At 27.2% G+C, this 72,089-nt stretch overlaps 2 protein-coding genes and 1 long non-coding RNA gene across 4 annotated transcripts; 1 reads left to right on the top strand and 2 right to left on the bottom strand.

The window, feature by feature from the left end:
- Positions 1-11,634: 11,634 nt before the first annotated feature.
- LOC136074017 (protein GVQW3-like) lies at positions 11,635-12,114 on the bottom strand. The gene has a single exon (XM_065786313.1). The coding sequence runs from the start codon at positions 12,112-12,114 to the stop codon at positions 11,635-11,637; it is 480 nt and encodes a 159-aa protein (XP_065642385.1).
- A 4,072-nt stretch (positions 12,115-16,186) lies between these two features.
- On the bottom strand, positions 16,187-22,693 carry LOC136075066 (uncharacterized). 2 transcript variants are annotated; one of them, XR_010635660.1, is made up of 4 exons: positions 22,425-22,693; positions 19,960-20,180; positions 16,574-16,759; positions 16,187-16,473 (listed from the first exon to the last, which is right to left on the bottom strand). It is a non-coding gene; the product is annotated as an uncharacterized LOC136075066 (long non-coding RNA). The 2 variants fall into 2 exon arrangements; XR_010635659.1 differs by having other exon boundaries at positions 16,187-16,759.
- Positions 22,694-50,663: 27,970 nt separating this feature from the next.
- Positions 50,664-51,203, top strand: LOC136074016 (proto-oncogene serine/threonine-protein kinase mos-like). The gene has a single exon (XM_065786312.1). It carries the CDS (start codon positions 50,664-50,666, stop codon positions 51,201-51,203), a length of 540 nt encoding a protein of 179 aa, XP_065642384.1.
- The last annotated feature ends 20,886 nt before the right edge of the window (positions 51,204-72,089 follow it).

Here is a 72,089-nt window from a genome sequence, read left to right as displayed (position 1 = left end):
AAATTTATTACGTTTCAATAACTCAGATTGAATTTTACTGAATTATTGTAAGCTTTGTAAGAATTTGTTGTATATCAAATGGTGTTGTAAATAAAGTAAAAATTGGGGAGGGAATGTTGAGACCAAAATAATGTAAATTAAAAAATTGAATTAAAAAAAAAAGTAAATCATTTTATTTCAAAAAAAGTAAAACAATTTATGCTAGCTATGAGCAGGTTTTAGAGGTATTTACACCAACAATGTGGTCTAAAAAATTCTTGCTTTTGTTGCTTAAAACTGTAGAGGATCATAGGAAAAACAATTTAAATTCAGAAATTTGCTTGCTTATCTGAAAGAACAATTTTTTTTTTTTTTTTACTTTTAGTAGTTTTAAGAATAAATGTATAATTGAAACAGAAAAAAATTGATGGTATATAAAATTTTTATATTATATTAACAATTCAAATATACCATCATAATATGATAACAAAAACTGACATCATTTTCAATGGGAGATGGCAAAAAATTGACTGAGTTTGATAAAGGGTGAAGGTGTTCAATAAACCGGGTCATCATCTGACATCATTTTGCATAGATGATCCTATGATTTAGGCAAAATAAGTAATCAATTTGCCATATTTCTCTTTAGAAAGTGTAAGAAAAAAGCATTGTTATGCTGAGAACCTACCTATTGAGCAAGCTTTGACCACCTATTTTATAAATTTGAGAGACAGAAGATGAAGTGCGAATCGCAAAAGAACTAATAACAATGCTCTAAATTGATTTTAACTTTGTAGACTAACATTAATATAGTATTTAGAAATAATAAATAAAGTTTAGATGATTTTTATAATTTGTATTTATTTCCATTAATTATCAGTTGTCAGTCTCTATTTTATAAAATGAATTAAAAAACTATTTATTTATAGTATAATATTATTACATAAATACTAGTTTCTTAATGCTATTATCATCACAATGTTAATGGTATTTGTTTTAAAGTGAAATTTTGTATCAATTTTGTTGTTTTAATGTTGTATATATATATGTATATATATATATATATATATATATATATATATATATATATATATATATATATATATATATATATATATATATATATATATATATATATATATATGTATATATATATATATATATATATATATATATATATATATATATTATTTTTACTTTATTTAAAACACTATTTGATATACAACAAACCTCTACAAAGGTTACAATAATTCAGTTACAATCTGATACAATCTGAGTTATTGAAACGTAATAAATTTAACCTCAATAGAAAAGTAAAACTGTCATCATTTAAAAGGTAAAGGGTGTTGTCAAAATATGTTGAAAATAAAATTAAAATATAAAATCACGTTCAACAATGATAAACATTCTTACTGTAGTAAGAAATAGTACTAATTAACACATTTGAACAAATAACTATAAAATTAACAAAAACAATGAATAAATAAGAACTTTAACTTGATTTTTAACTAAGTCTTAAGTTTGAATTAATTGGTACTAATTTGTTCAAGCATAACCTTAAAAAATAAGTTTCTATAACAATCTATATGTATAACTAGTTATACATATAGTTAACTATCAGGAGTTATATGTATAACTATATCAGGAATTATATGTATAACTATATCAGGAGTTATATGTATAACTATATCAGGAATTATATGTATAACTATATCAGGAGTTATATGTATAACTATATCAGGAGTTAAATGTATAACTATATGCATTTTAAAGTATACTATTTTATTTAAACCTTACTTTATATTATATTACTTTGAAAACTGGACCCAGAGGCTTTATTCCCAATAACACTGTGGTACTGCAGATTAAAAATTGAAAAGTTTCTGTTAATATCCTGTTTTTGTTCCTCAATGTAGTTTGTAAGTCCCTTAAGTCATAAGGACCTTATTATATCTAAAGTTAAAAGTTTAGAGCATAAAAAAAGTTACAGAAACTTATCTCCCCCACCACCACCCCCCTATTTTTTTCTTTTTTAACAAGGAAAATTGGGAACTCTTTGACTTTCAAAACTGCATTTCTTTGTGGGACACTGTAGAGTCCCATGCATGCATGGTTTTTGAGAACATTTGAACTTTCATCAGTTAATTGTTTGCAGATATAATACTCAAGATCTATATTCAAATAACTATTATATTATCCTAATAATACGTCTATTTGCACAAATCTTATTTCTATAAAGAAAGATAAACATTATTCGTGGTACTTACATACTTGCTTGCCATTCTCTATATTAATATAAAATATTTTTACACAATATAAACGTAACGCAATGCAATGTCGATTTAAAAAATTATATTTAGTTTTTTTTAAAATTTTTTTTTTTATTTTCCAGCTTTCAAATTAATTCCCATGCAAATCCCACATGAAACCCACGTGCGATTTTCCATGTGTGTAAATACCATATGGTTCCCACATGTAACCCATGTCGGATTACCCACATGGGTTTAAGGTGACAAACTTCCATACGGATACCACATGGGAAAATCCGTCCCACGTAAATACCATCAATCCCTCACGGAACCCACGCGGAACCCATGTGAGACGCGGTTTTGTTTTTTACTGGGTTGAAACGCTTCTAACAACTGGTACTTAAAAAAAAAATATTTTCATTGGCTGACGTAACAAACCCATGGAGTTCATATAAGAAACTATGTATTGCGGTTTCTATGTATTTTAACAAAAGTGCATGACGACGTTACATGCGATGATACACAAAGTATAAAAAAAAATAAAAATAATTACAACTTTTTGCAAAGTTTATGTTAGTATTTAAAACCAACGATAAGTGTCGACTCACGGTAGGTGTGGAAACGACCCTATACAGTATGCTACAAAGGTGTTTACATGTTTTTTAAAAATATTCTTTTTTAAAATAAATGACTGAAATACATGTTTATATATCTCTATATGTACATACCAAAATAAAGGTAATTCATTGTAGTTTCATGTTTTGAGCCTGAATTTAAATGAATGAGAAGTGTTTATAGCAAATTATTCATTGAAACAAAATGTCAGATGTAAACAGTTTTGTCGCGACTTATGCTATTATTAATTTTAATGCGAAATTAATACTTTGTGTAGCCTCCACGACTTCTAAGGACTGCTGCAATTCTCGCAGGCATGCTACCAATCAACTTCTTGCATTCTTCAACAGTTATCGAACTCCAAACATACTCAACTCGTTCCCATAATTCTTGTCGACTGGCTGCTCTTGTTTCATATTTATAAACTCAATTCTTCACAATAGACCAAAGTTTCTCGATCGGGTTAAGATCGGGACTTAGCGCAGGCCACTCTAGAATCTTAAATTTCTTCGAATTTAAGAATTCTAATATGATTTTTGCCTTGTGCTTTGGATCATTGTCTTGCATAAAAAGTGTCGAACGAATTTGCTTTTGCCATCCTTGTAAACTAGGCAAATAGCCATTGTTTAAAATGTCAATATAATGTTTCGCGTCCATTATTCCATCAGTTTTTACGATTTTACCAACACCAGACGAAAAGAAACATCCCCAAAACAACAACGTTCCGCCGCCATATTTTACTGTTGGAATAAAGTCACGATCACAAACACCTTCTCCAGCTTTTTCCAAACATATCGAATGCCATCAGAGCCAATCAAGTTAATCTTGCTTTCGTCTGTCCAAATCACCTTACTCCACTCAGCAAAAGTCCAGTTTTTGTACTTCTTTGCAAATTCCAATCATTGTTTACGATGTTTCGGTGTTAGTAGTGGTTTCTTGATCTTCTTTTTTGCCCAGAATCCAATTCTCTTGAGTTCTCTCTGCACTGTTCGAGTACTTACCACTGTACCTTGAGCATTATATAATTGTTTCTTTACATCGTGTGCTGATTTTGCTTTATTCGTCATGAATAATCTAGAAATTAATCTCTAATCTCGAGTAGTGAAAATTTTCTTGCGTCCATTTTTGTTGCATTTCTCCTCTATATCGTTTCGCTTCTTAATTTTATAGACTAAACAATAAGATATATTAAGTTCTCTTCCTATCTCACGAAGAGACAATCCTGATTTAAGCTTCTGAACAGCTAAGCTTTCAATTTCTTTCGACACTTTCTTCATTCTTTCAATTATAATTTTTTTGTTGTTTACATTACGAATTTTAAGTTTAAATAAACCGTTTATTACTAATTGAAATATGTTTTATTTAAACAAATTAAAAATATAGCAACAAAGTATTAATTTCGCATTAAAATTAATAATAGTATAAATCGCGACAAAACTGTTTTCATCTGACATTTTGTTTTAATAAATAATTTGCTATATACATTTTTCATTCATTCAAATTCAGGCTCAAAACATGAAACTACAATGAATTACCTTTATTTGTGTATATATATATATTGATATATAAACATGTATTTCAATTATTTATTTTAAAAAAGAATATTTTTAAAAAACATGTAAACACTTTTGTCGCATACTGTATATGTTAATTTGTATAAAAATATATTTTCGCAAAAAATAAATTAGGGTTTAAACAGAATAACGCACGAAACAAAAAAAACGTATGTCTTGCATGGATTTTTATGTAGTAATTTAAATAGAAGCTGCTTGTGAGTGTTTTAACTCAATATTTATACTAACTCATATCATATTATACAGTGGTTTTCATAAACCTAGACGCATTCATTTATTTTTTACATATATGTAAGAAAATACTCAAAATAAGAATAAAATAAAAGTGCTACCGCTATATATGATATGTAATTTAATAGAGGAAGTCAAAATCTATTATAGAGTGCCTTAATTTTTTTTACAAAATGTTTATTACTCATTCTATACCAATTAACACAAAAAAGTTAATTGATAAGTGTGATTTTATTTTATTCATAAATTTAGACGCACAATCAAAAGAGTCTTAAATCTTGTTAATTGATAGTTAATTAATGGGTTTTTTTTCCCCATATTTCTCAATAATGGACCTAAATTAATTGATTTTGTTAAAAAATCTTATATAAATATGACTTACCTGGAATTATTTATTCATTATTTAATAAATAAACATAAGTTAGTTTTGCACTAAATAGACGCGCAAAATGGGCAAATGACGTATCACTCAAAGTGAAAGTTGACAAATTATTGCTCACATCAAAGAAGGAACAAAAATGTAAAAGAGAAATTGCCAGGTTGATTGGAGTTTCTGAGAAATGCGTTCGGACAACGAAGCAAAACTTTATTTGCACTGTTGGTGCCAGAGAGAAAACGAGGCCAGGTAGACCCTTGTCAACCACCAGATAGGATGATAGTGCCCTTTTTAGAGCTGACAGAGCTAATCCAAGAATTAGTTACAAGGAACTGACCACAGAATTCAATACAACGCGAAATACATCTATTTCTCAAACCACAGTCCGCCAAATGCTCATCAAATGCAAGATTGGAGTCTACTCTGCTTTGAAGAAACGCTCCTGCGTCCATATAATAAACAAAGGAGAAAAAAATGTCGTGAAAGAAGGTATTGGACGATAGAACAATGGAAAAAAATTATGTGGAGTGATAAGAGTAACTTTGAGCTTATCAATCGCAAATCTAACATAACAGTCAAATGAATTGCTCACGAAAAGAATTACGCCAGGTACATTAGACCGAATGTTCAAAGTAGAGAAGGTTCGATAGGAATCTGGTTATGCTTCAATTACAAAGTTGTTGGTATGTGTCAAATATACACTGAAAGAATCAACTCCAGAATATACGTAGAAGTACTTGAAAACAACTTAATTCCATCAGTTGACCTGCTTATACTCAATGATAAACCATGGAAACTTCAACAAGATGGCGCTACTGCACATACTGCATACTATACAAAGGAGTGGTTCAACGAAAATAATATCAAGACAATACCGTGGCCTCCATACTCACCTGATTTAAACCCGATTGAAAACATTTGGGCTTGGATTGACCGTGAATTGGTAAAGGTTCTAATATCCACACTTGGCCTGCTGAAAGACGTCCTTAAGGAGACTGGTATAGGGTCCCAGAAGCGATGTGTGAAAATCTTGTTAAGTCTATGTCTAGAAAAAGTCTTAGTTTCATTAAAGCAAAAGGCGGATAAAGAAAATATTGATTGGTTCATAAAATACGCCTCCTATGTACCGTGCGTCTAAATTTATGAATCACTTCATTTTTTGTCTTATTTTTTTAGTACCATGTAGTTAATTATTACTTAGTATTTGTATTTTTTTTGTAAATTTTTTTAAATTTTGTATTCTGTATGTATTTATCTAATAACTAGAAAAAAAACTAAACCGAAATCTTTTTCGTTATTGCTTTATCTTAAAAAAAACTAAAAATCTCTATTCTCAAATATGAGTGCGTCTAAATTTATGAAAACCACTGTAAATCAATATAAAGTTTATTGAAATGAAGTTTATGCGCTTCCTTTGTTGTTAGTTGAATTAAACTTTAACTTTTCATATTTATATATAAGAAAAAATAGTGAATCTTGAATAAGTAAACTTTAGCAATACAAGAATATATAGTATTTATCATCAAAACCATTGTGAGCAAATTTATTTTTATGTTTTAAATGAAGTAAAAAATATTAGGTTACTTTAATAAAACAATTATTAAATAGTAACATATAATTAAATAAAAAAAAAAAAACTTTTGAAAAAAGATATTAACAATAAACAAATTTAAAATAACAAAATTCACTTTCAGTTTCTACAGTACTTTAACTATTTATAAATACAGTATGCGACAAAAGTGTTTACATGTTTTTTAAAAATATTCTTTTTAAAATAAATGATTGAAATACATGTTTATATATCAATATATATATTCCAAAATAAAGGTAATTCATTGTAGTTTCGTGTTTTGAGCCTGAATTTAAATGAATGAGAAGTGTTTATCGCAAATTATTTATTGAAACAAAATGTCAGATGTAAACAGTTTTGTCGCGATTTATGCTATTATAAATTTTAATGCGAAACTAAGACTTTGTGGCTATTTTTTTAATTTGTTTAAATAAAACATATCTCAATTAGTAATAAACGGTTTATTTAAACTTAAAATTCGTAATGTAAACAACAAAAAAATTATAATTGAAAGAATGAAGAAAGTGTCGAAAGAAATTGAAAGCTTAGCTGTTCAGAAGCTTAAATCAGGATTGTCTCTTCGTGAGATAGGAAGAGAACTTAATATATCTTATTGTTTAGTCTATAAAATTAAGAGGCGAAACGACATAGAGGAGAAATGCAACAAAAATGGACGCAAGAAATTTTTCACTACTCGAGATCAGAGATTAATTTCTAGATTAATCATGACAAATAAAGCAAAATCAGCACACGATGTAAAGAAGCAATTAAATAATGCTCAAGGTACAGTGGTAAGTACTCGAACAGTGCAGAGAGAACTCGAGAGAATTGGATTCAGGGCAAAAAAGAAGATCAAGAAACCACTACTAACACCGAAACATCGTAAACAACGATTGGAATTTGCAAAGAAGTATGAAAACTGGACTTTTGCTGAGTGGAGTAAGGTGATTTGGACAGACGAAAGCAAGATTAACTTGATTGGCTCTGATGGCATTCGATATGTATGGAAAAAGCTGGAGAAGGTGTTTCTGATCGTGACTTTATTCCAACAGTAAAATATTGCGGCGGAACGTTGTTGTTTTGGGGATGTTTCTCTTCGTCTGGTGTTGGTAAAATCGTAAAAACTGACGGAATAATGGACGCGAAACATTATATTGACATTTTAAACAATGGCTATTTGCCTAGTTTACAGGGATGGCAAAAGCAAATTCGTTCGACACTTTTTATGCAAGACAATGATCCAAAGCACAAGGCAAAAATCATATTAGAATTCTTAAATTCGAAGAAATTTAAGATTCTAGAGTGGCCTGCGCAAAGTCCCGATCTTAACCCGATCGAGAAACTTTGGTCTATTGTGAAGAATTGAGTTTATAAATATGAAACAAGAGCAGCCAGTCGACAAGAATTATGGGAACGAGTTGAGTATGTTTGGAGTTCGATAACTGTTGAAGAATGCAAGAAGTTGATTGGTAGCATGCCTGCGAGAATTGCAGCAGTCCTTAGAAGTCGTGGAGGCTACACAAAGTATTAATTTCGCATTAAAATTAATAATAGCATAAATCGCGACAAAACTGTTTACATCTGACATTTTGTTTCAATAAATAATTTGCTATAAACACTTCTCATTCATTTAAATTCAGGCTCAAAACATGAAACTACAATGAATTACCTTTATTTTGGTATGTACATATAGAGATATATAAACATGTATTTCAGTCATTTATTTTAAAAAAGAATATTTTTAAAAAACATGTAAACACCTTTGTCGCATACTTTATGTTTATATATATATATATATATATATATATATATATATATATATATATATATATATATATATATATATATATATATATATTTTATATATATATATATATATATATATATATATATATATATATATATATATATATATATATATATATATATATATATATATTTAAAGTCATGAGATTATTGTATAATTTATTTTAAATGACCGTCTGTTATATATAAAAATTTTTTATTATTATCATATTATATTAGGAGTTTGTTTATTGATATACGAACGAACTTGAAACATACCAATATACCATTATATAATAAGATAATATGCCAATTATATTGATAGTATTAGATTGAATATTCAATTTGTCAGGATATATTCTTATCAACAAAAGTTCCTTAGAATTTTATAATGACTTTTTATACTTTTTTTTATTTTATTTATGATTTAAATTTAGCAAAACAATTTTAGAGAAAAGTTTTTCAATTTTTTTCGTTTTAATAGAATTATATAAAGTTTGTTTTTTCTGAGTTAAGCGAGAGTTTATTAGCCCTTAAAACAATTTTTTATTTTATTTTGTTAAGTACTTATGTCTGCCTATAATTTCTTGATATCATTGTTAGTAAGAGATTTGTATGATCAGTAAACATGGTTGAACGATAATTATTGCGATGCACTGCAAAAATCATTCACATATACTAAAAACAGAAATGGACCAAGGATAGAAACTTGAGCGACTCAACATAAAACATTTAGTACTCCAGATTGTAAAATACATACACATTTTTATCTATTGGTCAGATAACTTTTGATTAAAATATAAATTATACGTTTGAAAAGTTTTGAAAATACGCAAAGTATTGATATAGATCGATATTCGGATATCATAAAATATTTAGTAAAAGTGATATATTTTATGACATCTAATAAATCTAGTGACACTTTATATATCATCAGGATATATAAAATCATAAAATATCACTAGATATTTTATGATATCCTGGTGCTTTTCTTTTTTTTTTTAAGGAGGAAAACGCTTGTTTAAATTCTTTATAGTTAAACTCATACAAAAGGACAGATGTCCAGTGGAAAACAAAGAGCCTCAAAGTAGAAAGTTACTAAAAAAATGGTAAGTATAATGTTGTAAAAATAAACAATAAAAATAAAGAATAGTCGTGATACATAAGAGTCATTTACTGTTGTTCTACTAAATTTTTATTAGTATCAAGCGTAAGTATGATGTAAAGTATCAGTGATGGAGCAGAATTATTCATTTTATAAGTAGTTTTTATGTGGTCTGTATCATTAGGGTGGTCAACATACATTATCGATATAAGTGTGTCATGGACGTCTCAAGTACAGTATGGATTTGCGCCTTATGGTACAGTATTAACACAAGAAAATCTCTAATTTTCGCCCGAGACAGGTATCCCAAAAGAAGTTCCACTCTGGATCAACACCAGGGTATCTTGTGAAGGTATCCCATTGTGTTATCCCAAAAAGACTATTCTCAGAGTATCTTGTCAGGACGATTGGCAAAGGCTTCAGAATTGACACTGGAACCAGAGGACACTTAGTGGGGCTCAGTACAACTTGCATACAATTGTAAGTCACTTTTTTGGCATGAGTGTTGATTAGTGCAGTGCTTTGTTGCAGTATAACGAGGATCATTTTGAGTCTTATAGATGTGTATGTAATGTAGACCGTCAATGCAGTGTACTTGTGTGTGTCTACTGTAATAGAATGTCTCGATGGTATAAGCTGTTAAGTATGAAATTGATTGAAAGTCATTAAAACTGGTGTAACGTAAGCAAGACGTGAATACTAGAAGTCCAATAAGATATATTTTTAAAATAACAGACTATTGCAACTTAATAATCTGGAAAATTCAAATTAGAGTTACACCATTATAGTAGCAATAACTTATATATATATATATATATATATATATATATATATATATATATATATATATATATATATATATATTTAACAAACAACTAATCTGTATATATATTTTACAACTAATAATCTAAGATTATGTGGAATTTTGTATAAGATATAATAGTAACTGTGAATATGTCATGTGACTGTAATGTTACCAGAAGTATCTGAAGTGGAGAAGATTTATTCGTTTTATAAACTAGGTAGCAGCTAGCCTCTTGTCAGTTAAACAAACTGTATGTATAGTATGGTTGAGATAGTGCTTACTTATATTCATGGTAACTTGTGTCTTTAGCTTGAGTTTTTAGTCTCAAAATAATATTAGTGGTGAGAAGCTAGTTATTAAAAATAAGTCATGTGGTATCTAGTAATAATGTGAATTTGTGTTTTTTTATTCCTCATTAGCTTAATAACTCTTTATTAGCATTATTATAGTATTTTAATAGTGTTAGAATGGTACATTAACAATAAAATGTGTTTATATTTAAATATAATTTAAGTTTTGTTACTTATCTTTTATAGAGGGATGTGTATGGGTGCATGTCACAGAATTGGAGTATAAATATTTGTTTTTTAAGTAGATATCAGAGGGTGTTTGTAACAGAGCTGGAGTTGAATATTTGGAGTGGAATGATTCGTTTTATATATAGTTAGTGTGGTGTAGTTTGCGTTATAGGTATGATAAATATATACTACTGTGATCAAAAAGTAAGGTGAATTTTTTTATGAAATGAAAAATCTTTATTTATTCTTCCAAATCTGTATCGTCCCACTCAAAATAATCCACCCCGGCCCCAATGCACTTTTGCCAACGTTTTTTCCAGTCTTCGAAGCATGCCGAAAAGTCCTCGGTAGGGATAGCCTTCAATGCGCGTGCCGATTCACGTTGGATCTCTTCAATGGACTCAAAACGATTTCCCCGGAGTGGTCTCTTGAGCTTTGGGAACAGCCAGAAGTCACACGGTGCTAAGTCGGGCGAATACGGTGGTTGTGGAGCAACATGGGTAGAGTTTTTGGCGAAAAACTCACGAAGAAACCAGTGCTGTGTGCGAAGGCGCATTATCGTGGTGCAAAATCCAAGAGTTATTGGCCCATAATTCCGGTCTCTTTTTGCGATTAGCTTCACGCAATCGTCGCATAACGCTCAAATAATATTCCTTGTTGACAGTTTGGCCAATTGGAAGGAATTCGTAGTGCACGACACCACAATAATCAAAGAAAACAGTCAACATGACCTTGATTTTTGAGCGACTTTGACGTGGTTGCTTCGGTCTCGGCTCGCCTTTTTCACGGTATTCACTCGATTGGTCGGTTGTTTCAGGGTCGTATGCCTAGACCCAAGTCTCATCGCCAGTAATAATTTGTTTGTAGACGTCTTGATAGTCAGGAAGCATTGCTTCACACGTTTTAACGCGACGCTCTTTTTCAAAGAAATTGAGAAATTTCGGCACCAAACGTGATTTGAGTCTTCTGAGGCCCAAATGATCCTTCAAAATTGCTTGCACCGACCCAAATGATACTCCAACCATGTCAACAAGGTCTCGAATGGTTAAGCGAAGATTTGCAAGCACCAATTCTTTGATTTTGTTGATGTGGCGATCATCAATCGAAGTCGATGGTCGTCCGGAGCGTTCCAAGTCATCAACACGTTCTCGGCCTTCTTTGAAGTCTTTGTACCACTTGTAAACATTTTTTTGAGACATAGTCTCTTCACCGAAGGCCTTTTGCAACATTCGATACGTTTCAGCAGCAGAAATATCATTCCGCAAACAAAATTTAATAGCACTTCTTTGCTCAACAAAATTAGACATCGTGAAAATCGCCGAATGCACTTTTGGTACTTCAGAAACAAGCGTAAACAAAAAAAAATAATTATGAGTTTGACATGTAATTTGGCGCAAATGTTAATGACATTCCTACCAACTTAAAAATAAAAAAGATTGGACGATTCGAATAAGGCGGGAAGTTTAAATTAAAAATTCACCTTACTTTTTGATCACAGTAGTATAGTAAAAAGATGCAGTGACTATGGAAAGAGTATTAGATGTAGTACCTTTTGTGTGCTTGACAGTAATTATGTATTAAATATCATGTATATCTATAGTAACATTAGACATATTAAGTACAGCCTGATATGCACAAACACATTATGTAGTACTAGACGCCTAATGTAAAACTAGGTAGTACTAGGCAGTGGTTATGCATTCTGGCTATACACACATACTCACTAAATGTATATATATATATACATACCCATTATATATATACATATATATATATATATATATATATATATATATATATATATATATATATATATATATATAATATATACATACCCAGGACACTTAGTGGGGCTCGGTACAACTTGCATACAATTGTAAGTAACTTTTAGACATGATTGTCGATAAGTGCAGTGCTTTGTATTAGTATAACATGGTTTAGTGAGAGTTGTGAACTGTCCTGAGTTTTTAAAGCTGTGTATGTAATAAAAATAGTCAATGCAGTGTACGTGTCTCTTTTAGTAGCCTGTCTTGATAGTATGAGTAATCAATACAAAAATAAGTTATTCAAATTGGTATGAAGTAAGCTAGATGTGAATAGTAGAAGTATTCAACAACATGAATCTTAAAAATAATCAAACTAATATAGTTCGATAAACTAGAAAAATTAAATAGAGTTATATCAATGTAGCAACAGAAACTTGTATAAATATTTAGCGACTCCCTGGGTGTATATATATATTTTCAAACTAATAGTCTAAAATTATATAGAGTAACCTAAAAGGTAAATGTATGTGGTACAGAAGTATGTTTTGTATTTTGTATAAGTTATAAGAGTAACTGTGAATATGTCATGTGGCTGTAATGTTACCAGGAGTATCTGAAGTGGAGTAGAGTTAATTGTTTTCTAAAACAGATTTTTAACTAGTTTTTGATGTTTTGAACATTTGAAACGCATTTGAAATGCATTTGAAGCTAGACTGCTCTCATTCTATGCAAAGTATGATGTTTAAATAAGTTAAATATCTTTACTTTTAAAGAAATTTAGACTATTCTGTAAAAAAAATAAAAAAAATAAAAAAATAAATTAGTGTTTTAATGTAGTGTTGACCTATAGTAAGAGTAAAGAAATAAATTTTTGTATTTATATATATATTTAAGTTAAACAAATATCTATACTTTTCTAAACGTGTTTATTAATGGTTGATATTTATAGCATTAAGTAAAAAAGGTATATCAGTGATTAATATTTATGTTGACTAGAAGGAAGTAAGATACTAATTATAATATAGATATATATATATATATATATATATATATATATAACGCTATTTGATCGCAAAGCAGACAGTATTAAAAAGTTGACCTAAAGCAGACACTTGAATTCTTGGTCCTAAAAACAAAATATTAATGAAGTTTCTAATAAAAACATATTATTTTTGCTTTAGAAAACAAATTCCGTAATTAAAATTACTTAAAATACAAAAAAAGTAAAAAAAAAAATTAATGTCTGCTTTACGTAATATGAAGGTTAATTTTCATACTATAGGTCTGCTTTACGTAAATTTTTACGCTATCTTAACGTAAAACGTACTTTTATTCAGTGTAGCGTTTTCTTATATTTTAGATCTCATTAATGGTATCTCGCTTGTGATTTTAATGCATTTGTAAAATTGTTTAATCAAATCACGAAGTTTTAAAGCTGCATATAAATAAATATTTAAAATTAAGTCACTAATTTTTCCTTAACAGTTCGTGCAAGAATTTATTTAAAAGTTTTGTAACTATTATGTAAATGCTACAAATTAAAAAGGTTTTATTTCTATATTTCAATAATATTCAAATTTACAAAAGCCATTTAAAACAGAGATTCTTTTAAATAGTTTGATATTTAATAACATAAAACACAGCTACTAACTAATTAAAAATAATCACCGCCCTAGGGAGTTTTAAATTTAATCATGTAATATTTCAATATAATTAGGTCAGACCGTCATCAGACATGATATAAGTATTAAAAAGAAGATTTTGTAATTAAGAAATGTGCCCGTAAGAACTCGTTCCTATTTTAATGAGAAATCGTTCCTGTTTCTAGAAAATAGTTCCTGATGAATCAATTCCAGTTTGTGAGAAAACGGTCCGATTTTTCAAGTTGATAATTAGTAGAGCCCTAATAGGAACGATTTTATTTTGGTACCAATATATATTATATATTTATACCAATATATATATTTATACCAATATATATATTGGTATAAATAAAAAAAACTTTTTATATTTCAAACAAAAAATCCAATCGCGAAAAATGTGTGATTTTTGACTATTTTAATACTATTTTCGAAACAATATTCCGTAATAAAACGAAAACAAAAAATTGTAATAGTATATTATACTCCGGGTTTGAGCGATAGAATTTGCATAAATCATTTAAATCTAATAGCTAATACAGTTTTTTCACTATCATTATATTTTACAATAAATTTTGATATAAATTAGCACTTTAACTGGATTTCTGCAGATATTAAAATCTTTCATGTAAAATGTATCGGTCGTCCAGAGTAAGAAACACCACAAGTCAGTGACTTAAGGTGTTTCAATACAACGCACGCTGTAAGGCCTGTTATTTTTTTTCTGGCTGCAAGCAACCACTAATTAGTTGGGAGTTACTAGAAAAAAGAAAGGAGTTATAGACCAAGAAAACGATTGACAGAAGACTTAAAATGTTGAAGGTTGTATAGGAAAACATAAAGGTGGGAGATAGTTCCAAAGGGGTAAGGTGTGCGGTAAAAAACTAGACGAATAAAAGTTTTTAGTCGAGTCAAACAACAATGAATTTTAGCTAATAGAATTAGGGATAGTAGCTCCTTTGAGTATCAACCATGATAGTATTTGTTAAAAAGAGAAAGAGATACAACTTTAAAACAATGGAAAAATAGTTCAAGCTTAGTGGATAGGGCTGTTCCAACTACGTTTACAATGCGTTTTTGGACCTTGCCTAGAATAATATTGTCGACAGTACTACGATAATGTTAAACGGAAATGTCGACAGTACTACGATAGTTGTTTGCAGTAAATAACTGAGTTTTTTTGGAGTTAAAATTTACAAGTCACTGTAAGCTTAAATCTGTTACAGAAGTGAAATTAGATTCAAGATCGGCTGCCGGTTTTATACGATCGAAAAGAAAAGACTTTTTGTCAGTACAGGAGTATAAAGTTGAGTCATTAGCAAAAATTTATTTGATTTATTAAAAGAACTTTTACTTAACCAAAAAAAATAATCGGTGGTTGACTTATTTTAGTAATAAAGTGGCTTAAGGTTTTTCTGAAATGACCTGTTCATTTGTTTTATCGCTACGCCGCTTAAGCCGAACGTACTTTTTTATTGTAACTAAATTAGCTCAATATTGTTTCTAGTTTTGATTTAAATATGATTCTATTTAAATAATTGCCTAATGAAACAAGATAATTTTTTGTAGCGCTCTTTATTCAGAATTATAAACTTATGTATACAGAAAGAAAAATTTAGTTCGAAGCCACAAACTTCAAGGTGGTGGTAGTGTAATAATTTTTAAGGCAGTTGCCCCTCATGTTTAAATTGGGTGAGTCGTTCGTAAACTTAACGAGGCATTACATAAGAAGTACAGAGTAAGTCCGGTAAATTATTTTTACGGATTATATATTGTTATTTAAATTATACGTACGGATTAAATTATCTTAACAAAGTTTGCCACCAGACCAGTCCGGTATAATATTAAAAAAAAATACTTTTCAAGATGCTTTGTCAAATTTGTATTTTATATGCTTTTAATAATTTTTTTTTAATTAAAGGCTAATTTTCAAAAATAATAATATACAAAAATAACAAAAGAAAAAAGCCAGGTTTATTTTCACAAAATAAATTTTACTTAATAGAGATAATATAACCAGACTAAATTATATATAATAAAATAATACGGGTTGCAATATTAAGTTGATTTCTGGATTTACAATAACACAATCGAAAAACAAAAAGTTTAAAAAAGAGGTAAAAATAAGAGCAACAACTTGCTATTTAAAACAAAACTACTTAAGTATAAGCATTATAATTGTCTGTTTCTTAAGTATCTTCAACCATAGCATGAAGAAGACAAACAGATGCTGATTGCGACTGTCGAGGTGGTAGAAGAACTGCAAAAATTTAAAAATAAAATCACATTTTTCAAAATAATTTGTAAAATTTCAATATATTAGTTGAAACACTTAAAGACTTTAAATAAACGTTACATACCCTCTTCAATTAATGACCCAGACCAATAAGGACTTCTAAGCAGCAATTTTACCAAGAAAACATTGCAACTAATATTACCTTGTATAAAAAGCAATGAGAACGGTTTCAAGAAATTTTTAAAACGTTCAGTTAGTAGCTAAATAAGAGTTCATGGCATGTAATAACTTTAAAATCCATCGCATTGTTCTAAAAATATAAGCTAGCTAAAATAAACATAAACTAGTTATGCACTAGTTATACTACATTTGAAACAAAAAAATACAAAAAAGCAAGACACTTTTTGTGTTTTTTTTTGGTGCCATATCAGGTCAAGGTTATCAAAACAGCTCCATGTATGTTTAAAATTTATAATCTAATTAATAATAATACAAATAAAAGTATTAGTAATACAAATAAAATTTCGTGTTGAAATAGGAATATAAAAAACACCCTAAAATCCTTATTAAATGGTCTTTAGTCGTGAAAAGTGGAGAATTTAAAAGTTAAAAGTCATCAACAGCACAAAGAATCGTAGTAGTTCAATAAATACTTAGTTAAAATTGTAGCAAAAATCAACAAATTTTATACAATGTTGTAAGAGTCTGTGAATGCAGAAGACAGGTTCTTGCATTGTAAGTCTAAGCGCAAGGCAAAACAAGATGTATACAAAGTTCAATCAAACAAACAGAAGGTATAAAATGAATGGAGAATTCAGATTTGTGAAGCAAATAGTTACAAAATATATAGATTTTGTTAAAGGGTGTAGTAAAGGGCTAGATGGAAAAATATATACAAATAAAGTTTAAGTAAAAACAAGTTGGATGGCTCATTTTGAAAAATTGCTAAATGAAGAGTTTGAAATGATCAAGGAAGGCAAATAAGATAAGAGGACCAGAAGATAACAAGCAGTGAAGGAAAATGAAGGATATTCAAAAGGTTCAGTTAGACAAGGCTGATAATCCTTCCAGTAAATTGAGGTAGGTTTTGAAAGCTTCAGGGATGTGGATGTTCATTATGTGTTAGATCTTTGCAATAAAATTGTTAAAATATAAATCCGGAATGATTTGAAGCATAAAATCAAGCCATGGCTGTTCTAATTATTAAATTTTAAAGGTTGGCAATCATATCATGCTTGGAAAACTTTTTCACTGTTGTACAGAACAACTGCAAAAAAGATGTTGGATAAAAAAAATTAATGTTGGATGGTAAAGATTTGTAAATGTAGGGTGGTTTATATCAAGTAATAAACCTGCTTGAACAAGTGATGAAGGTTTTAGAAAGAACTATTGCAAGAACATATAACAATATAAGAAGCAGTGTGTGTACAGTAGCGTGCAAAAGTTTAGAAACACAAACTTTTTTTTAATTTTTACTGCAAAACTTTTTACAAACTTTCATAAATAAGCTGAAATTTTTACCATATGTACTCTATATTATTTCAATTTAAAATACAAACCACAAAAGTTTTAAATTGAAAATTTAATTAACTTTTAATTATTTTTTTGAAAAAGCTTCCACGCAAAAGTTAAGATACAGTATCATACCCCGCAAATAAATCATGTTTTTGTAAACAAAAGCAAAAATTAAGGTCAAAATATTGGTGAAATTTAATAACTTAATTACTTTGAGATATTTCAAAGGTATTAAAATATAACTAATTGCCAAAATAATGGTAAAATTTTATAATACAATTACTTAGCAATATTTTAAAAGCATCGGAAAAGCTAAGGAAGTTTCAAAGGAAATAAAGGAATTAATTATAAAAGCTGTGGGAAATAAAATGACTTACAGGCAGATTTCTGATATCGCAAGTACCTGCAAGAATCCTGCTAAATGACTTACAGGCAGAGTTAAGATATCGCAAATACCTGCAAGAAATTTAAAAACCAGAACAAAATTTGCAAAAGATCATATTAGTTGGTCAGTTAATGACTGGTCAAAAGTCTTTTTTTTTTTTGATCAATCAAAGTTTATGCTATAAAGTAGTGACAGAACTAAGTATGTTAGGGGCCCAGTAGGAGACAAATTAATCAGTTACCCACTGTTAATCATGGAGTAGGAAATGTTATGGCTTAGGTATGTTTAGTCATGACAATGTGGGTTCCATTTATCACTAAGAAGGTTTATGGTCCTGAGAGTTTATTTAGACTGATGTCTATATAAAGTCTCTGGTCAATGAGAATGTTATGCTGCCGATGCAAAGCATAAAATGACTTGCAAATGGATCTTACAACAAGATAATGATCCAAAGCATTGTGCCAGATCTGTTAAAGAATAATTTAAATCACAAAAAATCAAAGCTCTTAAATGGCCCTCACAAAGCCCAGATCTCAATCCTATTGAGCATCTTTGGGAGTACATTAACCAGCAAATAGTTGGTAAAAAAACAATTAACAAAGACCATTTATTTGCATTGATTAAAAAATATTGGTATAATATTCCTCAGGATGTACTCATTAAATAAATAGATTCAATGCCTCGTTGTTGTGATGGTGATTTAAAGGCAAATGGATATGTCACCAAATACATAGAGTTTTATTAAAACTATTTTATTGTTAAAAAAATTTCTATTTTGTGAATTTTAGTAAAAATTTCAGCTTTTTTGAAATAAATATTAATCAAATTTAGTTGTTTCTAAACTTTTGCGCGATAGCTTTCTCGAGAAAAAAACTAAATGTTAATTAACCGTTCAATTTTGCAACTTGTGTGGCTTGTATTTTAAATTGAAATAATATAGAGCACATTTGGTAAAAATTTCAGCCTATTTATGAAAGTTTGTGAAAAGTTATGCAGTAAAAGATGAAAAAAAGTTGGTGTTTCTAAACTTTTGCACGCTACTGTATCAGTAAAATGCTGTTTGTTTTTAGGTCAGAGAAGGGGACAATAGGTGCAATTTCTATTATTAGGCAAGTTCAAGTTAGATTTTTAGTAAAGAAAACGGATTTGAGGATGAAATTTGTTAACCTCAAGCTTTGGACAGATTACTAAATGGTGGTCTTAAAGGCATTTAGATATTGGAGGAATGGCATTATAAGAAACATGCAACCTGTAGAAGTGAAGAAACAAGGACGCTAAAATAATGATGAGGATTATCATTATAATTGATTTCTAAAAATTATATATAAATGCTGATAACTTTTTGCAAAAAACTTTGTAAATAATCAAATAAAAGTATTTTGTGTTAGTATTCCTAAGAATACTAATACAGAGTAAGGGTATGGAAATTTAAATGTTGTACAGAAGCAAAGCAGCTTAGGTATTTATGCTAAAAGAACACAACATAAAGACCAAAAAAATAACTTATATTTAGAATAATAAAGAATAAAACCTTAACATTTATAAAATTCTGTTTATTCATATTGATAAAACAAATAAACTTTTGCCAACATAAAAAAAACATTAAGCACCTTCCTACAAACTAATCCCCCAAATATGTAAAGTTAATTTTTTCCTTTAGTTTTACATCAACATTTCCAAACTTGTGTGGTTCCGATGGTTGTCTACAGCAACAATTTAATGCCATTATGAATTATTTGAAACAATTTTATTACAACTACATGCTCTTCCTGACGTTAATAAGAAGCAGGTTGCACTAGTTTACATGTTATTAGTAGCAGAGTGACCTGATCTGAAAAATAGAAAGTGTATTAGGGATCGTATTATTTCTTTTGTTTGTGATATTGATTTAACAAATTGAATAGGAAAAGGAAAAATACTTCAAGCTAAAAACAACCTTAACCAAACAAATATTAGTCAAAAAACATTCAAACAAGTGAGATTAATAAATACAAGAACAAGTGAGATTAATAAATACAAGAAAAACATGGGTTTGATCATCTATGTACTTGATCACCAACGCCAAAACTATGAGAAGCATAAACTAATAATGTAAAAAAATAAACAAAATAACTTAAAAGAATATATAGGTGGGTGATTTTTTTAAATAGAACACCCAGCATATTTTATTAAAAAGCTGAAAACGTGACAATTCATAAAAAAAAACTAAATTAAAAAAAAATCATATTTTTTCAGAACCTTTTTATTTTATGTCTTTTTATCTCCATTATTAGGGATTGCAATAATAGTTAACTAGTTTACAGGTAAATCAAACTGAAAATGTATAATTTTGCTACTGGTAATTTTACCCTTAATTGCTGGTAAATTTAAAGGAAAAATATTATAAAATTCTAAGAAACAAAATACATTTATTCAATAAAAAACTACATGACTCATCTTTTCAATATATAGTAAAAAAGTTATTTTTTTTTTTTTTTTTTTTTTTCTGTTTCTAGTATTTTGCTGATTTGATATATACTGAATGTGCACATAATTAATTTGTACGTAGCTCATATCATAAACAAAATCTTTTCAAAATAAATTAAAGATGTAATAAAAATAACAAATTGCCTGTTTCATAAGAGAAAAAAATACATCTAGTTGCTGATAAATTATTCATTTTCAGTCTATTTTGTATAATTATTTAACATTTTTTTAAATATTTTATTAAATCATTTGTTTGGTGAGTTGTTACACTATCAACAGCCAAAGTTGGTTTTTTACTTGTTACATATTTGTTTGTACACCTTATAATTTAAGAGCACTGTATAGCGCTAAGGGTTATACAAATATTCTTAAGTCTCTACACGATTCAATACATTTAGTACATCTATATACTGATAGATATACTTTTAGCATGTGTAAATTTACATACTCAGTGTGTCAATCTACAGCGTGACACTGCATCATGAAGTATCCACCTTAATGTACCAACAACAACAAAACAACAACAACAAATGGCAATATATTTACCAGAAATATATATGTTTTACATAAGAATGTTATAAGTTGCAAAATATATGTATTATATATTGCAAAATATATATATATATATATATATATATATATATATATATATATATATATATATATATATATATATATATTATATACTGCAAAATATATGGATGGTTCACTCTCATATAGCTCAGCTTAATTGAGCGGAGCAACCATAAACAAAACAAAACAAAAACAATGCAAATAAAATAAACAATAAACACAGTAAGATGCTATTAGTCAACATTCATATTTATATCTTATATATCTTCTATAGTGAGATATCTTTTATCACCAGTGATAGAAGTGTTATTTCTATTTATCTTAATGTAACAAGTAGTATTTTAATTTGGCTTTGAGGACATATTTTTTAATGTTGTTAAATGGGATTGATTTTAATTTATTTTGGAATCGATTTCAGTACATTAATGCAGAGTATTTAAAGGAATGTTTACCTTAGGATATTGTATTATATGTTTGCACACTAAGTGCACCTCTACAAAAATTTCTTGTAAGTTGACAGCTAATTGCACTGCCTAGAGTAAACCATTTATTAAATATAGGAGGTAGCTTTTTGTTTAGGCAGCTGTGAATAAATAAACAATTTTCATTATATCATGCACTTTTAAAATTTGTAATGCGTTAAAAGATGTGAATGTATGTGAATTTTTTGGTAGAAATTCGATAAACCTGACTTCTTGTTTCTGAAAAATAAATAAGCGAAATACAATTATGTTTATGATAAAAGGCAAAATGACTATTCCTATCAGTCAATATTATATATGATAGAAAGTCAATATAATATATGATAGAAAGCAATATATCCAACCAATCAGTCAATATTGACTGATAGGTTGGGGTGGAGCAAGAAGTCTTAATTTTATTTATTTATAATTTTATTTAGGAAGTCTTACACTCTTTATTTACATTATATATATATATATATATATATATATATATATATATATATATATATATATATATATATATTAAATTACTGTAAAAAAAACAATTCATCATGTTATAATAAACAACTTACCGACTACATTATCTTTAAAGAATTTCTTTGAAAATGTGTATGCTTTATTAAACATTAACATAAGGATATGTTTTAAGACAATTGTTTTTAAACACTTTATTAAATCATTTAAATTATAGTATGCATTAATCTATACTTTAACTTTATATTTGGAACAAGATGGCGGCTTTAATTTTTTTTTAGCTAGGATTTGTGCAAGAAATCGTTCCTGTTTTAAAAGAAATCGTTCATGTTTTTAAGGAAATCGTTCCTGTTTTTGTCCGAGACATCGTTCCTTCGGGTTTTTTTTTCGGGAAATCGTTCCGGTTTTTTAGAAATCGTTCCGCTTTTTTCAGTAATCGTTCATAGGAACGATTTCTTTGGGGATATCCTTCCTACGTTTTGAGAAATCGTTCTATAAACATACTTATTATTATTGTTATTATTATTATTATAATTATTATTATTATTGTTATTGTTATTATTATTATTATTATTATTATTATTATTATTATTATTATTATTATTATTAAAACTATTGTAAAAACGATTTACGGAAAATAAATAGCTTGTTTTTTTGTGTTGTTGTTGTTCGTCAAGGTTTGTTCCACATTAAAAAAAAATTAAACTCTCTTAATTAAGTCTCAACATTATGGATGTGAATAACATTGCAAAAAAAAAACATTTTTCTTTTGAAAAAGTATAGTTTTTTAAGCAATGCGATAAATTCATACTCATAAAATCTCCTTAAGGGGCAACGACCCTCAAATTTCAAAACTACACATAAAAAGTAACTTTTTCTTTAGTCACATAGGAAATATTATACTGACATTAAAAATACCAAAAAACACATAAAATGGTAGCTCGTTGCTATGGTAACCAAAATCAATAGCTGAAAATACCACAAAAACTGTCTTTACGCCGTAAAAAAATAAAGACTTGTGAGTAAAAAAGTGTCAATGAAGTTTTGCAAAACTGTTCTAGATAGCTAAATTTGTGATATGAACAAAGCAGATTTTTGAAAAAATATTTTTTTTCCATAAAAGGCTACAGACAAATTAGGTTTTTTAAAAAAAGGTCAAAATACATAGGAAAAAACTTAATAACTCAAAATCTTAAGTCATATTAGAAATTCTACTCCGATCATATCATAAATATTGGCAAAATGAACAATCCCTGAAAAATTCATAATGATAGCATGTATACTTTTCAAGACTTTTTTACCGGCGTGTTTAAAAAGAAAATTCTCAGAAAACGCAAAACAAAAAATAAAATTATAAATTATTGTTCATTTTATAAATATTTTTTTAAAAAAAATACTTTTTAAAAGAATATTTTAAAAACTACCACATTTATAATATTCCTTGGCCTTTTCTATTGACTTTTGGTGATCATTCTTTGACAATATTTGACGTCGTAACAACTTTCGTTTAATCTTAAAACTTTCACTCGATTTAAATGATGATAGATTTATTCGTTTTTTGTTTATGAGTCTGCAACCAGCGAAAGTAAAATGTCCTGGTTTCATATTTAGTTTTTCATAAATTAAAATAACAGACTTCATACCAATGTTATAATTTGCAACAGCATTGTTCACTCCGAACTCTAAACTGGCTAAACCAACATAATTACTTTAATTTTTCCCATATTCAATTATCAAAACTCTCATTTCAATTCTGGGTTTTGCCATGCAGACACTTTACTAATTCAGAATCTTTACTTAAATCAGCATATATTAAATCAGCATATATTGGCTTGATTTTGTGAATAATATCAACAGGAATTCCTGGTCCAGTTTTTGTTGATATTTTTGTTAAGGTAAATTCGTAAGCTGAGTAAATTTTTCAATTCCAGTATGACCATGTCCTAATACTCTCATTGCATATATTGTCCTGTTTTAATATCAAACTCTTTAACACAATTATCTGATGTATAAAATTCATATTTATAATCACAAGATAGTTTAGTACACTTCAAATATAGCAACGATGCTAGTCCTTTCTTTTTTTCATGGTAATAACCTAGGTACAGTGCACAGTTTTCACATTGAGGACAAATTAACAATGAAAGAACTTTAGATAAAATTTCAGTATCTATAATACTGTAACCACTAATTTTTTTAATGTTTTTACTTGGTTCATTTGCAATGAATTTATTTTTTTCTTATCAGATGCGCCAAAAATATTACTGCCATTTAACTCACATCCACTTACATTACATGCATTTTTATCTTTCTGCACATTAAATACTCTTCTTTTTTTGTGGTACTTTGTTCTCTGCTTTACTCTATCATTCATTTTTGTGTTCTTAATAACATCCAAATCATCCAAAAAATCTATAGGATTTTATCATATTTTTTTGTTTCTGCTGTTAGATAAATTAGCTTTGATAACTTGATAAAATCGCAATTGTAAATAGCCTAATTTTGAGTATAATAAGGAACAGAATATTATTTAGCAAAGAAGATATAAATCAAAACATATATTTGAAACAGTACTCCAGAATAAGTTCACCAACAAAATACTCACCCCCATAGCAACGCGTTGTTATGCAAATATTTTTTACTTGGGTTCAAAAAACATAAATTAAGCAAAAACTTATAAAGAAATCTATAATTTTTTTTTTAGATTCAAAATCTACATAAAACTTTGGTCAACAATTACTAGAAGAAGAAAAATTCAATTTTTGAAAAAATTTGAGGGTAGTTGCCCCTTAAAAACGCAGAAACTAAATGGGAAGAATACAGATATATGATTAGATTATTGTATTGTCGTATTTGATAGCAACATCAAAGTTACATAAAAATATTAGTATCAAGTTAAAAAACAAACTACTTGTCGTAATGTCAACGAGCCTCTCATCACAAATACAAAGATATTACATCAGTACAAAAAGATTTATGTTCAATTTAAATTCTGACCATCAAAACCAAGACATTCTTTGATGAAGTCTGAATTCTATTATTGAATTGTAATTTGTAAATTTAAGATAGCGTTGAAAAGATTTTTTATCCCCCTCTCTGATGTCTTGTGGTAAAAAAGTTTCCAATCTCTAAATATATCTCTAATATATTTACACTTCATTACGTTACAATTCTTTTACTTAATATAATGCAATGTATAATATACAAAATGTAACATTATATAACGTAGTTTAACAAGTTTAACAAAGTATAACGTAATTTAACAAATAATGCTTCTTATCAAAAAAACTCAACATTGCATTTTTAAAGTAAAATAAAACAATTGTTTCTTTAAATATAAACATGTAATTGTCAAGGAAACTCTTAGAACGCTATGAAATTTTATCGATAAATGGTATATTATAGTTTCAGTGATATATCAAGTTTTATATAATATATCTTTGTTTTAGTGATATCAATGGCGGATCCAGGTCCTTGTCCTAGGGGGGAAATTTGACCAACAACAACAAAAATCCGCATTTTTTTCTTTCAGATTTTTTATTTGATTATTTAGAATAGTTTAAGAAAAGTTTGCTTATAAGTATTTTGAATGTTTCTGTATATAAATATCTTGAAAAAAACAAAAAATGAAAGTAATTATTTAGTCTGTTATAAGGGACGGATTCATATCCTCGATTGCCTTAGAAAGAAAAAGTTTTGGGGCCCTAAACACTTCTAAATACCACAACTTTTTTTCAACGATATCCCATTTAAAAACTGAGCCCGCTAAAATCATGGTACACAGGCTGCAGTCCTGTCTGCCTATAGGTAAATCTGGCCCTATCTGTAATGTGCAACAAAATAATATCTTTAGTATATTTTTTTTATTATTAAAGACTTTTATAAATTTAACAAATAACAATATAAAGTTGAGCTTTCTAGTTTTCGAAGATGCAAAACTCTCAATAATCTTTTCGACATTTATGATACAATCTCTATGGATATGCATCCTTGCTTATCCTTTTAATCGTTCTTATCCTATATTGGATCTCAACCAAGTTTTAAGTCTTTTTAAAACCGAAAAACTCCGTACTCCCGAAGAAACGCTAAGAGGAAGGGTGCAAAACAGCTGCAAAATAATTTAATTAAGAGGAAGACATTACCATCACATTGCTTGTATGCTTCCAGTGCAAATTCAGGTAGGTCTTGTTGCTTTTTAATTGCGCCTTTCCATTTTAGCCCCCAAAATTCAAATTCTGAAAAAACTTTCATTAGTTAGACATTCTCATCAACAGTGTTTATTGCATTTAAGTTTTCTTCTGACGTCTTTTACTTAATATCTTTATAGTATGTTTAAGAATAGTTTTAGCATATTCATCACCTATATAAATTATACGACAAATTAAAATTAAATTATTAAAAACAAAATTTACTATTAAAACCAAACCTATATAATATTTTTCGTAAGTTTTTCAAAACTGTTTTAGAAAATTTTCAAAATAGAACGATAGTAATTTACAGTTTTTTATTGTTATCTAATTATATAATAGAATGAATTAATGATGATAACATTAAAATGTTTCGAAACTTTCATCATTTTTCTTCGATATCGTAAAAATGTTAAAAATTCAACAATTTTTTCGTAATGTTATGAAATAGTTTTAATTTTGCTTTAGTTTTAGTTTTTGTTTTAGTTTAAAATAAGTAAATAGTTAGCTGCAGAATAATTTTTTGTATTTTGTTTTTTCTTTTAAAAATTTTTCAATAATATTTTGATGTTTGATATTTCTTATTGGGGTTAGTTACCCCACCACCATACTCTTTGTATCCCCCACCACCTTACTCTTTGTATCCGCCACTGAGTGATATATCATAGTTTTAAATGATAAATCAAGTTTTATCGATATATGATATATCATAGGTACCACTTTAAATAAGGCTGTTAACGGGTACCCGGTTATTGCCCGGGCACCATTATCAAATAACGGGTAACCGTTGTTAATGCAAAAAAGCAAAAAGTTTCAATTTACAAATTATTAATTCTAATTTTTTTTTAAGCTTTTAACCATTAATTGAAATAAAACAATTTAACAAAATAAAATTGATATGTAAAATAAGATCTTAAAGAAAAAGTTCTTATTTATTTATCATCGTTAGCATTTCTGAAAAATTTAATAAAAACGTTCGGAAAGTTGTTTGATTTTCTGATTCGGAAACCCACTTTTTATTCTTAACTTTATGTAAAATGTTTTCTTTTAAGTAAATGAGAACTCCTCCAACTTGTTTCTTAGCATGTCTCTAAAGCAAAATTTTATGAAAATATAGAGGATGGAGAGTAGAATTCTGTCGAAGATCTTTCAAAGAATTCCAAGTTTCAGTTAAGCAAATTATATATAAAATGTTTTCAGTTTCTTAATAAAAAGGTATGCAGTTTTTCGAAAAAAAAATTTGTAAAAAGAAGTTCAAGTGGGCGTAGTAAGTTTATTGTAAATAAATAGAATGTTATACAAAAAATTTTTAACCAATTAAAGTTTTGTAAAAGCTAGTTGTTGTTTTTTCTTCTTCATGCTTACTTTTAAAAACATTAATTATGTTTTAAAAACATTTAAAAGCACTAATTTTATAAAAAAAATTGGGTTAAGTATCAAAAGTGTGGTCTTATGGAGACCGACTTGATAAAAACAGGATGAAGTGCAAGCAATGTGAGGCGATTTTGACAGCGAAAGGTAGCAACACAAGCACTATCCGACACCATCTTACTAGAACACATCATATGGATATTGATGGCATAGGAAGTTTGGGCACACCAAATATTTTGTCTTTCATTACAGCTTTGCGGCCTAAAATGACGAAAGAAAGAGAACTAGTTTTGGATCAGAAAATAGCAGACTTCATTGCTCGTGATGAACACCCGATAAGTTTAGTTGAAGGTGATGGATTTCTTAGTTTGTTGATCCAGACTATGCTGTTAAAACTCGTGCGACTACCACAAAGCTGAAAAAAAAAAGATACAACGAGACGGTTAAGTCACTGAAACTGAAATTAGGGAAGGCACAGTTTGTCGCTTTTACAACGGACATGTCAAAACATTGCATATATGTGTGTATTTGCGCATTGGGTTAACACGGAATGGGAGCTGGAGTTTGCAATCTTGCAGACACGAGAATGTCCTGAGCGGCACACTGGAGAAAACATCAGTATTTGTTTGCAGGATGCTGCTGACGAGTGGCAAATTCCTGTTCAGAAAATCGCTGCTACAGTCCATGATAACGGCTCAAATATAAACCGAGCAATAGACTTTCTTGATCAATGGCCGGATCAGCGCTGTTTTGCTCACACGCTACAGTTAGCCATTGGAGCTAGTCTGAAACTTTCAGCAATTGCGAATATGATTCGGGCTGCAAGGCAATTGGCTGCACACTTCTAGCGAAGTAATTTAGCAATGCAGGAATTGCGTAACAAACAAGTAGCACTGAGATCTAAGGATGATAAAAAAACATTCAAAGTCATCATAGACTGCTCTACTTGATAGAATCCCACGTTGGACATGTTAGAACGATTAGTGAAGCTACGTTGGGTGATTGGAGCCATGCTGTCTGCCCGAAATTTTACAACAAAAAGAAACGCATCGACTCTACAAATGACGGATGAAAACTGATTGCTTACGCAAGCCATTATACCCATTCTGAAACCATTAAAGCAGGTAACAGCTATGTCATCTGGTCAGAAATATCCTTCGTAGTCATTAGTTTATCCACTACTGTCTATTGTTCTAAAAATTGTTCGAGCAGCAAAACCAGACGAATGCACTGCTGCCAATAATTGAAGAAATGTCATTGCTACTGAAATAACAAAGCGATATTATCCGGAAGAATTCAGTGTACTACCTGGACCAAGAGCGTCTGTATTAAATCCACGTTATAAGCTTTTAAAATTTTTTGAAGTCCCTATTCGAAATGAAACATACTCCGCCATTAGAGCTGAAATGGAAGCTATTGTTATGCCAGTATTAGAAGAAAATTTAGAAGTAGTAGCGGAAGAACCGATGCCAAAGCGAGCACGGGATCATTTGGAACCGGACTTACCAAAGGATAATGTTTTTGATGAACTAGCATTGCTGTGCACAGCCAACGAAGAGTTTGGACAAATGGATGAATTGGCGTCTTACCTTTCGGAAACGCCATTGACTGTCAGCGGAAATATCTTAGAGTTTTGCAAATTAACACCAACTCGCCCGATCGTTCAACGGGTACCCGGGCAAGCATTTTTGCAATTTTTGACAGGCTTAACTTTAAATAGTAAAATTAAATCTTATTTATAAACATATATAGTCTAAAGTGCTCAAACAATATAAAGTCACATAATTTTTTCAGTATAAATTATATTTATAAGTTTAATAGATCGCGACGTTAGAACTATCTTATTCTATTTCCACATTTTTGACTTTTGAAATAAAACTATTAAAAGGAAGGACTTCAGGAGACGGTATACAATTTTTTTTTTATAACTAATGTTTTTTCCGCAACTTTTTTACTTATAACTTAGGTTTTAATACAATGGAAAAACATTATTCTGAGGTAGGCAACACTTTCAATAACTCAAATTTTTCAAAAAGTGGAGATAGAACAAGATAGTTATAACAATGCGACATGTCGATATAATTGTCGATATGATTGTTGATAAGTACGAGTATAGACGTCCAATCATTGTTTGTCGGATGTCTTGAGATGTCCAATACCCATTAATCTAGATGCAAAATTATAAAGTTTTAAAAGCGACATATTCAAAATTTCTATACTATATCAATGTTTAATGTTTACAGCCATTTCCAAAAAAAGAATGCTTTGGAGGTATCAATACACATATATGTTTAAATTCATACCTCCAAAGTTTTTAAAGTTTTAAGTTTAGAAAAATTATCTAAATGCTTTTTATAAAACCGTTTTTAAATTGTAGTTTATTTATAGTCATTTTCAACAGCTAGGAATAAATCTAAACTACAAAGTTTTAGCAAACCAGGTGTTTATTAAGTCGGTTTATTAAGTTTATTTTTATTTATTATTATTTTTTATTTATTATTATTATTTATTTATTATTATTTTTTATTTATTATTATTTTTTATTTATTATTATTTTTTATTTATTATTATTTTTTATTTATTATTATTTTTTATTTATTATTATTTATTTATTTATTATTATTATTATTATTATTATTATTATTATTTATTAAGCTGCGGAAAACCTTATTTAGGTAAAACAGCTTTAAATTTTATCAAGAATACTTTATCATGTAAAATAAGTTAAGATTCAAAATGTGGTTCCTCTAAAATATTTAATCATAAAAAATTCTACAAAGGAACAATAAAATGGGATACAACATAATTAATATTTGTCTTTCAACAAACTAAAACGCTAGAGAGGTCTCAGAAATATTGAATATGTTTTAAAAAACTTAAGAAATTTAAGAAACCATTGATGCGTTTTTAAGCAATCTTAAAAACGATACTAATGCAGTGTTTTTTCTATTTAATGCTTTTTGTAAAAATGTCCATTAGTGTTAAAATATAACAAATATACATAAATATAAGTATTGAATATTCTTTGTAAAAAGAAGACAAACTAATATATTTAAACTCGTTTATACAAAACATTAAAAAGTATTTTAAGTTTCTTATAAAAACTCATATTTTTTTAAATAAATTAAAAAAAAAATTAACAAAAATAAAAATAATAATATTAACAATAATAATAATATTAATAATAATAGTAATAAACACTGGAGAACCCAAAGTTTTTTTGAATAGAATCTGAAATAAGTTATTGATTAATTTATAGGTGCTAAATTAAAAAATGATTTTAATTTTTCTTTATCACGTCAAGTTTTTAAATTATAGGGTTTTTAATTTTTTTAAAAATGTGATAAAATGTAAATTATAAAGTACTTAGCCGATATAAGCTTATTTTATCCAAATACTACCGTACAAACGAAAATAAACAATTGGGCTAGACTGCAATGTTTATGTAACACAAATAATATTTTTACAAATAATACGGCTTCTGAATACATCAATTTTAAAAATAGTTAAGGTAAAAATGTCCGTTAATAGCTCTTTCCGGAATGTTCAGATTGAGGACTATAGCGTTTTATGCTCCAAAAAAAGTCGTCTATCCTATGTACATCCCATCTACCTTGATAACATTCTTCTATAACCTTCAAGTCTTGATGAAATTGTTCTCATCACTGACAGCACTAAGATTTTCACGAAATTGGCGAGATGGCAATGCAGAAAATGCAGAAAATTACAAAGAAATTGTTTAGCAACTTTATAATTTTCCAAAAGTTGCTGAACAATTTCTTTGTAATTATGTGTGTAAGTATTTCTAAGAAAGTTCTTAACGATGACTTTAAATGATATTAAAGCGTTCTTCTCAATATCCGACATAGTTCTGGTAAAATATTTATCTTTAATAAGCTGTCGAATTCGTGCACAATCAAAGACACCGCTTTAATTTTTTTAATTGGCAGTCTAGGAAATGCAATAACAATGTACTTAAAATAGTCGTCATTAGTTACCAGTGCTATCACAAGTTGCTTCATGAGACCAAGTTTTATGATCAAAGGTGGAAATTTTCTTTTCTTTCTGTCAACAAGTGTTTCATGTAAAATGTTTGGATCTCCAGGCTTAAGATCAGACCTTGGAGGCCCGTTTGTTTTAACTCAATGCTTACCTCGAGCTCTTCTATGTAATATATAAAGAAAGCAAGGATACTTTGAGTAAAAACGTTGCTAACCAAGAGGGAAACACACCATTTTAGGGTCAACACGTTTTGTCCAATGATGCTTCTTGTATTGTAATAACTCAATATCTCTCTTTAAATCACAATATTCATCACGAAGACAGACAGAATGCCCAGTATACACTGCACTAAATAAATCGCTATTATGTAGCAGGACGCACTTGAAGCTCTTCTTTGAATAATCAATGAACATTCGCCATTCAATTTAGTTATAGTCTGAGAATCCCAATTCCTTAAGTAAAACAGAAATGTTATGGAAAAACACAAAACCACTTCAATTTGAGACTACTGCGGAAATTAATTTTCTCTAGTATAAAAGTAAAGTACTTTTAATCCTTTTTCAACTATATTTTTCTCATTTAGTCTTGACGCTAGAATTTCTGGAGCCCAAATCCTTTGCCAAATCATTCAACTCTAGCTGATCACATCTCTTAAGCTGAATTGTGGTGTTCAAAATCATTCCTGTCACTGTCTTCTTGAACATCACTAATTTCTTCTTGAGAAGATTGTTGTTTGAATACTTGCACTGGAATTTTATTTGAATGACACGTTGGTCTTTAGGCTGATGGTAAATAAGGATAAACTATTTTCCTTTCAAATTTTTTGGTTAAAGCCTTTCATTAGACAAAAGTAACAGCCTGTTGAATGATCTTTTTCCTCACACCAAACCTTAGGAATACCGAATGCTAACTTAGCTCATGATTTGTCTTGATCACCAAATTTCATCAGGAACATTTAAACGTAAAACACACATGTTTTGAAAACAACAAAAATTTTTAGCAAAATTAAAAATTCATACAAAAAGTAGCTTGTAGCCCAGACAAATTATTTTTGTAGATTCTAGAGCAGACGAACCAATCGTTATCAGCGGGTAACACTTTTACGGTGAAATTTAAGCTTTGGAATCAGCTCGTCAATTTTAATCAAAATAGGCCCCGATTCAAATTCAACAAAAAGTTTTATTCAAATTGTTTCTCAGAGTAATTTATTGAAATATTAAAACTCAAAGTATCACAAATTTACATATAGATTTACATGTATTTGGCTTTACCATCTAAAAAAAAAACTGTGTTTTATCAAAAAAATACATTATATAAATTATCAAAGTTCATATTTTTTTTAACTGAATAAAAAATGGTAGTAAAACTAAAAAATGAATATTAGATAAATTTTGTTTAAAAAAACTTAACCAAAAATTGCTAACTTGAAAAAAGCAAAGAAATATTAATATTTTAAACTACAAAGAAATTAAAATTTCAATATTATGTTTTCTCAACGGATGTAAGAAATACTCATTTCATTCTATATATACAATGTTTTCCTTTACATATATCCAAGGCCGACGGTTTTTGAAATAGGAGGGCACAATTGTCAGTCTCTAAAGAAATATCCTATATATCTAGAAACTGAAAAAAAATAATAAAAAAAGTTGTCTTGGAAAAAAGTCGAGGGCACGCACCCCTGGCTTTGTCGGCCCTGAAATCAGAATAAAAGTTTTTTTTATAGATATAACTTGCTTGTAAGCAAATTTCATTGAAATTATTTTCAGTTTCTTCTACAAAATGTCGATATTTTTTAAAAACTCTTACTTAGAATTTAAATATTTAGTTACGGACTAAATATTTAGTGGGGTGGGGAGAGAGAATGTTGATACAAAAAAAAATGCCATACTCCAATTTCCCCCACCTCCACGTTTTCATCACTTTGATTATTATTGTGAAGGAATTTTATTTGTACCATTTAAAATATTTTCGTTAGGATATTGATAAAAAAATGTTCTAAAATCATTTACAAAGTTAACATATCGTGAAAGTCGGAATCTTTTGTTGAATTTTTTCAGTTTGATAAAATTAAATTAAAATAATTTTTTATCCCAACCCACTATGTATATATGGGTGTATAGGTTATTTAAATGTATCGTATATATGCGCGTTTTAGGTTTCTTTAAACGAATGCATACTATGCATGCATTTAATTAACCTATCTGTGCATACCTACGCCGTAAATTTATGCAATGAACTCTGTATATGTGGAACTGGATTATATATATACAAAGACTTTAAGAATAGACAAGACAATAAACAAGACAATAGAACAGCAAAAGAAGTTGTGAGAGAAGGTTTCAAAAAAAAACTTCGAAGCGAAGAAAAATGCACAGTTACGAAGTATAAAAAAATATTTTTTGTCAAGATTTTAATAAGTGCTTTATAGCTTTATAATTTAAATAGCCAACTAACCAGTTATTAGCTTGATAGCAGTTTCAATGACATTAAAACGCAATGTTTCAAAATGCGTTTTAATGTCTTCTAAACTGCTAATAAAAATTTTAAAGTCAGTTTTTTTTTTTTGTTTTGTTTTATATTTGTGCTAAACTTGATAAGGGTTTCTATATTTCCTTAAAATTTTTTCGTTTTATCAGTTTTACTTCTTTAATATTTTTTTTCTGATTCTGTTTTTTTTAAATTTGATTGTTCCTATTAATTTTTTTTTATTAAATGTGTTACTGCAGTTTACTCCGTTATTTCTTTGTCTTAATATTTTTTTATTTTATATGTTTATAAAATAAAAAAATATTAAGATAAAGAAATAACGGAATTATTCTAGTTAGTTTGGAGTTATATTAGTTCTAGTCCATTGACAAGTTTTTAACAATATGATTAACATCGAACTTAATTTTATAAAGTATAATTAGGTTTTTAATTTTTAATTTTATGGTTAAATAAATAGAAATAGATAATATTTTACCAAAAGACTTTTCAAACGCATAAGCGTATAATTTTTCAAATAAACGCATAATTTAACGCATAAACGCATAAAAAACGCATAAACGCATAAAAAAAGCGCATAATTTTTCAAATAAACAACCTTGACTAGCAATAATATGAAACAGATTCGTTTAAAACTGAACTTGAAACTTTAAAAAAGAGTTTCACTGCAATACGCATAAATATTAGAAGTATAAATAAATTGTTTGACAAACTAAAACAGTACGTAATACAATGCAATTACTTATTTATATGATTTTCCTAAAATAAACATGGCGCTCCGATAAATCGCCTCAACCAAGGTTCAAATTGCAGATTATACACCAATAACTTCTGAAAGAAAAAAAAAACAACAATTGCAGGAGGAATATCCGAAATGATCAAGCGAATAAACTAGGAAAAGTTCTATGTTGACAACGAACTCTTTACAATTGAGATAATCAAAAAATCAGAAAATCTTTTAGTCTTTATTTTAGTCAATAAAAATTTTAAAAATATTTTAGATTTCTCCTGTTTAAGACTGTTATGTTGTATTTAAGGAAAATAAAGATTTTATTTTTATCGGGTATTGATGAACTATTTTTTTTAAACATTTCTGGAGAAATCTTATTTTTGTTTTATACGATACTTATCTTTGTTTTAAACAAAAACATAAAAACTTGGTGTAAATTGATTATTAGTAAATTGATTATTAACCTTTATTAGTTTTTCCCCCTTGAAAAGGCGCATTACCAAACAACCAGGCTAAATAAACTTTTCCTGTTTTCAATAAAACAGACTTTTTTTTTTGCATTATAATGACTTCACTTATTTTATTAATTCTCTTTTGAGCATACTCTATTGAAACCGTTTGGGACTAAATAAGCTACAGAAATAGTTGAACCATTTGGAAATGAAATATATTAAAGAATCCGATGCATTTAAAATAAAAGTTGTTTACATTATCTAAAAAACTCCCTATTAATATGAAATATGAAATAATGGCATTGTATTTTATTCATATTCTATTTAAAATTTATGGAGTGTTAAGAATATATAAAATATAAATAGAAACATTGGTATAATTTACTTTTGCAAGTAAATGTTTTTGAGCATATTATGTAAATTTAATAGTTGTGTAACTTAACTGGTTGTTTTGATTTAGTTTATAGGAAAAATTACTGTGGTGTACATTATCCATATAAGTACATTCTTAAGAAACAATTATATTATAAAGTAACACAAATTATAATAAAATATTGTTATAATAAAATATACAATTTTTAAATTATGTAAAGAGATATTTAAATACACAATCTTAATGCCCCGTTTTGTTAAAAAAAAGAAAACTTTAAAACTTTATTTTATTAAATCTTGCTAATAAATACATGAAATCTAAAAAAATCAATTCAAAAAACAAAAGCATTTACCAATGTAGTAACTACAACAGCATTTTAATATAAAGAATGATAACAGCAAATTGGTGTTATTGGTGTCACAAACAGCGATATATCTGAACCCAACTTAAAAATACAATGAACTCCAATAGTTACTTTATGCAACTGGTCTATTTCTAATTACATACTATTTATATAATATTACTTTAACATCTAGTTAAGAAATATGTTTTTTATATAAACTTTAAAAACCGTTCTAAATAAGAAGCAATTTTTTTTATTATAAGTGTTTTTACAACTTAAATCCGATAATAAAACTTAAATCTAATTCACTTTGGGGTTAAGGAAAAATTATTATTATATGCAATATTAAAATATTATATTAATTTTATTTATTTTTAAATTTAATTTTATTCTGGGTACTTCTACAGACGTACTAGACGTACCCTAGATCCGCCCCTGATTTATATTAAATTTATATATAAAATAAAAAATTACGTTCTCAATTTAATGAAATAAAATATTTCCAATCGCTGCGCTTTAAGGTCTTCAAAACTATGATTTTCAATGCTTTTTTTGCGCCAAAAATATTATAAAATATTTAAATGTAAATAGTTGCGTTTCTGATAAAAATCTGATAAAATACGACAAACTAAAACACTTTCCTATTTGAATGACTAAACAAGTAGTAATAAAGTTGACTTGCTAAAATATTTTTTATGTTATATTTATCAAATTCCCTCCCCTTTATCACAAATTGTAACAAATTTTGGCCTTCCTCTAAAGCGTGACGTAATTTATAGACTTCCTTTTTATAATTTTGTTAAGTTTGCTGGCTTGTAGGCCAGGGTAAGCGAGGTGTAGCTCGTTTTCCCCAGCGCTTTTTTTTATTACGTTCTCCCTTGCGCTTTTTTTCTATTTCTATTTAAAATATCGCAATAGAGTATTGAGTAAGTTACAAGTTATAAATTAGAAATATTTTTTTTAATTTATAAATTCAAAAGTTATAAATTACAAATATTTTTTTTTTTTCAGTTTACAATGTTAGTCCTGATACAATAAGATAAACTGATAAAAATCCTTTGCAAATATATATATATATAAAGCGTGAAAACAGTGTAAAATAGGTTTTCGAAAGAAGATCACTAAAATCTTATCATCGGAACCTTAAAAAAAACAAACAAACAAAAAAATTTAAAAAAACTTCTTACATAAGCAAAACTGTAAACAATATAAACGACATATATAAATATAAAAACAATATAAATGGTTGTAAACAACATAACTACAAAACTTTAGAAAAAAATAATAAAAATTACAAAATAAAGTTAAATAATAGATAAAATAATTAGTAATACTGTAAAGTTATATTGATGGAAAGAATTAAATTTGTCATTTTATTTTTGAAAAGATTTTGGTCGATCAAAATCAAAATTTCACAAAACAAGTTTATTATATATGTACGGTGCACGATAGACAAGACAAAATTGATTGAAATTTGTTGGACAAATAGGTTCGTTAAAAATTTTTTTTTATTGGTTAGCATTTGTTTGACTTGTTTGAAATGGTTTAAAGGATAGAAAATAGTTTAGAAATATACGACACAGTAGAGATAAAACACACAGATAAAATGTTACTGATTTAACTTTTTTACCAAGCGTATACAAGCAATAAGGATAATGAAGATTAACTGATTACATAATAATCAAGATTTGAGGCAAGTTTGAGGGCAAAAGTTTTTTTGCGAATGAAAGAGGGTCCATTTAGTTTTTTCAGTATTTAATGTTAATTTATTGGATTTGAACCAGTGGGATAAAAGTTTAACATCTTTATTTACGGTGGGAAAAAGTTCGCTAATATCACTCTGAGAGATAAATATATTAGTATCATCAGCAAACATGATGCTTATCAGATTAGGAGCTTTACTTAAATCGTTTATATAGATTAAAAAAAGGAGGGATCCGAGGATTGAACCTTGTGGAACTCCACAGGTTATATTTAAACAATTACTGAGATAGTTGTCATTACCAACAACTAATTGTTTTTGTTTACTCCCTAATTTCCTTTTTTCAAGTTGGATGTGATGATCAACCGTATCGAAGGTTTTCGAAAGGTCGACACTTGAAGTAACATGAATCCCAGAAAAATCCAGAAAAACTCGGCAATTTTTTTACACTTTTATAAAGTTCAATTAAAATTTTTTTTTTTTAATTTTGTACAAATATTTTGCATATATTAATAAGTTTACGAAATGTAGGTGTAAAAGATTTAGTTAGTCAAATATAAAAAGTGTGTTTAAACAAGGAAAATGGTGATCTCGTTGATAAACTTGAAAAAAATATAAAGGTCATGGAAAACATTGTGAATTTAAAAAGCTCAGGAAAACGTTCTTTAGTCAGAGAATGCTCAGATAAAAATTTTATAAATTAAAGTGGCAAAGCTAAAATAACAACAATAATATCACGAAAAATGAGTGATATTATGGTTGTTATAAATGATGGGGAGAAGGCGGAGGGGGAGAAATTCCGAAAAAGTACTGTCTGACTTCCCAAAAAAAACAGGTCCCCAAAACTTTAACCTATTGACTAGCCGACCATATTCAACAAAAAAACAACTAAAGGTTGAAAATTATTTTTCTTTGAGGAAGGGGGAGGGGGGAGCGCCACTGTTATTTTGCCCCAGCGATTATATAAAGGAACTGGAACATATATAAAGGAATATATCTAAAAGAACTGGAACAGAAGAAGATATAAGGTGTCTTTTTAACCAAGTCTCGTTTACATTAAATTTACATAAAATTGTCAGTATGTATACAGTAATAAAAGTAATATTTTTTTTTTAATAAAAATATAAAAACACGTCTAATTGTACATGTTGAAATATAATGCTAGAAGAAAGGCGCCTATGATGGCGTACTTAACTTTGAAGCTTCATTATTCAGTATCCCGAACACCAAAGTTTTGATATGGATACATACTTGTTACATCTAGAACAATAATAATTCTCGGAAGTTTTTATCAGTTTTGTTTTTTTATAAGTTATTCTTATTTAAAAAAAAAAAACAGAAAAAGTATGCCATCATAGGCAACCACTGCTCCTATGATGGCATAGGGGAGGATGGGGGCTGGTTAGGATCAAGGGTAACCTGATGATTTCATATAAATTTAGAGTCTTCTCTCAAAAAAGCCAGAAATTACTCGCAACTATCTTAACTTAGAATTTCATTCTACACAGCAGCATTTTCAAGTTTTGCGCATGCGCATTGGATATATTGCGTTGTATGTATTTTTTGGACAAAAAAAGAAACTTTTGAAGCATCGCTTTCATTTTACTTTAATTGAAAATAAGTTTTTCTTGAAGAAAAAGGTTTTATCAACTCATCAATATTGCAACACACCCAACTCGTCAGTATGCCATCATGGGAAGAAGTCATCAATTTCATTAAAACAAGCTGTATCTGCCTTGTTCAAAAGATAAAATTAAAGTAAATATTCCACTAAATGCACAAAATATAAATAAAAAATGCATGAAAATTCCCTCCCTGCACAGTTAACAATAAAACCACAATCTTAAACATACGAAGGGAACAAAACTACAACCGCACATTCCAAAATCGATTTTTGTTGATTATAAAAGAAAAATTTGTGCACAAGTGACGTATTTTCTCTAAATTTAATTTAAAGTCAGAACAGTCATGTAGATCTAATCACTTTTTCACCAAAACCAATTTTTATGGAAATATGACCACTATCCCGTTACAGGCGCCATGTCACCATAGGCGTCTTTTCCCTATACGTTAAAGATTAACAGCGATTTAAAAGTAAAATAGTTTTATAACAAAGCAAAAAAAAATTTAACAACACATAGTTTTAAAAAAACTAAAGAAAACTTTATCAACTTTTTTCATTTTATTCAACAAAAAAAGTTTTTGATTGCAATTACTGTGATAACCAAGCGTCTAGCATGTTTTCTAGAATAAACAGTGAAACCTTAAAGTCATTATTATCTCGATTATCAATTCAATTATCGATTCAACTCGATTCAATTAAAATTGCAACAGCAGAAAAGTAGAATTAATAACAGATAAGACTTTTAATATTGCAATAACTTTTATATAACATAATATACAATAACCTTTTTTTTAAAGTTTTTATTTAATGAGCACTGACTTACTGAGTTTTTATTTATTTTTTGGGAAGCTGTGGTGTTTTAGTAGCGCACTTGACTCAGAAACAAAAGATCCCTTGTGTGAACCCCACCTCTGGGCAAGTTTTATAACATCGGTAAAGGAAGGAGGCATGAACTTCCATCCAGATGCTCTTTCGCGGTGCTGTGTGATAAGTCCGCAAGGAATTCTTGGGGAACACAAAATAAACAAATAAAATAAAAAAACAAAAGGAAAAGTGGCGTGTACTTCTTATTAAATGCTCAATTGCGGTGCTCTAAGTTGATATAGGTGACAGCAAATCCTGGAAGGACTTCTTAAAACAAACAAAAAAAATTTATACTACATATGCGCTGGTTTTTATATTAATTTAGGTAATTTTAAGTAAAAATTTCACAATCATTGGAAACACAATTTAACAACCTTCCTTATTTCTTCAAAATTTAAAAGAAAAATGCCATGTTTTATTTACGTCAATTCAGTTCTGTTGGTAATAATCCTTTAATTAACCAGAATAAATTCGATGGAATAGACACATTTAAATTTAAATTAAGAGGGGTTAGGGGTAACAAAAAATGACTAAAGTTCATCACCAAATTAAAAAAAAAAAATTGAAAAAAAAGATATTAAAGTTATTAAGATATTTAAGAAAAAATTTTATTTTAGCTTTTTTGAGTTTCAAAAGTTTTTCTTTTGTTTTATATTTCACGTGATATTTATATTGTGATAAAAGGTTAAAACTTTTTAGTTAGGTACATAAACTAATGTGTTTTCATTTAATGCATGCATGCATTACTGCTGAAATATAAAACATTATATTAAACTGCTAGCCTACCCGTGAGCTTTCAATGAGCTAGTTATAGCATCAAGTTTAGTGTAATAAGAACTCTTTTAGTATAACTGGTATATTTGAAAATAGCTTGACGTCACGTTAACTTAACTAAGCCAACAAGCCTTAACAACAACCAACAACAACTTAACTAAGCCAACATAAATATGCAATTATCAAATTAGAAAAAACATCGTGGAGTGTAGGTAGAGCACGATATTTTCGGACAGTGGGGCATTGCGGCACAGTTATACATGAAGCTTTATATCTCAGCTGATAATTTCTTTTTTTACAATTTGTTTAAAAAAATTTAAAATTTTTTTGATAAAAAATTTTAAACTTTTTTTTTCATTATGAAAATAAACAAAAAATTATTACGAACTTTTCTTTAAATACCAAAATGCCTTTCAAGTAAACGCATTAGCGAGTTCGCGTAAAACTAAGTTTTTGTATTTTCTTATACGATAAAGTGACAAAAAGTATCTTGTACAAATGGTAATTTGTTTTACAAATAAAAAGTAAAAGTTTCTTTAACATTATATTTTTTTATCCTCTTTTAGAATCTGGTTTTAAAAATGTATCTAGTATTGAACTTTTTGAATACAATTATTTATATTTAAGTGATTTTTGTGCGTCTGCTGTTAAAAAATAACTGTTATATTTTAAATATTATAATATAAGATATTTTAAATACTATAATATAAAATACTATTATAAAAATATATTTTGGAATTGAGTAGCGCAACAATTGTTTCTTGACTTTCTTATTTCATATTTTATTGCTGCGCTGTATCGGTTTAGAATATTATTTGATGTATTAGTAGGGCTACCATAGTCCTGATTTTTACGGAGGAGAGCCCAGCGCTAAACTAATTAAAGTTAAAACTTTTATCGCGTTCTCCAGCGAAAAAATCAGGACAATGGCAGCCCTACGTATTAGGATTTATTATTTTTGGTAATGAATAACTCCATTATATTTAATTTTCATTCTCTATAGCTTTAAAGCATAAACCAGCTTTTGTTTATGACCATCTACATTGTTTATGAACATCTACTTTGTTTATTGATACAATATTTTTGTTTAAAAAAAAGAAAAATACTAATTGTGTATATTCGTCGTTCTTTTAACAATTTGTTGAACTCGTGTAGGCAATCGGAAGCTTTCGATAACTATTTAAAAAATAAATTTTCCTTGTATAATATACCTTGTTTAATCTCTTTTGTATAATATGCATTTTTTACGCTGCATTCTTCTGACTGTAAAAATAATTTAAATAAAGTGAAAAAAACTATAATTTTTCAAAAGAAAAAAAGTCTGAAATTTTTCTTTATTAAAAAACATACATACATGTTTCTTCAGTTTACATGTCGTTTAATATAAATTTGGACTCAGCAGATTTTACTTAACCATATAATAATTGAAACATAAATATAATATAAAATAATACACGAAGAAAATAAAATCTAAAAAATATTATCTCAAAAATAATTTTGTATACAATGAGTGACGGCTCCAGGGAAGTTGCATAACACCCGAGCAGAATACTTAAGTCCTTCAATATCAAAGAAATCGAGAACCTAATTTTTATAAAAATATATTTTTGTATCACCATCCTTCCTAAAAATATTTCTGTATCCGTCAGTCTATACTACCCGTTAAAAAAATATTTCAACATTGAAGTTTTGCGCCATGGACTCTCTCACGAGTAAAAAAATAGTTTCACCTAACGCAAAACTTAAATAAATTTTTTGTTATATAAAATAATTTGATTAATTTTTGAAAATATTGAAAAAACATAATCTTTAGATTATGTTTTCTACCGAAAAATGAAAGAACATAAACTACCAATTTTAGAAATCAATTGAGGTTCAAATAAAAATTGACCGTCTTCCAAACTTTACTGAATTAATTTTAAATATATTATTTGAATAAATTCAATTCAAATGTCCTCTATTTAGCTCTACTTTTTCAAAATTGGTAATGAATTTTCGTAATCGTTGTCGAAAAAGCGACAACGTCGATGATTTCCAAATTAAAACACTATTTGAGGTATCAGAAGTATTAGGCTGTTTATTAATATAGACTAAAAGATTTGTTTAATTGACAGTATGTTTGAGCTGCTCAGTGACGGATACAGGAATTTTGTTGGGGAAGAGAGAGGGGTACTGAAATATTTTTATATTTTGTATCCCATTTGCGTCAAAAAAAAAAGTCCTCCATTTCTAATATATTCTAAGACTTTCAGATTCTGGTATTGAGGGGGAGAGGATGCATCATCCCCTAACTCATCACTCCCCTTCACTTTCTGGATCCGTCACTGGAGCTGCTCTAACTTTGTTCTTTAAACTTCTTCATGTTTCTTTGACTAACCTCCAATTTTAATAGCGGTTGCTTTCAACTTTATAAAAGGTTAAAAAAAAGTTCGAAAATATTCGAATAGCAAAATCTTTTTAATTTGAATGAATAAAAAATAAAAAGCTATAAAAGTCATTCAACATATTCAATCAGTTTCATGATAAAATTCAACCTAAAACGGACATATACATATGTAAAATATAACGTTTTTCTTTTCTGTTTTATATAAATATTTTACAAATATTTACACACATAATTAAAATAAATAAATTAAATACCTTACCTAAGTAAATTTTGGTTTATTGAATAATTATATAAAAGTATATTTTAAAATCATGTAAGTGCGTTAAAAACAAACGTAAAGCGGTGTTCGGAAGAAATGCTAAAAAATATAAAAATAATCAATAAAGGATTTTACTTTTTGTTTCATAAAAGATTATAATTTAAAAAAATAAAGCTATATAAGTTATTTAGTATATTCAATGTTCATTATGTTCAATTAATCAGTTTTATGTTAAAATTCAACGTAAAACGGACATATATTTATATAAAATATACCTTGTGTTTTTTCTTTTTTTTTTTTATAAAAATATTCAAAAGATATTTACACACATAAATAAAATAAATTAATTAACTAAATGAATACGCAGACTTTTTTTTCACGTAAAAATAGTTTTCGGTTTATTGAATAAGTATATATAAGTATATATAAAAATTAAGTGCGTTAAAAGCAAACGTAAAACAGTCTTTGATGAAAAGCCACAACAACAAAATAAAAACGATCTTATCTTTTCTCTTAATTTTAAAAAGTTTATTATAACAAAGTTAAATAACAAAAACAAAGCACAATATTTCGTATTGTTTTCTTATAATAAATTTGCATATATAATTGCAAACAATAAGAGTACTTTACTCAAAAAGTAATGAGTAAAAAATTAACTTAAAGCGGACATTAATGAAAAAGTAAAATTATGAATAGAAATGCTAATAAACGAAAGTTTAGACTCTTAATAACTTAAATGCTAACACTAATATAAAAAATACTAATAACAATATTAATAAATAATTTGCTAACTTAAAAGTTTTCATGTCAAAAATGTTTTAGAGAAACAGTAAAAACAGTTTTGTTTTCTTGGTTCAAAATTGAATGTATATGTTGTATAAGATATACACTTTACAAAATATTGGATTATTTTTTTATATAAGGTACCACTAAACATATATAGCAAATAAATAGTATTTATAAACAATTGTAACTTAGATATAAAAAAAGAATTTCAAACAAACTATGAAAAACAAGATTTTTATAAATGTCTGTTTTAGGACACGTTTTTACTATTAGGAGATATACACTGATAAAAAAAGAAAGCGATAAGTTTGAAGAGTCCATCAACCAATCGCTTTTTTTTAAATTCTATTTACTTTATAAACAATTTTAAAACTTATAGTCTAAGTTTTAATAACTTAAACCAAGTAACTTAGCTAAAATATAATCGCAAAACGCAAAGCGGACAGCAAATTGTCCGCTTAACGAAACGGTCCGTTTTAGGATGGATTTTTTATACATATATGTCCGCTTTAAGCTGATTTACAAACATATATATATATATATATATATATATATATATATATATATATATATATATATATATATATATATATATATATATATATATATATATATATATATATATATATATATATATATATATATATATATATATAATATATAATATATTCTAAAAAGTTTCTGCTTTAAATTCATACATATATCATAAAATAAATAAAAAAAGAAAAACAGTCAAATGTAAACTAACCGGTGAACTATGCAAAGTATGATTTTTAAAAAAATTAAATATTAAGACAATTTAATGGCAATTTTTAGTGAAATAAAAATAAACTAACCAGGATTTTTTTTATAATTATAAAAAAGCAGTCAATATTATTTTGAAGCAGTCAATATCATTATTATTTATAAAAAAGTAAACCTAACTTATTTACAACTGTTTTATCAATAAAAACTAAGATTTTTAATTTTAAAATTTAAAACACTTAATTTTAATATCATTTAATAATTTATATTTATTAAAACTATGATAGTAAAACAGTATGATATCAATATCAATATCAATCAAATCAAATTTCGTTTTACTTATAATACTTATTATTTAATTTTTGCACATAGATATTTATATAATGTCTTTACTTGATATATATTTACCCTGTTTCAATTTTTTCAATATTAGGTTATTATGATATTACCATAAACAGCTCTTAGAATTAGATTCGGCATTCGAGAATAGTGATCTCAAAGTGTTTGAGGTAAGCAAAATATTGCTGATCTTGTTTCTATGTTTTATGGTATAGCATTTGTGTAAATATTTTTTTGCCGACCTGCTGCTAAATTCTGACAGTTTAAGGTCTCTTATTTTTCTTAATTCCAAGGGCTGGATTGTTAATACAAAAAACAAAAAAGCAAATACTTTCAGCGATTGAAAAAAGCATTGATTTATAGAAAAAATTACATAAAAATTAAATATAAACAGCAAACTTTAATAAATTATTTTTTCAGAAAATTTTTTATCATCGTCAAGAAATATAATATAAGTTGAGAAATATATATACATATATATATATACATATATATATATATAAATATATATTTATATATATGTATATTACTAATGCTTTCTTACGGGGACTTTTTAAGCAGAAAAAGTATTGTTTGCGGGGACCGTTTGCTTACGGGGACATAATTCTGTCCCTGTTAATTTCAGACTCGGATTATTACTTTAAGAGCAGTAAAACGTATTTAATTTGGCATAGTATATAAAAAAGACCATAATATTTATGTGAATAATTATATTTATGTGGTTTAAAAACATTATTTTAGAAGTAATTGGCCTTCAAATTTCGGGTACGTATATTTAACAAAAACCGAAGTTGATTGAAACGTGCACTTGCGGGCACAATCTAAAAAATGATATTTTTCATATGTCTTGAATCTATATCTCAATTTTTAGTTTTGGAAATTTTTGTATTTTCTTAGTAAATTTAAATAAAAATCAAAGCAACTATTAAACTATAATCAATTATGAGTTTTTTAGGGTTCTTTTTTTTTACTCTCAGAATTGTTTTCTGGTTAAATATTTATCGAAGCTGCGTAAATTTTGAGCGTAGTTACTCCAAAACTAGAAAACATCGCATTTATAAATGTAAACGAATGAAAGTATTTTTTATTTTAATTTCTTCATTGACTTTTTTTTCATAATATTAAGATTCGTTTGTATTGTTTTATTTGCTGCCCTAAATTTTAAATGGTTTACAGTAGAAATGTCAATTAGTTTTTCTTTTATTGATGAAATATAAATGCTTAAGATATAATAAGAAATAAAAATTAAATTTTCAAAATGGAATTTATATTTATTAATTTTTGCATATATTTATGTACATTAGTATGAATAATATATATGTTAAAGTATAGTTTTGTAAAAATAATATATGATTTACATAACTGTACTATATAATATACTGAATAATACACTATATAATATACTATATAAGATACTATAACTATACTATATAATATACTGATTTACGTAACTATATATGATTTATAGTTATGTAAATCAGTATACATAGTTATGTACATCAAGTTATATAGTTATGTACATCAATCTATCTGAAATATTTTTATACATAGTTACTATCATTTTAAGATATGATAGTAACTATATAGAATAGTTACTATCACAAACAGTACCAAAATATAACAACAAAGTTTATTGTTCTATTTTGTAAGATTATATCAGAAATATCTTTTAACGTAGTTACTATCAATATCATATTATGATATTGATAGTAACTAAGTTAAAAGATATTTCAGATAATTTGGTGTACATAACTCAGTTATTTACAACTGTCTAAAGTTTGATAAAAATAAATAATTCAAAGTTTGTGAGAAATATTTATTAGAACTTTATGTGATTTGACATAAGATTTAACAAGTCAAGTTGACTTCATAAAGCTTTTTTGAAAACCAGGTAGAAAAATAAATTTCTTATAAATTTTCTTTCAATTTGCAAGGCCTCTGAAAGATTTTTAACTATTTAGTGTATCCAAAAGTATTTACTTATCCCTAAATCCTGGTAGGGTTGTAAAATTACCTAATAAGGTTAGAATAAATATATACTTTTAAAGTTTATTACTTTAAGTAGCATTTTAGTTTTCTAGTTTTTATTTGAAATAGTAATGTTAACATTATCTAAACCCGCCTTTATACGGGTTATATAAAAAAGAACTGGTACGAAACTGGTAAAAAGTTTTATTGTTTTTTGTTTATTTTACTCTTATTATTAAGTTTTTGAATGTAGTCATGTTGATTATAAGTGGTGTAAAAAGCTAAAGTCCTAATTTAAAGCCTATGTATAAATACATAGGCTTTAAATTAGGACTTAAAAAACAAAATTATTATGCAATAATGTAGATGTTTCCACATAACGTGGAAACATATGTAATTTTTTTAATCGTTTATAGACTTTGTTTTTTTAATCGCTATGGTGTTATCTTATCTTGAAATGTTGTTTTGTTATTTTAGATTTGATGCCAAAGAAATAAAATTAAAATAAAAAAATATTTGTCAAGATAGTTTTTATTTCAATTAAACTAATTGCTCTTTAAACATTGCTAAATTGGACGAAGTTGTTTATTCTTCCATCTTTTATTTATAAAAGTAAACAATGGAGAAACTAATTTTTTACATGTTTAGGAACTTTGAACTAATAAAGACCATGTATAGTGAAATTTATAGCAAGTTTACCAGCCAGTTATGTTGATATATGCTTTTTATAGTACAGCATGCATATGAAGTGAATAATGATAAAAGTAAATAGAAATTCTAATTATTAAAGGTTCATTCAAAATATTTAGCTCTACATTGGCGATAGATACAATTTCTTAAAAAAATCATTGCTCGATGATTTTCTTTTATACATGTAGACTATGTGTTGAATATATATATCAAAACAAAAAATAGAAAAGGTGATGGAATGAATAAAGTTTTCAGAATAATTATTTACCTCAACAAATAAATTTGTTCAAGTATCAAAAGTGACTTAAAGCACAACTGTATTCATTTAACTATTTCAATTTGTACATTTTTCAAACTATCTATTTGATTGGACTGATCACGACAGAAATGGGTAATTGAACCAAATTAGTTTATTCTTAAAATCTTAATTCTTCAATGAAGGCTTTTTTTATTTTGAACATCAATATCTCAGAAAGAAAAAAAAAGTATGCATCCATTAATCTTAATTCTTCAATGAAGGCTTTTTTTATTAACACATAGAATATAATATATTTTATGGACACATAGAGTTTTAGTTCAGGTTTTATGTTGTTTTTCATTTTGGCAAATTTTTCATAAATTTAGAAAGTAAGATGAGTGAAATTAAGAAGTAAAGATATTGAGATTTTACTTCTATTGATTATTTTTCTACCCAAGAACGTTGTCTTTATTATTTAAATTGAAAATTGTTCAACAAATTTTTAAATAATTTAACAAAACTACCTTTTGTTAAACCATTTTTTCCTACATTTTTTTGAATATGGGGTAACTCATAAGGTACGTACCTAGGGGTGGGGGAAGGGGGTGTTTTAGTGGTTTTTCAAAAAAAATAAAAACATTGAATTTTATGAGTGTAAAATATTAATGTTTTTTTTCTGACTTTGGTCACAACTGTTTTTTATATTTCTTTAGAAATAGTTAAAAGAGAATTTTTTTTTAATGTTTTGAAATATTCATGCATTAGGGAAGGAAGGGGCTTGATTTTGTAATATATGAGTACGTACGCAGAGGAGGGGGCTGTTGAAAGCAACAGGTGCATCCAAGGAAGGAGAGGGAGTCCTAAATCAGTGGTTTTACTGCGTTCGTACATGATGAATGGTTTAAAAATTGTTTTCTTAAAACAGAATTTTTTTTTACTAATAAATTATATAATGGAATCATAATTTATATAATTGGGAAAAACAATTCAACATAATTATAATACAGTACAGTGAACTTTTAAATTCATAAGCATTTTTGTGTTGTGTGGCCGAAGTATTTTTGCAATCCATAATTGTGCGCTAGATGTCGTTTTTATGTTTAGCAACTTTTAAGTTTAATTGGGACCAAAAAGGCAAAACGTTTTCTTAAAAAATCGAAATTAAAAAGTTATTTGGCATAATTTTGAAAAACAACCGGCATTTGACTTTTTAGCTTTGGTAATCACCGCTAAGAAATCTTTGAAAAATTTGTTTATATTTACTTTTAATACTAGCCACCTGCAATTAGTTACAAAAAAGTTGTTTGAATCATCGGCTTTTTAAATCTGTGTTCAAAATAAGTTAGAAAAACAAGTCCTCGTAAATGCTCTTACAGGAAATGTACGCGTAAATTCAGAATTATTTGTATAGTGTGTTTTTATCTTATACAAAACTTGTCCCAAAAAATACTCTTATAGGAAATGTCCCCGTAAAATCTGCGTTTTTCGTATATTGGGTTCTTAAAATTTATCTATAGCACATAAGAAAAGTTGACCCAAAAATACTCTTATAGGAAATGTCCCCGTAAATTCACCATATTTCGTATAGTGTGTTTTTAGCACCTATGAAATATGCTTATAAAGGAAATGTCCCCGTAAATTCACCATAAATCGCATAGTGTGTTTGTAGCACCTTAGTGTCCGCGAAAATGATCTTATAGGAAATGTCCCCGCAAATTCATAATGTCGTTTTCGTTTAAGAAAGGTGTCTAAGAAAATGCACTTATAGTAAATGTTCTCGCAAATCCACTAAATATTGTATTTTTTGTTTCTTCGCTTAAACATTTCCGATTTAAACTCCAAAAAAAAAGGAGGAAAGAAAATGGAAGATCTGGTGAAGCATTACGAATTTCCAAATTTACCTCTCAATTTTTCAAATAAAATTGACGAAGGTTCTTTTGCCAATATCTATTTGCACACTATACGTGAAAAACCTGTGACTTTAAAAATTTTCAAGGCAAGTTTACCAAAAAAAAAAAATGATACAAATGTGCATAAACCTCAAAAAGCTCAAGCATGGCAATGTTGTTCAATTTAAGGGCTATTGTTTAAGGCCTTCAATTATTGGATTTGAATATTGTTGTGTCAAGTTAGATGGAGATGACGTAAATAACTTTTCGCAGCTTATTGCTGTGTTAAATAGTGATAATATTTTTGAGTTAAATGATCGATTAAATTACATTTCTCAAGTTTTGAATGGATTAGCATACCTTCACCAAGAAAACATTATTCATTGCGATCTAAAACCCTGCAATATGCTAGTTAATGGAAAATCTGAAAAAGATTTAGTAATTAAAATAGCTGACTTCGATGAGCTTTTGAGGTTTAAACAAACATTCACATCTAGTTGTACTACGTATTCTCATTTTAGAGGAATGACGTTAAATTATACTGCTCCTGAACTTTGTCAGTGTATTGTTCTAAAACCATCTAAGGAAAGTGATATTTACTCTTTTGGAGTTTCTGCTTTTGAAATACTATCTGATGCTTTGCTTGGGATGAAGTTCTTCCATTGCTAAATTATGCAATGCTATTAAATGGTCTCCTTCATGGAAAAAGACCAAACATAAAAAAACTGGAAAATTTATACACATCAAAAGAATGTGAACATGTTTCTTTAGCTATAATTGAATGTTGGGATTCTGATTTTACGAAACGACCAACATCAGAGATGGTGAAATTAATTTTTATTTTTAAATAAGAAAGCAATATCATAAAAAGTTGTCTTACCTGTACAAGATTTGAAAAAATGTTGTTTAATTGAAAAAATAATATCTATATTTTTTTAATTATATAGTAATTATAGTGTATATTTTGAAAATTATTTTAAAAAATGACTATTTATATTTAACAAAAAACTTCAGCTTAAAGAACGATTCGAAAGTTTGACTAATAAACCATAAGAAATGTTAAAATGATAAATTTTATTATTGAAGCTTTTGGATATTAATGTAAACAGGATTTGGAGTTTTCACGTTTTTGCCAAGAAAGAAAGGTAAGTTTCTATTGGAATATCGTCGTAAAAAAATGACAGCTCAAGAAGGGAAGTTACTGGAAGAAAATCATAAAAATCGTGGAAATGGTTGTTACCATTACTTTTTTACTTTTCAAGGTAAAAAATATTGGTAAGTTAAATAACTTTCTTTTAGTGTTTTTTTATTGACTCAATCTGAAAGTCAGCGTTGAAAGTCAGCGCCGGCTTATGGCATTATGAATTCTTTTGAATTAGAAAAAATATTGTAAATTTTGGGCTCCTTTGAATAAGAAAAAATAACACAATAATGCCTCAAATAATTTTTTCTTTTTTTTTAAAGGGCCCCTTTTTTCTAAGGGCCCTACCGAAGCTATACGTGGGGACTTAAGGGACTATAGTCCCTTAAGTCCCCACGTGGAGCCAACATATTTGAAAGTTGATAATCTGTAATAAATATATGTGAAAAATAATATAAATCTATAATAAATAGTATATAAAAATAAATATAGCATATGATTTTTTTTTCTGCAAACAAAGAATCACTTAGTTTTTAATTATTAGATATTTTTAAAATAGCATTGATGGAACTAAAGACACGAATTTGGGAGTTTTTGTTAATGACTCAAAAGCAGGAAATTGTGCAATGCATATAAAGGTTTTTGGCAACATGCCTCATTTATTTTTGTATGCACTTAAAGACATAGAAAAGGGCACTGAGTTGCGGTACAACTATAATTCAGTAAATTTATGGTGGAGAAAGGTTTGTATATTTTAAAAGTGTTTTATACTATATCTTTTTTGCCTGTGAAAATTAAATTAAGATATATGAAGTCCTATTACTTATTCAAAAATTACTAATTAAAAGTTAGTTTTTTATTAAAAAATGTAATTCTATTAGTTACAGTCAACAAGAGAAAGCTTTAAAATAGATTATTTGAAAAAAGCAAGTCAGTCTGTAAGTAGTATATTTGTAATTTCTATATTTTATAGGCTATTTATATTTTCTATTTAAATACATATATCTATTTAAATAAATTAATTACATATATCTATTTAAATAAATGTAATATATACTTTGTGATACCAGAGAAATTAAAATCGTTTGTATTTATAATTATTTATAAAGCACTAGAAAAATTAAATAACAAAAAAATTCTTTAGTCACTTGACAAGGATTGGGATTGTGCTGTTGAGGCAAGTAGCAATATAGTAATCAATGTTTCAAACAAATTGTCAAAGGAACTTTCCACAGAAAATAATAAGAATGTAAATAATTATTTTTTTAGACTTTTCTTCAGTTTTTTATGAATAAGTAGGATTAAAATTTATAAATGTTTTATAATATTTAAAAATTAAAGTTTTAGAAATATTTTGTTTTAAGTAACGCTTAATACGCTGCATACTGAATTATTATGGTTCATAGATATCAATTGATGAGCATATTGATGTTACTTGTTCATCTCCGGTTTTCCCTGAAGTTTGTATGAAAAAGGTAAGTTAGAAATTATTTAATTACTTATATAAATAATTATAAATTTTTTAACCTAAGTAATTAGCAGTTCCAAAGTATTTAACAGACATGATTTTATGACATTTTATCACACTCAATCACATTTTCATTAACTCATAACTTGTAACTATTTTGAGTTATGATAATATAGCACAGCCGTTATTGTGCTTGCCTCAGAAACAAGAGACCCCTAATTCAAACGCAACTCTAGGCAAGTTTTGCGAATTAGATAAGAGGCGTAAACTTCCTGTTAAACCTGAAAAAAAGTATTTTATTTTTATATCTTTGCTTATATTTTAGTCATTGCAGTTTGTCGAAAAGAAAAATAATGTTTTAAGTCCATATCATTCCCAAACTGAGTAATTAATACATATATAAATTAGTATTAAATTTTATCAATTGTACTGATGAAGCTTCATTTATGGATTTCAGGGGTAATATGCATTGTAAGTCAAAATTTAATTTTTTGTATTTAGACAATGGCTGGCTTCAAGTTGCTATGGTTTGTTGAATGGCAATTTGTGTAGCGATTTTTGTGGTGTATTATCTGATGCAAATGTATTTTTTTTTAATGAAATATATATATATATATATATATAAAGAATCTAAAGCTATGCTATACTATAGCTATAGTTACTATAGTATAGTAACTTTAGTATTTTATTTTGCAGTTTCTTTAGATTTTTTGAAATAATTTCTGTTTAATGTATTTGATTTTAAAGGAGCTTTTTTTTGCTGCATAACAACCTTTAAAGTTTTATTGGTTTATAGATGGTTTATAGTTTGATTTGGTACTTTCATTTGGCCATTTGAAAATTAAATGAACTTTGGTTTGAAACTAATTAAAATGTCAAGTTTTCCTTATTAAAAAAGAAAATGAAACTATTACACTTGCATATTAGGTCCCATGTATCAATGGCATTTTTTTCCCTTAAAGTATATTAACCTGGTTCTGAAAAGAACTAAAACTTTATAGAGGTTTCAGAAATAACAATAGTTTTTAATGAAAATCAATAAGTTAAATTTTATATATAAAAAAACAATATACTTTAACAAAATTTTATTTATCAAAAACCATTACTATTTATCAAATTTTTATAAAATTTTGGTTCCTTTGAGTATAGTATACATAAAGTATAGGTTGGTATACTTTAGGAGAAAAAAAGTTTACCTGATATATGGATCCCAGCATGTAATCTGTATTTTTTTCTATTCATAATAATCTGTATCATTTTTTGTTTGTGTGCATTTAATATATTATGTTTTAATTTGATAAATAATATTTATTGTAATTGTTTTTATATTTATGTTAATCAGTATTTGTAATAAGAGTGTTTAAAATTACTACGATTTTTTATATAATAATATATAATATAATAATATAATTAATATAGAATAATAATGTAATTTAATTATAAAAATTGGTCAGAATATACTTATCATATTTGTTTTTTTGGATTTGGAGTCTTTGATAAAAATAATTTGATTGCTTTGTTTTACTTTTGTAATATAAAATAAGTTTTATGACTAAATTATTTTTTTAAAGTTATATATTTATTATATATTTTTTTCTATTAGATTATCGATTTTCATGTTGTTTCGGCAATTCCGGATCAGGTATAATTATTTGAAGAAAAGTTTTATTTATCAGATTTTTAAGACAGAAGCAGAAAATTTTTAATGGTAATAATATATATTTTTTATACATATAAAACTCTAGGTTTCTGTGATCAAAGATTCTGGTGTTATGATGAATGATTTATTTATTTCTGAATCTGATTCAGATTTGGAAACTGTAAGTTCATGAAATTTTTAATTCTATTTAATTTATAAATTAAAGTGATGCAAAAAAGATTTTTTCTCTTCTTTTTGTTTATAGGATGCTATATTGGATAAGTTTATTATTCCAGTGAACAAACCAATTCAAAGCCAGGAAACAAAATGTGATGTAGAGGTAGAAAATTTTCTAGATATGAAATATACCATCAGTGATATCATTGAATTTTAAGAAAGTTATACACAATAAATTTTCTAACAACATTTAATTTTTTAAAACTTGCAAGCAAAAAAAAGAATTAAGAAAAAAAATTTAAACCATTACCAATTTAGAAAAAACTTTTTTTAAATTGGTAGAGTTGCTTTTGCTATGAAAATTAGAGGGGTTGCTTGTTGAGGTTGCTTATAAGCTTTAGATGGTTATTTTCCTTAAGATGGTGTTACAATAAAAGTTCTCTGTTCTGTTTCATAGTAATGTAGATTCATGTATGTAAAAAAAAAAAAAATAATAATGATAGTAATTTGTTTTTCCAATTGAAATGTCATTTTTTATTGTTTTGCAATGCATTACTGAATTCTGCGTTCTTAGTTTGATTTAATGCAATTGGTTGGTGAGGGAGAACCCCATGTTGAGTAAGTAATGTTATACACATAACAAAATAGTTTTATAAGTTTTATTTCATAAGGTTGCATTGTGTTGGAAATTTCAGGAATTGAAATTTTTATTATTTAGACAATGGGTTACCTCAAGTTGCGTTGATTCTTTGAAGAGAGATTTGTTCGGAGTGCTATCTGATACAAAGGTATATTTTAAAGAATTGTAATGAAATATTTTATTTTTTTAAACTACTTTGTTATTATTGCAATTATCTATTTGATTTTTAAAAATTAAAGAAAATTAATTTTTTACGTATAAAAAATACCATCATAGGTTTGTAATGTAAAATATTATTGTTCACAGCATGGTGGAATGATTATCATTTGTTGCAAAAGTAATGACTTTTTTTTACAGGTATCCATTTGAGTCATCACCTAATATCTTCTTAGCTGATGATTTGTTTGAATAATGTTCATATTTTCCTTTATCTCCAACCTTTAATAGGTGTTTATTCAAATATTATTATTATTTTAACTTATTTACTGCCAACAAGGTTGCAAACAACCACTATTTAATTTGGGAGTTACAGAAAACAGAGAGCTAACTTAAAATGCAAAATTTAAAGTTACAGTGCGAATTTAATTTGAGATAAAAAGTGTGGAAAAAACTAAAGAAATTGTTCTAAATTATTAAAAAACACATGCATAAACGGCTTATTTGGTTAAAAAATGTTTCTATGCCAATCAAAAAAAATTCCTGTAACTTCCAGATACTCAAACTTTTCTGATTTAAATTACCTTTTAGTCTTCATGTTATACCTAATCCCCATCATTCTTTTTTTCTTAGAGGTCATGACAAGACATTTTTTCTACACAATTAAGATCTTTCTCATAACAATCTCATACAAATTTGTAATTAAATTTAATTAAGTTAGCTCAGATTAAAAATACAAAAAAGCGTTAAAAAATTATTTATTTTATGTCGAGTAGTAAAAATGCTGTTTAAGCACCACAGTTTAAAATAGTTGTGTCTAATTAAGTTATGGTTTTTGAGTTTCATGGTAAGGCGAAAATTTTATTGTAAACTATTGCTTAATTTAATAAATTATTAATTTAAATATATTATGAATGGATTGTGAATCTTCTTGATTTAAAAAAAGGATTTAAATAAAGTTTATCATTAGACCCAGAAAAAGAAAAGTCATAGACCTCAACGCTATTGTGTCTACTGTAAAAAATCTTTATTTAAATTGACACGGCACATGAAGCGAAAACATAAAGATGAGATTGATGTACAAGAGGCTCTCTTACTTCCATAAGAATCACAAGTCAAAGCTTTTGCTCAACTTAGACGAGAGGGAGTAGTGAAATACAACAAAAACCAAGCAATTTTAGATTTTCCTAAGTATGTCTCAGAAAGAGCCTTAAAAAAACCAAAGGACTTAACGAAATGTAGTTTTTGTAAAATTGTAATCGTGAAAAGAACATTCTCGAGGCACAAAAAAATATGTCAGTTAAGAGCTAATGATCACGTTTTGCAAGTTCCGTTGACTGTTTCAGAATTACCTGAATCGTCACAGTACAATAAGTTATTCAAAACTCATATTATAGCAAAGTTTCGAAATGATAAAATTGGTAAGGTATGTAGAACAGATCAAACCATTCTAAAAATTGGTTCAAAGTTTTTTGGAAGTTAAACAAAAAGCAAGACAAATCTGTAGAAGTGTATCGAAGTATACGCAATGAAATGCGTCGTTTAGCACATTTTGTTCCTAAAACAAGTGGTAGTTACAGAAAAACATATTAACTCATTAGATATGTTTAATCGAGTGAACTTTGATATGCTAGCCAATGTTATTGAAATTTATACTAAAAAAGATAATTCAGATATTAAAGCAGGATTAAAACTGAATTTGTACTATTTGTTAAAAAAGAGTGCTACTGTAATGCAGTTCATTTTTTATAGCAAAGGCATGGATGCTGAAGCTGAAGATGCCCAGAAATTTGTTTATACTTTAAAATGTTGGCAAAATGTCTTTTTGGCGATGCAACTTATAAGCTAAACATTAGAAGTCAAGTCAACTTCCGAAAACCTGCAAAACTGCCTTTAGAGGAAGATTTACTCATACTGCGGAAATATATCTTGGAAAGTATGAAACTGTTATGTGATGTTTATGAATTTCATGATTAGCATAGTTATGTAAAACTCAGAAATTGTGCTTGCGCCAGATTAACTTTGTTATGTGGCAGGCGTGGTGGTGAGCCCGCGCGCATGCTATTAACGGATTGGAATCAAGCCTATAACAATGAATGGATTGACAGTCAAAGAGTTTTTAAGCTTGATAAACTTGAAAATATTCTTGTTAAAACAATGAAAATAGCTTATATGACAGGTAAGGGAAATAACCATCTTGTCCCTGTCCTGATACCACAAGATACTGTTGGTGCCATTATTAAAATTGCAAGTAATGAGTGCGAGAACTAGCAAGAGTATCATCTGAAAATAAATTTCTCTTTGCTAGTGCTCAGGATTCTGATGCTCACATTTCTGGTTGGCATGTTGTCCATGAACTATGTAATGGTCTCTCTCTAACAAATCCCAATGACATTATAGCTACAAATAATCGCCATCGAATTAGTACTTTATTTGCTCCTTTGGATGTTCCTAAACGTGACAGGGAGTTGTTTTATTCTCACATGGGGCATTCCGAACAAATGAATATTAATTTCTACCAAGCCCCTCTAGCTTTGGAAGAAATTACAAAAGTTGGAAAGCATCTATTAGCCATTGATGCAGGTAATGATTTGTTTGATTTATGATTAGTTAGTCTTACTTTTTGTATTGGTTTTATTATATCTGATTATTGATAAAACTTACAAATTAATTTTACACATATTTAATAAAACTTTTTACAACTGTAAAAAGTTAAACTTTAGTAAATATATGGGGAAATACTTATCTGCTGCACTCAACTTGTTTCTCTGTGCATCAGAGAAGCAAGTCTGTACTATATAAATGTAAAGTCAGCTGTGAAAGAAAGGACGATGAGTTAACAAAATTGGAAAAAAACATTAATTTCTTTGTTTTTTGAGTTCTGTATCAAGTTGTCCTTTATAATTAAATTTGATTTAAAAAAATGATATTAAGAACAAACAAAATTATGAATTTCCTAATTTCATTTTTCTTGGCAGGTTTAAAAGATAGCTTCTAAACCTACCAAGAAAATTGTCAGCTGTAGTTTTAACAGCAACTCTTAATAATACTTTTTCTGTTTGGTAATAATGAAACATTCAACATGTATTCAATATTTTTTAATTTTATTTCTTCTATTCTTCTAAGCTCAGTGAATAAATTGATTTTTAAATAGATATATCAAATTTAGTATACATGGGATGGGAAGGTTTTCATTATATAAATCTTTCTTTGCTTTTTATTTATTTGCTTTTAATCATACAATAGTTTTTAAACCTTGTTCTTTTTGTATATATTTTCAGGAGAATCTGGACCTTCAATATATTCAGGTAAAACTGGACCTTCAATATTTTCAGGTGAAACTGGACCTTAAATATTTTCAGGTGAAACTGGACCTTCAATATATTAATATTATATTCAATATTATATTCAACATTATATTCAATATTATATTCAATAATATATTCAATATTATATTCAATATTATATTCAATATTATATTCAATATTATATTCAATATTATATTCAATATTATATTCAATATTATATTCAATATTATATTCAATATTATATTCAATATTATATTCAATATTATATTCAATATTATATTCAATATTATATTCAATATTATATTCAATATTATATTCAATATTATATTCAATATTATATTCAATATTATATTCAATATTATATTCAATATTATATTCAATATTATATTCAATATTATATTCAATATTATATTTAATATTATATTCAATATTATATTCAATATTATATTCAATATTATATTCAATATTATATTCAATATTATATTCAATATTATATTCAATATTATATTCAATATTATATTCAATATTATATTCAATATTATATTCAATATTATATTCAATATTATATTCAATATTATATTCAATATTATATTCAATATTATATTCAATATTATATTCAATATTATATTCAATGTTATATTCAATATTATATTCAATATTATATTCAATATTATATTCAATATTATATTCAATATTATATTCAATATTATATTCAATATTATATTCAATATTATATTCAATGTTATATTCAATATTATATTCAATATTATATTCAATATTATATTCAATATTATATTCAATATTATATTCAATATATTTAGGTGAAACTGGACCTTCAATATATTCGGAACGAGGTACACTTACTGTTTTATTCAAATCTGCATTAACTAATCAATTTAAAAGTTATATAAAAATATATATAGTTATATATATTTGAAAAAAGTAACTTTTTTAGTGGCCCCTTCAACCTTAGGGATTTTAGTAATATTAAAAAAAGTTGAAATAATTTAAATTCTTTCATTTGATTGTTACATTCTCATGTGATTTAAATTTAATTTGATTTTCCAGTGATAAACTCTCAAAGGAGAAAAATATTGGAAAAAGATGAGATAGAGGATGAAGAAAATATTCAGTTTTTGTTGAAGAAAATATTCAGTCATTGTTTAAAATTTAATATTAATGCAAGTGCACAAAAAAGCTCTGGCCGAATGGTCGTTATTAGGCTGATGTGTGCGATTTTATAAATTGTTTTTTTTAACTTAAGTAAAAATGTTTTCAGAGGTTTTTAATCACTCTTTTTAAGATATGTAAATAAATAAAAGTGTTATCACGATTTATCATCAAAGCATTTGATGAAAAAAAATTTCCTGAAATATTGAAAATACAAGAGTTTTTTTCCAGATGAAAACAGTGATTATGAAAAAGAGGAAGAACTATCTACAACAGCGCTTAATGATTTTGGTACAATTATAGACTAAATTATTTATAAGAATAAACTATATAATTTTTTTTTATAAAATCAAAACAATTGTCCTTAATTTAAATAGTTTTATAATATTATTTAAAACTCGAAATCTGAAATGAACTTTTTTACTTTTTTTTTAACGTTTTTACCTAAATTAAAAACTTTTTAGTTATTATGTTTGAGTGAAAATCTATTTAAAGTGAACATTTTTATTCACTATAGATAATCGTTTTTACACACAGTGGAGCAAGAAGCAAACCAATGATCTTCTGGAATGGTTCGCTTCTTTTTTGAATGAAAAAGAACGTGAATGGCCTGGTAACTTAAATCTTAATTGTTTATTATCCTTTTAATACTATAAAAAGAGTTTTAAAAACTTTGATACTTTGGTTCAACTAATTTAATGTTCATTTTAATAAAGAATATTATCCTTAAGGGTATACTAGAAAAATATGTATAAATAGTATTTAGCATATAATAATTATTCCGTAATCTGCGCCCTCGCTTTATTCTTTTTCAAAGTTATGCAACGTTTCATTGCCAAACTAAAAATTCACACAAATGTTTATTTTTGTTCGATATCAGAATTAGTGTAATCTTAGATAATCAATGTTTCTCATGGAACATGCTTATCCACGTTTTGAAAATTTTATCAAAATCTGATATAATACAAGGGGATCACTTCACCCAGGATTCGGCAACTTGTGACGTTATAGCACATATTTCAAAAAACGAGTCGCATGCATCCTTTATCAAAATTTTATATATCCTAATTATTTAGTAAAAATACATCTAATTTTTATTTATCTTTAACCGCTTGTTTCTCCATCAGTTGGTTCATCAGAAATACACTGACATAATTTATATATACCTTAATTAGATACTTAATTTAAGACTTTATCATAAAAGCATAATAATCATAAAACATAATTATACTACCGTCCTTTAGACTCTTTGAAAGATTTTTGTAAAATATATAAGGAAAAATGATTCTATTTAAAATAGGTTGTCAAACCCTGGCGTAGCGGCTTGACGTAAAATAACCCTTTTAAAGTTTATTTTAATAACTTGTAATAATATTTCTATTATCCTAACTAAATGATATTACGTAATTCTATTTTACTCTTAGATCGAAGATATATAGAAAAATTTAGATCCGAATGCGAAATACCATTTAATTACGGCAGGGTGCGAACAAAGTTGACAAACGAGCGACTAAAGAAGAGGAGCGCTAAGATAAAATCTGAGAATTCGGCAAAAGAGCGTATTAAAGCTATGAATCTGTAGTTAGAAAATAGATATATATATATATTTTTTCATGAATACTGAGTTTTTTTTTCTATTTTAAACTATTGTAATTTTTATTTCTATTCAAGATCCATGCTCCCCATTTTTCCGTCTGTTAAGGTCGGCTTTTTTATGCCTCTTGAGTAAACAGACCTTGCTTTTCACTGGTTGTCTTTTCTTCTCATACCCCTTCCCCTTTTTTAAATTGATATCACAAAAATGTTTCCCCCAATACTTTTGTTTAATATAATAAATAGCAATTGGCATACTCACTTACACTTATTCCTAAATGACAATCGCCGATTGTCATTTAAAAGTAAATGTTGGATAAGCGTTGTTATAAAACTTTATAAGCAAAATTAAAATGCTATTTTTAACTATCTTCGAACATGTTTTTAAAATAAAATAAGTATTAAGTAAAATTCTATGGTGACATCTTTTTCTGATAACCCTACCCCTCCCTGGTCCTTTTTTGACCGTTTTGTCTCAACCCACTCCCCTTTTTGCATGAGGTCCTTTATTGATGGCCCCTAATATTTGCATAAAAAAAATTATTTTGAAAAAAAATGTTTTTTTAAGCGCCCATCGCGAATTTCGTGTATTCAAAAAACTGCCTTTTACAAAGAGATGCTATTTTAAACCAAATTAGCTTTGGATAAGTTAACAAGGTAAACTCAAACATAAGTTATATTTAAAAATGTCAGTCACGGCACCAATTTCTACCTATTGGGTACCTCTAGAAACACTCACCCTCCTTTTCTTCTACAATATTTAATATATCTGGATAAGTAAAAAATCATATCCGGTCATAAATCTCTCGAAAAGAGTCGAAAACTGGCGCTCTTTCCACTGCGCTACAGCGAATAGTTGAGATTCACTATTTTTAGATTTTTTTATCATAGTCAAGAAATATAATATATGTTGAGAAATATATATACATATATATATATATATACATATATATATATATATATATATATATATATATATATATATATATATATATATATATATATATATATATATATATATATATGTACTCTTCAGTTGTTAACGCGACGCATGAAAATGTAGAAGTTAACCGAAGCGCAATTATTAATTGACGCACAGAAACTAAGTTTTTTAAAGTTTTGGTTTTTATCATTGTTTTTTTTTATCATTTATTTTAGTTTTTTCATTTCTTTTTATCTATATTATATCTATTTTTAATCTTTTAGGAATTTTTATTTATCTATATTAAACCTTTTAGGAATTTTTAAAAATATTTGTTAAAAATGGCTACGCATTTTTAAAAATAAGCTGTCTGAAAAAAGCATTATTTTTTTCAAGGAAACTCAAATAAACTTGATTTTAAAATAAAAGTTATAGGAAGGAGGGAAGGCGGGATATCGTAAGTTTTTTTTTTGCCAAGCAGAAACACAAAAATTAGTTTGAAATCTTCAAAAAGTTCAAAAACGGATTTCAAACTTGGTTTAAAATTTTTTTAAATTTTTAATTAGTACCCCTACCGATATAATTTCTCAACACTACTGATATAATTTTTTTTTACCCTGTGGCATAAACATCTACCTTTAGTAGATAGTTTCATTAATATATATAGTTTCTATATATGTATATTTAAGTTTTTTCTCACTACTTTCATTTACTGATATGCTTTTTAACCACATGGTATATATTTTTATAGTAGACACAATTTCTAGAATTTATTATTCATCATATAAATATTGTTTTTCCATACTTTAAGTCAACACTAATTACAATAAGTTATATAGCTTGTTTTTCTTTTGTGTGATATTAATATATACCTTAGGTAGACACACTTGGTCTAAAAAATTTAAAGATTTTTCAAATAACTACCTTCAAGTCAACATTTCTTATATAATTTTTTTTTGCCCTATGGTATAAATATCTACCTTAAGTAGACAGTTTTAATAATATATATACAGAGCCGTAGTGAAGGGGTGGCGAACGAGGCCACAGCCATGGGCGGCAAATTAGCAAGGCGGCAAATTTCAAAATTTAATAAACATTTTTTAATATATGAAGTGTTTTAAAGACGCCTCAAAACCAAAATAATTTTAATTTGCGTTTCAAAATCTTTGGACACGCCTCATAATTTTTTTCGCATCTTTATGCAAATTAAAATATTTTCCAATGTGAAATTAAAACATTAATTAAAAAAAATAATATAAAATAAATAAATAAAACAAAATCTGAAAGGCAGTGGAATATATATTAACGAAGATTTTGCTAAAGAAACTATAAAAGAGAGAAAGAAACTATGCGAAGAAGTGAAAAAACTGCGCAATCAAGGTAAATACGCAATGACTAAATATAACTAAGTTAATTGTCGCGAATTTAAAAAAATAACTTCATTTTTTTTTAAGCATAAGAATTAATTACTCTTACAAATGGCTAAACAAACAATAGATTTTGGAACGCAACAATTTAATGTTTTCAAAACTACAAATAATGTTTTATTTTATGACTTTTACGATCCAGATTTGCAATTTTTTAATGAAAATAATTTTAACTCGCAGTTTTTTGACTTGAGAACTTTTAAAACAGTTATCGAGGTAAAATAATTGCGTTTGTATTTATTGATTACACCTAGTCACACACAGAAACTTTCATTCTTTCTTTGTCAAGAAAAGTAAAATATTTTGTAATAAAAGTTTTAAAATCTATTATGTCACCATTAAAAAAACGAATAAAGCATTCTGGTTCAGCTTTCAAAAAGTTAAAAAAGCATCGACTTGAAAGTGACAAAAAATTACAAAAGGTGTTTGCAAAATGGATTAAAAAGAGCGAAGATCAAACAGAACAACCAGGTAAAAATATTTTTATTAATGGATTTTCAGGTCAATATCACAAATAAATTTAATTAAAAAACTTAGCAAACTAAGCCATGTCATTTGCAATATTACAATGGATAAAATGTTGATATAGTTTCTTTTTATTTTCGCAGTGCAAAAAAGTTCAGTTTTTTTTCGATGTGATGATGAACAGTTACTGCAAAACAATGAAGTCAACCAAAATGCAGTTACAACAAAACTGTTAGAATTCAAGTTTGATGATTCACCAACTTGGCCCAAAATTAATGACAGACTAAGATGTTCTTTGTTTGAACATGGTGCTAAACAAGACAAGAGAGAAGTCTATCCTACCACATCAACATCATCAGAAGACAGACATTTCAGTTCTATTTGGTTTGAAAAAAATCTTCTTATTGGGGAAAAAGTTAATCGTCAATGGTTGTTATACAGTGCATCGAAAAATTCTTTGTTTTGTTTTCCATGTATCCTTTTTTCATACACAAAGACAATCAAGTTTGTAGAAACATCAAAAGGTTTTTCAGAATGAAAATAACTAAACCCTCGAATCCCAGAATGGAAACAACTAAACTCTTAAAAAAATCTGAGAGAGGGAAGATCTTTAGACAAAGACATTCAAAATGTTATCCAAACTGAAAAAGAAAAGTTGCAAAATATTTTAAAAGTTGTTATAGATTCAATTATGTTCCGCGCTAAGAACAATTTGGCTTTTCGAGGCAGTTCCAATATTATTGGTGAGCCAAACAGTGGAATTTTTCTCAACACAGTTGAACTAATAGCACGCTATCATCATCCTTTAGCAAAACACAGAATAAACTAATTGAACTTCTTGGCAGAAAGGTGAAAAGCGAGATAGTCACGAGAATTAAAAAAGCCAAATATTATTCAATTTTATTTGATTGCACTCCTGATCTCTTTCACAAAGAACAAATGTCAGAAATAATCCAATATGTTTGTGTCACTGATGGAGGATGTTTTATTGAAGAGAGTTTTTTGGATTTCATTGAGTCTCATCAAAAAACCGGAGTTGGTCTGGCTTCAGAAATATTATTCAGCTTAATTAAAGATAAATTAAACATCGAAGATTGCCTAGGTCAGGATTGCGACAATGGAGCTAACATGTCTGGAAAATATTCTGGTGTTCAAGTCCAAATAACTGCAAAAAATGATTTAGTGCGGTATGTGCCTTGCGCAGCTCACACTCTAAATCTTGTGGGAGTCCATTCAGCAGAAGTTTTCCCATTTATGATTACATTTTTTGGAAAGGTTCAAAAACTATTCAATTTCTTCTCAAGTTCTACTACCAGATGGGACAAACTGATGAAAACATTTGAAGTCACCCTAAAAAGTTAAAGTGAAACCCGCTGGTCTGCCAAAAAGGAGGCTAACCATTCACTAAATAATCAAATCACAAATGTTTGCAATGTTTTACAAGAAATTCGAAACGATTCTCTGCTAAATGCTGAAGCAAGGTCCGGAGCTAGAGAGATGTTGATTCAAGTTGATTTTGAGTTTCTTTGCTAGCTTGACCTTTGGAACATCATACTTACATTATTTGACAGAGAGAATTGCAGCTTACAATCAAAAAATATGACAATTGATATTGCATCAAAATAATTGCTGATATGATTGCTTCTATACAAAACCTTCGAGACAGGGGCATTCATAACACCATGGAAAAAGCTGAAATAATATCAAAAGATCTTGACATTAAAGCTAGCTTTCCAATTAAAAGAAAACGAAAAGCAAAAATGATATTTGATGATGAAACAAGGGAAGAAAGTTCACACATACCTCCGGAAAAAGATTTTGAAATTAGTTGTAATATAGTCTTTGATAGTATATTTACACAATTACACTGGAGATTTGAAACAATGGCTGAGATTTCATCAGATTTTGAGTTTCTAAATGCTAAGAAAATTTTTTATCATAGTCAAGAAATATAATATAAGTTGAGAAATATATATACATATTATATATATATTTATACATATATTTATATATATATATATATATATATATATATATATATATTTATATATATATATATATATATATATATATATAAATATATATATATATATATATATTTATATATATATATATATATATATATATATATACATAAAAAATAATTCAACTTTTAAAATAAGTTTACATAATGTTCGTTACCTATTTAACTTTAAAAACTGAGTTTACTCAAAAATTTAACATTATGCTGTACAAAAATACAAACTTTGATGAAAGTGTATTTATAAAAAACTATTTCTTGATTAATTCATCTTTACATTTTTAATAAAATATTTGTAAATTTAAAAAAAAAAACTTTTTTCCTAATATTAAACAAAGACTTTCGTAAATGATTCACACTTTCTTAAAACTTTTTAAATGCATCTATGCCGTTTTTCCTCGTGTACTCTTTAGTTGTTAACGCGACGCATGAAAATGTAGAAATTAACCGAAGTGCAATTATTAATTGACGCACAGAAACTAAGTTTTTTAAAGTTTTAATTTTTATCATTGTTTTTTTTTATCATTTATTTTAGTTTTTTCATTTCTTTTTATCTATATTATATCTATTTTTAATCTTTTAGGAATTTTTATTTATCTGTATTACACCTTTTAGGATTTTTTGAAAATATTTGTTAAAAATGGCTACGCATTTTTAAAATAAGCTCTCTGAAAAAAGCATTATTTTTTTCCAGAAAACTCAAATGAACTTAATTTACACACCGTATATTGATCCCTTTTGATTTTAAAATAAAAATTATGGGAAGGAGGGAAGGCGGGATATCGCATGTTTTTTTTTGCCAAGCAGAAACACAAAAATTAGTTTGAAATCTTCAAAAAGTTCAAAAACGGATTTCAAACTTGGTTTAAAATTTTTTTAAATTTTAATTAGTATCCCTACCGATATAATTTCACTCACTACTTTTTTTTTTTTTTTTTTTTTAGTATTGTATTTGCCGATTGAAAATAATTTACACTCGTAATTTATAAAAACAAATATTTACATGACTGGGGCTTGAAGAAGACAAAATTCATCTTATCATTAAGCCCCCCCTAAAAAAATGCATATTCATCAAATAAAATGTTTTAACAAAATGCAAAGAATAAAATATATAACTTTTAAAATAATTAGTAATTTAAAGAGTATTTATATTTAAGAACTAATTAGTAAAATAAGATGATATATAAGTATTAATATTACAAAAAGAATTTACGATAGCTCTTTTTAATAAAAATTGGAATTATAAAATTTTACAATATTTTTAGTAATTAGTATTTCAAATAATAAAACTTAAAAAAATCGTTTGTAAATTCAAAACTTATAAGATAAGAAATACATTTACAATAGCAGACTATTGTTTAGAATATTAAATATAATATTAAAGAGTAATTAGTAGGTTAATTTTTGTTTTTGTTTGCTAGTTTAAAAAGCTTTTTAGAAGAACTTTAATTCATTTTCATGTATCATCAGTAATTGCCTAAGTTTTGTTTTAAACTGGTTTAAAGAATAATTAGATTTCAGCTCATTATTTAATATTGTATTCCACAGCTTAGGACCTCGGTTAGCAATTGAGAATTTGGTTGCTGAATAATGTGTTTTGGATTGAATGTAATTGTTTTTTGAAAATCTGGTAGGGTATATGTGGTTTATTTTTTCAAAAAGTGAATTAAATAACATTGGTGATATTTATTTATCAAGTTTAAACATGAAGATATGAATATGGTAAAGGTTTAGTTTATATACATTTAGAATATTAAGTTTATTAAATAATGTTTGAGTGTGAGAGAAACGGTCTACGTTTGTAATTATCCTTATAGCCTGTTTTTGTTTACTAAACAGTTTTTTTACTTTTGTTGCGTTTGTGCTGCACCAAGCAACGTTTGCATAATTTAAGTAGCAATGAATTAAAGAAAAATATAAGTTTTTTTTTACTGCTGATATAACTTTTTTTTAATGATATAATTTTTTTTAATTTTTACTACTGATATAATTTTTTTTTTCCCTGTGCACAGTGGGCCAGAATGCACTTTTACTGGACAAAATTCATAACTAATTTAATATTAGAGCTATATTCACTAAAATTAGTATGAGTTTTAATATGATGTCTGCGCTTTTTATGAAGGTAATATTTTTTTAATTCGTTGCTATGGATACCTTTATTTTGCTTAGCAACAACCTACTTTTGTTATCTGCAGATATTTTATAAGTGCTATATTCACTAAATTTGGCTTGAGTACCAATATGAGATCACACTTCTTACAAAAGTGATAATTTTTTAAATTTAGTTGTTATGGATACTTATATTGCTTAGTTACCGGGTACTTTCCTTAGTTACAAAGTGGTAAATTGATATTTGAATATCTTATCGGATTTTTGACCCACCTATATTGAATAAAAATTGAGTATTTAGGTAAATAATGTTTTAGGAATAATAAAAGCAAAAAATAGTGCAAGAAAACGTTATCAATTTTAAATTACATCAAAAAATTATAAAACAATAATATCGTTTGAAGATTGTTTAAGTAATTGTAAAACATCTGAAGGAAATGCTTTATGATTTGTTTGGTGTGATGTTGATTTACGCAATGATGAAATAACAGGATCACTGGAAACTAGTAGTCTATTGATAAGATCAGTATTTGTTGCTTTTCTGGATGTTTTTCGGCTGAAATTTTCGCGATAAGATTTAAAGTCTTTATTTCTAGCCTCTTGACCTTCCTCTGACATAAGTCCGATGGGTAATGTAAAGCTTTTAATTATGTCATGTCCATGTATCAATACTTTGTGAACTGATTGAGCCATGTAATACCATGGATAAAGGGACACATATAGTCTAAAAGTGTCAAAACAATAATCCTTGAACTTTAAGCAGTCTATTTCATATCCTGAAGAGAGCGTTACCAAGATAATGTAAAATCTGAATATAAGGTTTTGGTCAATACCCAGAATTTCAGCTGTTTGTTCATATGCTGCAAAAGCACGCCTTGAGGTATTGCCATCATTACTTGTTCCAGAACCACCACTTTTAGGGAAATCAACAACAAGTCCCATTTTGTTCATAAAATCAGTCTGAATCTTTTGTTTAGCTACAGATGCCTTTTCTTTGTGTTCTTTAGATCTTGCTTGCCACTTTCTTGTTTCTTTTTTATATGCAATGTGCAATAACATCTCAAAAAATCGAATCCATGCATGAAGACTGGAAAGACCATATTTGAACTCTCTGTTAGTATAATCTATATTAAGGATATCAAGACTATTCATATTTTTTGGAGAGACACCACACACTGAACAGCATTGGTATGAGTTATTTTTTTCAGATAATATTGTTTGAACCTTCCCATCAATCATTGTAAGTTCAATAATACAATTCACTTCAATAGAAGATCCGCAAACCTCTAATAAAATCATACCCAAGCTTTCTATCTCACTTTTAATGTACTGATCTTCTTCAATCACAGATTCCTTGGATTCCATTTTGTATGCAAATCTTATGGGTCTACAATAGGCTGTGGAGGACGACTTTTGATTTCTCCAAATAGGCACCTTTTTGTTGCTGTTGTTAAATCCAGTCAAATCCAATGGGACAAGACAAGTAATAAATAATGATTCTTCACGCTTTAAATCTCTGTTAATGTCGGGTTCTGATAAAACTTGTTTATAAATGCTTTGGCCAGTAGCACCATCAAAACCAGCCTTACACGTTAGTGTCATTGTTTTTATTGCTTTGTCGTTCAATATCAAGTGCCTTAGCACAGGTTCCTGAACTGCACAGATTCTTTGCAAAGTATGAGTCATTAAATCTTTTAAAGGAACTGAAGCTGAATAGTCCTCCACTGTTATGTTTGCAGGATAACATTTCAATTTTGCATCTCTGACATCATTGTAAGCGGGGTAGATGTTATATTCTTTCTCCAAGGCTCCGCTTCTAATCAATTGATAGGAAGCTTTTGTCAGACTTGCATCAATTATTAAAGCCAGTGCTTCGTCTGCTGAATATTTAGTTGCTTTATCTGTATTTGATATATTTAAAACATTCTTGGCAGCAATAACAACAGATTCATCTCTAAATTTTTTATTAGCAGCAAAAAATAATTTATTGGATGAATGAGATTCAATTAAACAAGATACACGCTGAAACAATTTTAATATATCTTACAGTAATATTTTGTTTTGAAATACTAAGATTGTTTTTTTGGTGAAAATTATGAATGTCTAAGTTTAACAAAACCATATCTAAATAATTATTGTAACAAGTATTTTGTATTTAAAAGTAAAATGTTATAATATATATGCCGCCTGGACTACTAATACTTGTTAGTAATTAAGTTACTACAAGTGTTAGTAATTAAAATTAAAAGTAATTAAATTACTGTCAGTGTTAGTAATTAAATTACTAGCAACTACCGAAAATATGTTGTTGCAATGTTATGCAAAGTAAGGTATCCATAGTAACCAAAAAAAGTTAACCTCATAAGAATTCTGAATCTTATTTTAATACATACCCCCAATATTGTGTATTTAGCGCAAGTAAAATACTGTTAAAACAACGTTAATGTAAAAATGAGTTGTTGCTATGAAAAATTTAGTACCATAGCAACCAAGTTAAAACATACATAAAATCTGAACGGGGATTTAAGGGGACGAGCAATCAATTAAAACTCGATTGAAACATCATATAGCTCAAATAAATATAAGACAACACATGGCAAATTGTGGTAATTATTAGTTATTGTGCGGCAAAAAATAAGTTTCTTAAGAAATTTTTTTTTTTAATCTGTGATTTTCAAAGTATAACTGAGATAACATGCTATGACAAATTTATTTCACACATTGGTTTTTCTTATCTCTAAATACTCTAGAATAACATATACTAATTTTTTGTTTCAAAAACGTAGATGTAATTGAAATATAACACAACGTTGATGTCACCGTTAATTACTTATTTATAATTTTTTTTTTTAATTTTATCTCAATATTCAAATGCTTAGAGTCCTGGTAACTAAGGGATTTAATATAAATAAATTATCAATAGATTTCTCCTAATATATGTAGATACTAAAATTAAATAGGTTTTCAAGATTAGACAACTAAAATTTTTCCCATTTTGTCCACCTACTGGCCCACTGTGCTGTGGCATAAACATCTACCTTTAGTAGATAGTTTCATTAATATATATAGTTTCTATATATGTATATTTAAGTTTTTTCTCACTACTTTCATTTACTGATATGCTTTTTAACCACATGGTATATATTTTTATAGTAGACACAATTTCTAGAATATATTATTCATCATATAAATATCGTTTTTCCATACTTTAAGTCAACACTACTTACAATAAGTTATATAGTTTGTTTTTCTTTTGTGTGATATTAGAATATACCTTAGGTAGACGCGTTGGTCTAAAAAATTTAAAGATTTTTCAAATA

This window comes from Hydra vulgaris, chromosome 01 (genome assembly GCF_038396675.1).
Source record: "Hydra vulgaris chromosome 01, alternate assembly HydraT2T_AEP".
NCBI lineage: Eukaryota > Metazoa > Cnidaria > Hydrozoa > Anthoathecata > Hydridae > Hydra > Hydra vulgaris.
The sequence above is the reverse complement of the archived record's forward strand: the minus strand, read 5'-3'. Positions and strand labels throughout refer to the sequence as shown.

Coding starts and splice junctions, on each gene's coding strand:
- LOC136074016 (XM_065786312.1), top strand. CDS start 50,664: ATGATACAAATGTGCATAAACCTCAAAAAGCTCAAGCATGGCAATGTT.
- LOC136074017 (XM_065786313.1), bottom strand. CDS start 12,114: ATGTCTAATTTTGTTGAGCAAAGAAGTGCTATTAAATTTTGTTTGCGG.